We start from the raw sequence: 72,089 nt of genomic DNA, 5'->3' as shown, positions 1-72,089 counted from the left end.
TTTCAACAGCAATTTCTTTACAGGAAATGAAACCCGTCAGGTGCAGCTGATATGGGTAGTAAACAATTGATTAAGTCTGGTAAAAACTACATCCTTTAAGAATATAATGTATTATTCATTATCAAGATGAGCAGGAAAAACATGATATACAAAAGACTTAAATGGCAAACCCCTGGTAACTGTACTCCTTGTGGCTGTGAACTTGTTATTTCTCATAAAGGTCTTGATCCAGCAAAGCACTTAAGCATGCACTTAAAGTTAAGCATGGGAGCAGTCCCGTTGAAATCAGTGGGATTACTCCTTTGCTTAAAATTAATGCTTAAGTGTTTTGCTGGGTTGAGTACTCAGTTACAATAAGACACACACAGACACACACACACATATATATATATGTATGTGGTCTTAACTCTCAAGGTTTTTCTATTTTAGCCATTTGCACAACTCCTGCTAGATACCCACATAGCAGCACTGCCCACACCTTTTACTGCCAGGCCGGACAGCTGCACCCACTCCTCTCTGGTATCCACAGGGTTTTATCTGTTTGCTAAATACACGCTGTTCCTACGGCCCAGCAACTGTAGCTACTGCAGCAGTGCACAGCAGATTGTCTTGTAAATATGGCAAACTGCAAGAACACATCATACCAGTACTTTTTCTAGCTGACAAATGAATTCTGGGTTCAAGATACTGATTCTTATTATTGTCCCTCTGCCAAGTGATAGCAGATGTCTGGGGCCTTGCAGGTCAGCAGTGGAGGAGAAAGGAGTAATGTGGAGTCTGGGTATATTCCAAGGGCAACTTTTTAAATGGACATATATACACTGCTCTAGGAAGAGAGATGGCTGCAAAGAGCATGCAGAACAATCCCTTCTTTTGGGAATCTCAGCCTTATACCATTACGCAATTCCCAGGAAGCAACTCAGCTTCAAGAACTGGGTCTAATCACATACCATAGCAGACAGCAAACTCGCCTGCTGCTTGCACAGCTCTGTCTAATCAGATCCTACCTGTCCAGAGAACTTTGAATAGCCTAAACTAAGAACAACACAGCATGTCTTGCCAAGACGGAACATTTGTTTGCATTCTAAGAATAAGAACTTGGAAGACTAAATGAAAAATTGCTACCTGGTGACATCTGCCATAACATCTTGGAAGAAGTTTATTTGGCTCAAGTCCCATTTTCTCAGAGCTTATCTCTCTTTACTCCATCATGTCATCTGTGCTTAACTGGGACACTTAGAATGTTGACACTTCAAGCACAAAGTGAAAAGCTTGGGAGAGGCTCCGGCCCTGCATTTGGGAGTCTAGCTTCACCAAGTTACACCTGCTGTTTCAGAATAGCCTGGACTGACAAGAGCACCCCTTTAAAAGTAAATAGGGTCAGGTCTAGCATTTTCTTCAGCATCATTAGCAACTGAAGTTACTTGTTAGGGATATGTATTAAAGAACCTGAATAGAATGGAACATATCCAAACTAACTATTGGCCATTGTTTTCACTTTCTTTCCTAAAGAACCAGGAAACGTGTGATTTCACTGTGCATGTGCCTGCAAGATTTTGATTTTGTTTGCCTTTGTAAACAGCCAGAAGGAGAGATGGTTAGTTGATTCTGGGAGATCTTGCAAGGTGTTTCTGTGCTTCTTGCTTTTGTCTGTTTTCATGTTCCTCTGACTCTTTTCTTTTGCATTTTTCTGATTGTAAAAATGCAAGTGACTGTTATATGTTTTCCTATAAAAACAATATTGGGATGAGATGTACTTGGGGATACAAAATAGGATTGTAATATAAATATGAAGATATCTGAGTACAAAGGAAATGTATTTCTTGGATTTCTAGTGATCCCGGGTGGCTTAATTAAAAGCATAGAGTACTAAAAAGAAATGGGCTGGAAGATGGGAATGATGGCCCAGTTTCACAAAGGTATTTAGACACTAATTACCATTTATTTCAGTGGAAGTTCGGAGTTTAAACACCTTTGTGGATTGGGGTCGATCTGTTTTTTGGGCTGATCTTACAGTATTTGCAAAGCACAGGTATACATGACTGAGCTACTTCTTTGAACTATTAATTTATGAAGATAACTTTGCGGAGCTCATCCTTAGTTAAGCTAAAATGAGTTTTCTGTCCCCGAAAAAGGCACAGTATAGGAAGTGGTGCAAGCTTCCCAAAACCACTCCACCAATATGTCAATAGCAATTTGGAGAGATCATATATTTGCATTGTTATTATTAATTGTTTGGAGTGCACCAGTACCTAGGAGGTCCCAACTGAGATTGGGATCCCATTGTACTAGGGCTGTACAAACACCTACTAAGAGATAGTCACTACCCTGAAAAGCTCATAATCTAAATAGACAAGGGATGAAAGGTGAAACAGAAGCACAGAACTGTAAAACAACTTTCCAAAGTCATACCACAGGTTTAGTGGCAGAATGAGAAATAGAACCCAGGGTGCCTGCCTGACAGTCCAATCCACTGACTACACCATTCTGCCTCCTTGGACATGACAGGTTCTGTGCTCCTTCAATGTGGCATCTCCACAGAAGCTGCTAATAAAGGCTCCAGTTAGGGCCTTTAGTGAAGTGTTATTGTGGAACAAGTCAATGAAAACTTGTCATCGATATGCTGCTGTTGTCTAAAAAGCAAGCCAAGCATTAGACTGTATTAAGGATAGGCTGGGTATAATACTGAAAATATTACCTCGTCAACTCCCAATAGAGTCACTAGGCGTTGACGTTGTGCAACACCTTGGTCGACGAGGCCCCAAGTCACTAGGAGCTGCTGGAAAGCCTGGTGTAATTGCAATAAGGTAAATCCATCAGGAATGGAACCAGCTGTACAAGAAGGAAACAGTCCTTTTTAATATACTGCTGCCAGGAAACTGGGAAGAAAGAAAAATGAAGGCATCTTAGTTTGGCCTATATACTTTGTTGAAGAGTCTGTTTAGACTGTAAAGCCATCAGCTTTTTGCCTACAGGTCTGGGGAATCCACACAGTGTTTAGGAGCCATAAACATATATTTTCTTTCCAAACGTATGGCATTATCGGCCTCAGTACTCTCCTGCATGACAGAAATAACTCTCTTCTTGTCTGGTTAAGTCATAATGAGTAAGAGGCAGCCTCTTGTACTGGCTTCCTGAAAGCAGAGTGGAGGAGAGAGTTCATACTGGCATGGTTTATTAACCGTCTCTGTAACTGAACGCTAAGATAACTCTTAAGACCATACCTGATCGCAGGGAAGTTGTTTTTAAACAACGCTTCATCCTATACATTTCAGAAATGTAAACAGCAGCAGCAGTAATGTTCTCATTCTGTTCATTTACTTACGCACATAGGTAAAAAATCCTGTCTTACATGTATTACCACTTTCGGAGTCATCTCTTCTTTGTATCTGCCTCTTAAATAAAGAGAGGGGTTATTTAGCATGTGAAACCCTACTGTGCTGGAAAACATGGACAGTGTCGGCCTTTCACAAGCTGGAGGGGCTGTAGAGGGGCTATACTGCAACCTTATTCCCCAAGAGGAATTCTGGCCAGCTCAGCTAGAATTGCTTGTTGAGGCTCCTGGGGCAGTAGTTCTGCTACCTGTGGAGAAGGGACAACCTGCGTTCTCCACCATGCCTACCTATTTCTCCTGAACAGGGAGTCAATGATCTCGCCCAGTCCCTCTCTGGTCTCTGTCAGTGCTCCCATGGGTAGTGCTCCCTAGCCACATTGCAACTGATTCTTACACAGACCATAAATAGGGTGGGGTTGGGAATATTTCCTTGTACACTTTCCTTTACACCAGTGCAGGGGACAGCTACAATCAAGTCCTTGGTCTTAGGCAAACATCAGTGGGAGCTTACCTGAGCAAAGACTGAGTAAAAATCTGAGTTTGCCTTAGGTACCTTACATATTCATGTATAATACTTAGTGTGATTTGAGGTCACCTTTCAACTAATAATAATACCAAGGCTATATAAGAGTTAAGTTTCATTTGCAGGATGACAGTGAAGGTAATCTGCATTTTTAAGCTTTCCCCCTAAACATAACAAGACACAACAGAAACCAGTTCCTTGGGTGGTGCATTTTAGCTTAGCTCTATTGATGACAAAGGGGCTATGTTGGTTTACTTCAGCTGAAGATCTGGCCCAATAGTTTTGGCAGAACTCATGAATTTTTAAAACTAAAAATCTTTGTATTCAGAGAAGATAAAAAAATGAATGCAGCGATTTACACTTTCTTGCAGAGCACCAAGAAAATATAAAGGAATAGTCAGGTGTACATCCCAGCCAGGATTTCATTCACAATGCTGCACAAATACTGGAAGTATTAACTGCAAGTAGTCTTGACCTGTTTTTCTTGTTTTAATTTTAAGAAGAGCACTCATGGCGAGATGGACAAAGCAGTATGTTCCCATGTCTCTATATCTATTTATGCTTTACAGACCATATTCAAACTTTATTAAGTGGGAGGAAGAAAAGTCCACCCTGATTTGTATTACAGCAGCATCTAGAGGTTACAACTGAGATCAGGGCCCCATTGTGCTAGGCACTGTACAAATGCATAATAAGAGACAATCCCTGCCTTAAAGAGTCTGCAATCTAAACAGACAAAGGGAGGGGAAACAGAATCAGAGGGAGATGAAGGAATTTGCACAAGGTCATGCAGCAAGTTGGTGGCAGAACTGAGAATAGGTGCGAAGGGTATTTTGACATGAATGTGAAAAGGGGAAGTAGGAGACAAGGAGGGTCACGCTAACCTGGGTAGAGCAGAGGATATTAAGAAGAGAAAGAAGGACTCTGTGCAGAGACTAGAAAGAGAAGGGGAAATCAGAATGACTGCTAGATGTTGCTGAGGGGAGGGGAGGAAAAGGAGTAAGTCCTAACTGGGGTACAGGCGTGATTTTTAGGCAAGTGAAGAAGGAAGAATTGTTCGTCATTGGGGAAGATGACCCCCCCCCCATAAATACAAGAAAAGCAAGAGTAAGAGACAGGACCGTAATGTAGCAACCTGATGGAACTTGAAGGGAGGAGAACGAATTTCAGGAGGGAAGAATTAGGAAATGGCCCTGGGAAGCCAGTTCTATACGCACCTGACTGCAATGCTAGCTGCAGATGCAGTATCTCTGTAAACAGTTGTTCCTTTTCAACTGGAATGGCTAGTCAAAGTTTGGGGCCCTGGTGACATTCCAGTTGAAAACAGAAATTGATGGAGTCTGATATTTTCTTTGATGGAATCTTATTTACAAGGACTGTAGAACATCCTGTTTCTTTTAACTGAGGAGGAACCAAGAACAAAGGAAGCAGTTTCTTAGTTTACAACCCTAAATCCCTTTAGCCAACATACCCAAAAGCAACACACAACACTCAGCAAAAGTTCACAACTGCCTTTTGTTGTAAATTGGGGGCTTCTGACTAACTCATATGGCCAGTTATGTTAACTGAAGGCTGCATTCACACCCAGTCTCAAAGACGTTTGTGATCTAAGTAGTTACCAGTACATCTCAGCGCCACCACTACCCCACCTTTGACCGTGGATTCCAAGGCAGGGGTAATCTCAGCCATGCCTGAGGATTCTGCGGACAGGGAAGATGAGGAGGAGGAGGTCGAGCTCGCGGAGACCACACAGCACTCCATTCTTCCCAACAGCCAGGATCTTTTTCTCAGCCTGACAGAAGTACCCTCCCAACCCCCAGACAATGAGGCCATGGAAGGGACCTTCGGTGAGTGTACCTTTGTAAACATAAAACATGGTTTAAAAGCAAGCGTTTTTTAATGATTAATTTGCCCTGAGGACTTGGGATGCATTTGCGGCCAGTACAGCTACTGGAAAAGTCTGTTAACGTGTCTGGGGGTGGAGCGGAAATCCTCCAGGGACATCTCCATGAAGCTCTCCTGGGGGTACTCCAAAAGCCTTTCCACAAGGTTTCTGGGCAGTGCAGCCTTATTCCGTCCTTCATGGTAGGACACTTGACCAGGCCATGCTAGTAGCAAGTAATCGGGTATCATTGCATGACAAAGCCTGGCAGCATATGGTCCCGGTGTTTGCTGGCATTCAAGCAACATCCGTTCTTTATCTTGCTGTGTTATCCTCAGGAGAGTGATATAGTTCATGGTAACCTGGTTGAAATATGGGAATTTAATTAAGGGGACAGAGGTGGCCATTCCTACTGGGCTGTTTGCCTGTGGCTGAAAAGAAATCCTTCCCTGCAGTTAGCCATGGGGGGGAGGGGGCGGAGGAGGATCATTGGCGCTGAGCTTTTCGCGTTTGGCTGGCAGGGATCTTCCCTGATACCGGCCACGCAGTGCGGGGAGGGGTAAAGCGATGCGGGGGGGTTAGTTTGGTTTCTGCTGCTGCACGTTAACAGGAAAACCACAGCACTCAATGGGCTTTGAATGGTATGAGGGAAAGCAGGGCACTGCTTTTATGAAGGCTACAGAAGCTGAAAGACAATGGCTTACCATGGCCGCATGCAAGCCAAATTCTGTTGCCCGGACCTGCATCTGTGCTCTCTAACACCAAAGCTGCAGGCACTCAATATTAAGATGCAAAATGCGACCTTGTACCGAAATCATATGTGCTATGTAATGTGAATAGTGTTGTTCACCGTGAAAGAGTATAAGCATTGTTTTGTAAAATGTATCTTTTTAAATACTTCTCCCCCTTTTTTCCCTCCCTCCCGCAGCTGCAAATTTGCCTCAGCCTCCCACCCCGCCATAAAGGTCTCCCCCTTACTCTCACAGAGATTGTGGAACACACAGCAAGCAGCAATAACAATGGGAATATTGGCTTGGCTGAGGTCTGAGTGAGTCAGTAACGTGCGCCAGCGTCCCTTTAAACATCCAAATGCACATTCTACCACCATTCTGCACTTGCTCAGCCTGTAGTTGAACAGGTCCTGACTACTGTCCAGGCTGCCTGTGTATGGCTTCATGAGCCATGGCTTTAAGGGGTAGGCTGGGTCCCCAAGGATAACTATAGGCATTTCAACATCCCCAATGGTTATTTTCTGGTCTGGGAAGTAAGTCCCTTGCTGCAGACGTTTAAACAGAGTAGTGTTCCTGAAGACGCGAGCGTCATGAACTCTTCCCAGCCAGCCCACATTGATGTTGGTGAAATGTCCCTTGTGATCTACCAGTGCTTGCAGCACCATTGAAAAGTACCCCTTGTGGTTTACTTACTGGCTGCCCTGGTGCTCCGGTGCCAAGATAGGGACATGGGTTCCATCTATCGCCCCACCACAGTTAGGGAATCCCATTGCAGCAAAGCCATCCATTATGACCTCCACATTTCCCAGAGTCACTACCTTTGATAGCAGCAGCTCAGTGATTGCTTTGGCTACTTGCATCACAGCAGCCCCCACAGTAGATTTGCCCACTCCAAGTTGATTCCTGACTGACCGGTAGCTGTCTGGCATTGCAAGCTTCCACAGGGCTATCGCCACTCGCTTCTCAACTGTGAGGGCTGCTCTCATCTTGGTATTCTGGTGCGTCAGGGCAGGGGAAAGCAAGTCACAAAATTCCATGAAAGTGCTCTTATGCATGCGAAAGTTTCGCAACCACTGGGAATCATCCCAAACCTGCAACACTATGCGGTCCCACCAGTCTGTGCTTGTTTCCCGGGCCCAGAATCAGCGTTCCACGGCTAGAACCTGCCCCATTAACAACATGATCTCCAAAGCGCCGGGGCCCGTGGTTTGAGAGAATTCTATGTCCATGTCCATGTCCTCATCACTCTCGTCGTCGCGCTGCAGTTGCCGCCTCCTCCTCGCCTGGTTTTTCTGGGCCTGGTTCAGCATAAACTGAACGAGAATGCATGAGGTGTTTACAATGTTCATGACTGCTGTCTTGAGCTGAGCGGGCTCCATGCTAGACGTGGTATGGCGTCCGCAGTGCAGTGTTCGCCCAGGAAAAAATGCGTGAAACGGTTGTCTGCCATTGCTTTCATGAAGTGAGGGGTGAGGCTGTACCCAGAACCACCGGTGACAATGTTTTTTGCCCCATCAGACATTGGGCAAATCTCAACCCAGAATTCCAATGGGCGGGGGAGGCTGCGGGAACTATGGGATAGCTATGGGATAGCTACCCACAGTGCAATGCTCTGGAAGTCGACGCTAGCCTCGGTACATGGATGCACACCGCTGAATTAATGCGCTTAGTGTAGCCGCGTGCACTTGACTTTATACAATCTGTTTCCAAAAATCGGTTTCTTTAAAATCGGAATAATCCCGTAGTGTAGACATATCCTGAGTGTTGAAATAACTAATGCTTTAGAGTGACAAACTTTGTCATTTTTTCAGGGTTTTGTTGTAAATAAAAAGGTATTATGGGAGAAATGTTAACCAATCCATTTTTTTCTCTTCTTTTCTTGTTGCTATTGCCTATTCTGCTTCCTTTACTGTTTCCTTCCTCTTTTTTCAGTTTATCATCTTCTCTTTTTGGTGTAGCCTTATTGATGGATTGGTGATTAATTAATACTGATTAATCAATCAGCACTGGTCAATAAAGGTTGAGGGCTACAGCATCAAGAATATTATTATTAGAATCTTTAGAATCATAGACCCTAGAAGCACACAAGAAGCAATTGAAATTTATCACAAGTCTCTTCATTAATAAATCCACTAAGCAGATAAACAATCTCACAAACACTGAAGTACAACCCTATGACTCACATCTCTCACATCTCCTGCTGGGGGACTCTGGAGTGTCAGTCATTAGCTTCCTTATCATCATTGTTATCATAGTCACCCATGGTTGTCACCTGGTGTCTCCCCATGTGTTTCCTCCCCCCACTTCACCAGCACACAGGCTGGGCAACACTTTTTATCCTGGGTTACGCATATGCCTACTCAGGCTCATACATATGCATAAGAGTTCCAACCCATTTTTCCTTATTCCTACTTCCACACCCCAATGTAGGGGTGCTCCATCTCTCATTGGCTATCTCCCTAGTTCCCCTTATTCTCATTAACATCTATTCTCTTGAGTTACCATAGCAACTTGAGGTTATTACAGAATCCTCCAAAATGTTACTATCAAGCATCTTGTGGTAGTAACTGGCACATTGCAGCATATTTTCCAGTCTATTGTCGCATAGTTTCCAGAACATCAGCACTTGACACATCTTTCACTACAATCTTACACATTACTAGTACAGGTTATCTTTCGGTCAACTAGTCATGCCACCTTTTTCAGGCTTAAGGCCTTGTGGCTAAGCTGAATATTTTAAAGCAGAGATGTCAAGGGTTAGCTGTCCTTAAGACTGAGGTGTGTGGCCCCAGACAGTGAGATTCAAGGCCAAAGAGTGAAACTTTCCAGGTGATTTGTTAGGTCATTGCTTAAGTTTGGGACTCTCATTTTTGGTCCTTAACAACATCCAGTAGTCTAGGGTTTTTAATCCAATATAGAGTAATAAAATAGTTTATTTTAAAATGTACACTGCTTAATATTGCATATGAAACACTTAAATGTCCTAATTCATACTAAAGTCATGGGCATGTGAAAATTTTATATGCAATTTAATGGATTTTAATAAATCCACTAAATTGCATCATCATTGATGTGCAATGATGCAAATCATTGGATTTTAATGCAGTGCAAATCAGTAGATTTTAATAAAAACAAATATTTGCTGGTTGGAACAAAAATCTGGATGGTTGGAGATCTCTGAAGGCCAAAGTTAATAACCCCTGGTTTAGGCACACAGTCAGTGGACAGAACAAGAGAAATATTTTATATAAACCTAACAAAAAAGAAAACTGTTTTATCAAGACAACAATATGTTTATTTTGCATATCACCTTGTCATAGTGATCATCCATTTGAAAAACACTTTACAGTACACATATTATTTGGTTTGCATATTATTGATCATATTACAATTACAGAAAACTAAAATAAAGTAATCAGATTCCAAAATAAATATATGCAAAATAAATTAATTAAAATTAAATCATTAAAATAAAACACAACCAAACAGTACATGAAATGAATGTTAAAAATAAAATCATTTAATTGAATTTAATTAATTTGAAGCTAACAAACTATAGATAAAGGATTGAGATTCCACATTTCTTTTAATATCTAATATCTAGTTTCATGTTTTATTCCCATGCTTTGTTATATTACCATCTTTGGTAATATATGGCCCCCTTTGCTGTTTTTATAAATCTTTTTAAATTCTTCAAACTTGAAACATGGGTCAGGATTTTCCAGCTTCTCTTGGATAATAGAGGACAGTGTCCCATCTAGTCCAAGGGTTAGTCTAAATGTGTCTTATTCTTTCAAACAAGACTGAACACTCTGAAAGAACATTGCAAACAGAGTTTCTGACAAAGTACTCAGAATAAATTACCTCACTACCAAAGAAAAATATGTCAGCAAACAAATTACTGCTTGGGAACCGAAGGGCCATGAAGAGGACTAAAAATAAATAAATAAATAAATAAATAACAGTCATCATAATTATTAAACGTATGTGACTTACTTTATCAGTGAGGGGATTTGCCACAGGTACAAAAGGAATTAGTGCTGTGAAGACACTGCTCTGCTATTTGTACAGTGTATTTCACTTTCCAAATGACGAGTTACGTCTTTTTCTCCTCGATGGCCACAGGACACCTCCTGTCGACACAGCATACATTTAAAAAAAGAAGTCTTGCCTGTTACTGGGACAAGGCCATACATTTGCTTAGTGTGGTTTAAAGTTTGAACTGTATTTTGCAGAACCCACAAACTTTTGATCAAGTCCTGCTCGGTTTTTGGGTGAACTCATATTTTTTTGACCAAGTACTCACACACACAAAAAAACCCTTGCATAGCCGCCTCTCTCCTCTCGTGTGCATATAGAATGCAGGCCTGTAGTCTCCATGGTCACCACAGTACACAAGCTTGGAAAGTGGCTTTCCAAACTCTAAGCCCCAGGCCTGAGGCCCCAGATGTAGTGTTGTCTCTTGTTGCGCCTGAGCAAAAATATTTTAAATCTTTACATATTTAAACAAAATGCATGAGATAAGGTTAGGAATGTGTGTGAGAGTGAGATAGCATGCTAATAGGTGAGTCTCAAGTCCAATGAGTGAGACTTGACATGTCTGTTACAGGTCTGAGGCCTGTGTTACAACATTAATTAATACTTATATTTCACCTCTATATTCTAAATATATTTAATTTTATTCTTGGCTACATTGGAATAATTGGGGCATTGACTCTTCCACATATTCCTGTCAAGATTTTGGGTCTTTGGGTCAGGTCTGTCCTACCATAATAGGCCATATTTTGATCAAATGAAGTCTGAGGCTCATTGGCACTCTTTGCCTACAGGCCAGACAAAGGGAATATGGTCATGAATGGAAGATTTATTTTAGATCCAGGGACAAGGACACTTAAGACCTGTTTATCATCAACTTAGGGTGGGATCTACAAATGGACTTAGGTGTTGCAATGCTGAGTATCGTGGCACCTAACTTACAAGTGCCTAGAAAATCAAAGGAACAAACTGTGATCCACAAAGCCAAGTTAGGCACCTTACACTATGAATGCAGAGAGACATGTGCCCAAGAACGTGATCCACAGAAGCTAGCATTCTAGGTGGGGAGCTGCCTAAGCTAACCCACAAGAGTTAGTGTGTCCTAACCCCTGCCCCTCTTTCAGAAATAGGTGCCTCCACAGAAGCTAGCATTCTAGGTGGGGAGCTGCCTAAACTAACCCACAAGAGGGGTGTGTCCTAACCCCTGCCCCTCTTTCAGAGATAGGTGCCTCCTTGAAGCCTAGAATTAAGTGCCTATCTCCATTTAGTCATTTAGGAATGGGATCCAGCTTCCTGCAGTCAGGTGGCAATGTGTTTCTTGTGAGGATGGGTTTGCCATCTGTCTTGCTCTGCATGGAGGAAGAACCCACCTTATAACTTTTTTTAGCCCAGTGATTAGAGCACTGACCTGGGATGTGGGAGACCCAGATTCAATTTCCTACTCCCCACCCAGACAATACCATTTTAGTATTCATCCACAGTAGAACAGGTAGAGCAAGCGAGAAAATGCCTCTGTAGTCCCATGGTTCGGCACACACCTGGGAGACCCTGAGGTCAGTCCCCCTGCTTCAACCACTCTTTAGTAATTTATCCACAGTGGAACACCTTCAACAGGAGAGATTGATAGAATCCCACATAGCTCAATGGTTAGAGCACTCTCCTACAATAATAAAAAAAATAAAATAATTAATGGAGATATCCCATCTCATAGAGCTGGAAGGTCATCAAGTCCAGCCCCCTGCCTTCACTAGCAGGACCAAGTACTTATTTTGCCCCAGATCCCCAAGTGGTCCCCTCAAGGATTGAACTCAATACCCTGGGTTTAGCAGGCCGATGCTCAAACCACTGAGCTATCCCTCCCCCCCGATGTAGGATTTGAACAGGGGTCTCCTTTTGCCCCTTCAGGTGGGGTAGGGAAGGGCATGGGAAACTGAAGTTGGGTCTCCCATATCCCATGTGACTGCTCTAACCACTGGGCTAAAGTTATAAGGCGGGCAGCAGCACCATCTCCTCCTCCAGACAGATTTTGAATGTGACCTGATCTGGTAGGCATGCTCAGAGGCCACCTATCAGATCAGGCCTCACATGTGAGTTAGGAGACTAAGTGGCTGTCTTTCCCTAATTTGTGAATTGCTCTGGGACTTAAACAGGAGAGTGGTGTCTGGATGCTTAGAAGAAGCTGAAACAGAAGTGCCAAAGGAGCTTTTACCCTGAAAACTTGGGCACCAAGTGAATTTAGGTGCCTACAGCAGTCAGCGGGAGATTTGTGGATCACAGTGGAGCCAAAACAGGGACTTAGATGCTTAAGTCTGGGCTTTAGGCACCTAAGTACATTTGTGGATCCTACCTCTAGTGACTGAATATTGTCTGGAGAGGTCAATGTATCAAAGAAAACATGCAAGTGCAGGAGGTCAACACAATCACAGATACTCCCATATATATACTTAAAAATAAAGTGTTCCACTGTAATGGCTCAAAGCACTATCATATAAGCTATAGCATAATCTTTTGGAATCTCACTGTGGAAGGTGGTTCTAGTATTTTAGCTTGTTAAAGGCTACTGCAGTATTCAATGGTAATAATAAATTAATAATGGTACTTAGCACTTGTTTTTCTTCTGTACTTGTCAAAGTGCTTTACAAAAGGTGGTTATGCATCTTTATCCCCATTATACTGATGAGGAAACTGAAGCACAGAAATATGAAACCAAACAGTCTGAAGTTTTCATAGATTTTTGTCTGCCCCTGTTTTGGGTTTCCAACTTGAGACACCGTGGGCTTGATTTGCAGAGGTGCTGGGCACCAACAGCTCTAATTAACATCAGTGGGAATGATGAATATGTAGTACCTCTGAAGATCTAACACAAGGCATTGTTTTGGGTTTTCATTTTAAAAAAATGAAAAATTACAATTTTCCAGAGGGTTGGGGACATTTTCCAACCAGCTCTAATATATAATAAAAATAATAATTCTCTTTCTCTCGTAAAGGGGTAAGTGCTCCAGGTCTCTTCAGTCTAAAGGCCTGTGAAAGGCTTTTGAACAAACGGTGTAGAGACAAGATAGTGAGACGGCTGTGAAAGAGATGTTGTTTTAGGCTAAATGAGGGAAATGAAGAGACTGTGGCAAAGCAAGGTAAGTAGCTGTGGAGAATGAGTATTATTTTGTATAACTATGATATGCACTTTAGCTTGTGTCCCTGATGATACTATGCATGACTGCGCAGTGTTAAATCAAATAAGGCTGTTTGTTTCCCACTAACAGGAAATGAAACAATTACAGAGATAAGGTAGCACCAGGGAAAATACAAAGGGTTTAAGAGAACAGTGGGAGAGCTATTTATTGGGAAATACCTACCTGGATGTCTCTAGCCAGGTTAACAGGCTATTTTCCCAGGGTTAGAGCTTAGGATCAAAGGGACAATAAACCACAAAAAAAAAAAAAAATGCCTAAAAAGGAAGAGGGGGAGTGGACGGCTGTCTGTTTCTCCAGATCATAAGTAAGAGTCCTGGGCTGAGTGGAAAGGAAGTTTAGGTGAGACCAGATAGAGACAGACACTTGTTATTTTAACCTTTTAAAGGTTCTCAGCTTGCTATGCTCCTCTGGGTGAATAAACAACAAGTTTGTTGTGAAGCAGCTGTTTTGGAGTCACTTTAATCTACTGATGGTCACAGGTTCCTGGAAGAAAGGTGCCAAATACAGTTGGGCTTGTCGTGTTATCATGGTGGGGAAGCAAAGGTACTGCAACCCAGGAGTCCCGTCTGAGTGGTAGGACCATATGGGTCCAGGCAGAGAGGGAAGAAGATAGCGAAACCTGTCACCAGAAGGGTGCACTAGAGAGGGACTACAAATGGGCTAAAGCACAGCTCACCCTGTAAGCATGAGGGTAGCCATGGAGAGGTAAAGAGGAACAGGAAGAATTTGAGGTCAGACCTGATGCCTGCTTTGTTGGCTTGGGCCCAAGGCTGGACTCTTAGAACTGGGAGCTCCCCTTTGACTTGAGGGACCAACTGGAGGTATTGCTATTATACCCCAGATTGGGGTGAAGGCAGATAGAGCCTTGAGAGAGTGCCGTGACCCTGAGAGAGAGCAAAGGACTGTTATATCCTGGTCAAGGTGGAGCTTTTAGTTAGAAAGTTAAATTAGCTAGCAGTGAGGGAAATCCAGGCAATGGCCACCTTTGCCTAGAGAGAAGGAAAGCCATTGCTACATCAAGCAGCACTAGCAGTTTTTATTTCTGTAACTGTCTAAAGTATCAGTTTACTGTAATTTGTCAGCATGAAAAAATACTAACTGTGTAAAGATGGAAACAAAGAAGTTCTGCAGACTTGTTTGTCTCTGTCAATGAGTGGCCTCACCCAGGACACCCCCTCAGGGCAGCCCTGCAAGTGACCCCTCTCCCTCAGTTTCACCTCTTGGTTCCTCAATGAACTCAAAAAGAGGCTTTTACAAGTCCAATAACACCAGTCCTCCTTATGATCTAGTTTATTATCTTAAAATCCAAAAAGAAATATAAAAGACTGCCCTCTAAGCCCCAGATTCCCCAATGTCTCAGGATCTTCCCTGCTTTAGCAGACTACCCAGGCAATTCCCTTGGTCTCAATGTCTTCCCTTCAGAGGCATTTCTCACTGTCTTTTGTTGCTTGAACTTTCCCCTCTCTGTTGTTTCCTGCTGTACTTATAGGGAATAACCTGATTCCCTACTCAGGTGTGCCTATTTATTAACTAGGGTTGGCTGGCTCCAGGCCTCTGGCCATTGAAGAGGCAAGCCACCCTGTGATGGGTGGTCACTTTGGCTCAAAAGGGGTTAATTAACCTACTGGGCTGCACCTGGGGGAGACTTAGGCTTGACTGACTAGCACTGATTGAAGATGGAACCCATGTGGGCAGGAGTAGGTGGGATTTGTATAGAGCCAGGCAGTGAGAGCAGATGGGCTTGAGTGAGGAATTCTCTCTGGACCTAGTGAGGAGAGGGGGAAGAAACACAGAGGGGAGCAGAAGCCCTGGGATCCTGACCCTGAAGGAAGGGTTTACCCAGAGGGCTGATGGAGAAGAAAGCCTTGGAGGGAAGAGCAGGGAGAAACCCAGGGAAATGGCAGCAAGGGTTGAGATGTTGTAGATGTTGGCTGCTGATTGTAGGGCAGTGATGGGCAACAGGAATGGCAAACCACAGTGTGATGTTGCACTCCATAATGTTTTATGGAAATATGCTTATGAGTATGAATATAATGTAACTGGAATATGCTTTATCCAAAAGGTCTCTTGTAAGGTATCATTACAAAGCTTATAATCTACTGAGTGTGTTCATCCTATTTGTATAAATGTATCATTCTTGTATCTGAAACTAGGAATATGAAGTATAACTCTGAGGTCCTATTGTAATTATGCAAAGTGTGGGCCATTAATGGTGGTTTGCAATCTTGATGGCTCCCATTGACTAGGACAATTGGTTGTAAATGGTCTGTTTACTTGCAAACCTTCCTGGGTGCATGCGGGCCAGCCCTGGAAGAATGGAAGCTGGGGTCTCACAGGACATATGACCATGTCACATGATACTGGAATCCATCTTAAACCTGGTACTTTCCCATTTAGAAGAAGGGGTGGGGACCCAGAGAGACAAAAGATTCCTACCGTGTGCCAAAGATATAAAAGGGGGTGGAACAGAACAAAGGAGGTGGCCAATCATGAAAACATCCCTGCTTTCCATCTAAGATGCCTGCTGGAACTAACAAGGACTGTACCAGGGGAAAGGATTGGGCCCAGACTAAGAAGAAGTCTAGTCTGTGAAAGAAGCTTATTGGAACATCTCTGAGGGTGAGATTTTACCTGTAATCAGTTTCTTAATGTATTAAGTTTAGACTTGCGTGTTTTTGCTTTATTTTGCTTGGTAACTTACTTTGTTCTGTCTGTTATTACTTGGAACCACTTAAATCCTTCTTTTTATACTTAATAAAATCACTTTTGTTTATTGATAAACCCAGAGTAAGTGATTAATACCTGGGGGGCAAACAGCTGTGCATATCTCTCTATCAGTGTTATAGAGGGTGGACAATTTATGAGTTTACCCTGTGTAAGCTTTATACAGAGTAAAATGGATTTCTTTGGGGTTTGGATCCCATTGGGAACTGGGTGTCTGGGCGCTAGAGATAGGTGATCTGCTGAGCAGTTTTTGGTTAAAGTCTGCAGTTTGGGGGTGTGGCCCAGACCCTGGGTCTGTGTTGCAGCAGGCTAGTGTGTTTGGCCTAACAAGGCAGGGTTCTGGAGTCCCAAGCTGGCAGGGACATTGTGCTCAGAGGTAAATTCATCATATTTGGTGACAGTCCCAAGGGGCTCTCTGTGACCAAACTCATCACACACAGCCACTGGGATCTGCTGGGGGCCGTGCCTGCAGATGGTCAACGTCAGCAAAATGTCTCACAGTTTGCAATCAGATTACCCTGATGGGAGGCATGTGGCCCGTGGGCCGCAGGTTGCCCATCACTGTTGAAGAGTCCCTGGGCTGGAATCCAGAGTTGTGGGTGGCCCCAGGTTCCCCTGTCAGCCACTGAGAGAGTGGCACCAAGACAACGTATGGGCAGATTGTCTGGAGGAACTTGTCTACGCCGGAAGAGGAAAACTGCATAGTGGCCATCCAGAGGGAAAGCCATGTAGAGCAAGCACTCTGACTCTTGGAGATCAAGAGGAGCTGTGGTGCGAATACGTGATAGAAGGGAGCATCAGACCCAGAAGAGCTAATCTCCAGATTCAGCCATGAGGGGTGCCCTAGCATTGAGTAAAAAATGTTACGCACTCTGCCACAGTCTCTTTGAAACAAACAAAAAAAAGAGTATAAACCAGATATAGTTTTTAAGCTAAAATAAAAATCCCATCAATAAAAATGGCACTTACTGTGCAAATACATTTGTCACCAATGTGTTTCAGCCCAGCCTTCTCCAACCTACAGTTTAAAATGCATTAACAAAAAAAAAAAAAAAAGAATCAGGTATACCATTTATCATATCGCTACATTTTTGCCCTTGAAACATAACCCAGCCTTAAACTTCTCCAAAATAATGAGCAATTTGTCTGCTGGGCCTTGTAACAGCTAAAAAGCTCCTTGCAGTGATATAAATCTGGATGCATTTATATAAGAAGTCAAAACACAATACACAAAATACCTGAGAGCTGGAGAAAATAAAATATATTTTATAGCAGAAGTACTAAAATGCGAGGAAGTGTGCAAAGAAATAATATGTTAGCTACATTGGGCCCAATACTCTTCTTACTTACACAAGTTTTGCACCAGGGTGACTCCAGTAGTGTCAGCAGCCACTCCTGGTTTACACAGTGCATAGGGAGTGGATAATTGGGCCCATTGCATTTTCATATAGATGCCACAAATCAATGGGGGTTTTGGTTGAATAATACTTGTAGGAGGAGATCTTCTGATGAGGCTAACTGGTCTGGAATAAAAAATAAGAACTGGCCTGAACCTTCTTCACCCAAATGCTAACCCTGGACTTTTATAGCCGGTTGAACAACAGGAATGAGTTTAGTTGTGAATAGTCCCAGTTTTCTTTTGAACTTCAAATTTAGGAATCTGAAATTGTGGACAGCTACCAATAATATTATTAACTTTTCATTTATTTGGAGGGGAAAATTTTCAAAAGTGCCTAAAGTCAGGTCTACACTACAAACTTTGGTCAACACAAGTTGTGCTGGCGTAAGCTGCTGCAGTTAGTATAAGGCTTGTGTGCATGCATCCTTGATTCCCTGTGTCTGTACGGCACATGCTCACTAGATGTGCTTGTGTCAATGCACAGTGCATGCAACTGGCCATCATAAGATGCACTGTCTTTTGGGAAATATTGGATCATAATGCCACTATATAAATCCATAGTATGTCCACACCTGGAATACTTCATGCAGTTCTGGTCACCCATCTCAAAAAAGATATATTAGAATTGGAAAAGGTAAAGAGTAGGACAACAAAAATGCTTAAGGGTATGGCACAGCTTCTGTATAGGAGAGCTTCTAAAGATTGGGACTTTTCAACTTGGAAAAAACACGACCAAGAGGGGATATGACAGAGGTCTATAAAATCATGAATGGCATGGAGAAAGTGAATAAGGAAGTGTTATTTACTCCTTCACATAACACAAGAATCAGAATGAAAGTATTAGGCAGCAGGTTTAAAACAAATAAAAGGAAAATGTCTTCACACAATGCACAGGCAACCTGTGGAACTCATTGCCAGGGGATGTTGTAAAGGCCAAAATATTGGTTCAAAAAGGAATTGGATGAGTTCATGAAGGATAGGTCCATCAATGGCTATTAGCCAAGGTGGCCAGGGATGCGACCCCCATGCTCTTGGTGTCCCTAGCCTCTGATTGCCAGAAGCTGGGGGTGGAGGACGATCAGTCGATGATTGCCTGTTCTGTTCATTCCCTCTGAAGAACCTGGCATTGGCCACTGTGGGAAAATGGGGTACTTGGCTAGATGGACCACTGGTCTTACCAATATGGCCATTCTTATGTTCTTATGTTATTTTTGTCAAAAAAAAACCACCCCAAACTGAATTTTGCTTTATGACAACTAAAAAAATCTTAGCCAGTCAGGCAAAATTATTTTGGTTTTAGTGAAAATGTTCACCTTTCCAATCAAAACATTTTGATTTTTGGTTGCCGAAAAATGAAAATGAAAATTCTTTCTTGTTGCTGAAAACTGCAAACTTCTTGGTTTCCAGCTTGTGTTGTGCTTGCGCTAACAAAAACGTGCTGGATCAGCACAATCAACCCTACTTCTTTAGTGCTCAATCATTCCAAAGCATGTGTTTATCCAAAAATTTACAGTCTCTCTTAGACTTGAGATCTAACATTTATTAAAGGCTACATTTTCACTAGTTATGGATGTAATTTGGTGGTGATTTGATATTCAATTGAAGAGTTATCCCAGGGTATAGTCTAGGAGTAATTGATCTTGAAGAGTTTGCCTGGGGTTTCTAATCAGGAAGTTCAGCAGATATTGATGTGAATCTGAACCCAGTTTGCACTTCAGTGGCCCAGATCCTCAGATGGTGCAAATTTACATACTTCCAATCTACATCAGCAGAGGATCTGGCCCAAAGAAGTGCCCCAGGCTTAGGCCAGTGGAATCTGCACTGAGCTGGGAGCCAATCCCTGGACCTCTTGTGGCAGAAGAGGGGCCACAAATCTGGAGTCCGATATGGAGCTGGACTCTTGAAGCGGGGGATTATGCTTGAGCACTGCTTTTCAATGTAGCCTTCCATGTCCAGAGCCAGTTCTGGGCAAGTGTGAACAGTCTAGTCTCATGTCTCTTCAGATACCAAAGCGGTGAGGTTGGGGGCTGAAGGTGGTAACATTTGTTTCTTAAATTACAAGCAAATGGAAGTTGTCAGAGTGGCAGAAACCTCCTGGGAAGTGGAGGGTGAGTCACAGCCGAAAGCTCGAGTCGAGCTGGAATACTCTGGAAGACTAGTCCAGCACTGGCTTTGTGCCGGAATGGAGTACTGGTACTTTTGCACCCTGGATTGTGCCAGCTTCTGCTCAGCAGCAGAGAAGTGTGACCACCCCGCCCCCCGTCAGCAGCTCACTCTCTTTCTCTGCCATGGGAGCCTGGTCATGGTGGTACGATGAGTGAACGGACACTCCAAATTCAGCTGATGTGAGGAATACACTTGCATGGCTCATCTTCATGTGGGGTTAGGGGGTCGCAGAACAACAAAGACTTTTATCCATTTTAATGTTCCACAATACCCTGTCTGGTCACAATACCCTGACTTTCCTGGTGGATAGGAAGTCACAGAATCACCTTCATTCTAGTTAATGTCTCTGTCCTGTCTGCTATTCACAGTTATAGGAGCTCCCAGTGCACATGCTCAAATATTGCCCTACAATCTGGTATACAGATGTTGTAAATGAGATTAATGCATTCAGCCACTTACAAGCATTCCATAAAGTCTAGACACAAAAACACATTTTTATAATTCTAATACCTATTTTATCAACACTAACACACAGATGATCCAGACTGATTCCAGCTATGTATTTGTCTGTGTTCAACTGAGACATGGGTACCTTGGCATGAGCTGGCACCTGGTCTGCCAGTGTCACTATCACGTTAATTAATGGGTAACAGTAGTTAGGATTAATTTAGTATCACCTGTAAATTAGGTAAAATCTTTCTTGTTTCCATCCTCCCCCCGCCCAAAAAAACCCCCACTCTCTTGAGAGAGGACTGCAGTTTCTAGATGCTCAGAGAGGTTAAAATCTACAACTATCATCTGCTCAGAAATATGATGCAGACTCTCAAGACAGAAGCAATTGCTACGTTGTGAAAATAATTCAAATACAGTGGGATTCATAATACGCAAAGATCTTTCCACTTGATTTATAACTTTTAGAGACACTGAAAATGCATGTATTTGCAAATTGCTCTGCAAAGAATCATAGAGGAGATTTGATTTGGCAGAGGACATGAAAGGTGGAAAAAAACTATTAAGTCATCTCCATTTCACTGGCAGAAATGGCAGAATATTTCACTGGCAGAAATATTTACTGTGTGCTCTTGAGTCCTTTGCCCTGTCAAGTTTTAAATGACTCAGACACAGTATTTTCCTAGATCTAAGGCAATTAATGGGAAACCTTTGTTAAAGCCATAGTGCTTGTCTTCAATGCAGTGGTGGTTTGAGGGATAACTTGAGTGTTGCCCTCACCCAAATTCACGTCCACATGGCACAAATCTCTAGCTCTAGTTAAGTCGTGATTTAAACTTGAATTAGCTGGGCCTTCTAGGGCTATGGGTGGAAGCTTCATTGCTGCAGATGCTCAACCTCTAGTAATGCAGGGGACACACAACTACTTTGTGTTGCTAATCCAAACGCTCAATGCCTCTTGAGTGTTATTTTGCAGTGTGGCCGCTCTCACGGGAGTAAGGCTAACTTAAGAGGAGTTAGCTCTATTGTAGATATCAAGCTAATTCTGCAGCAAAGACTTACCCAAACAGGCTTTGTCTTCACTGAAAAAAATAGGGGTGTGTGTGTGTTTACATTGAAATAGCTATCTTGATATAAAATGCTAGTATACATCTCAATGTTGCTAGTTGAGGTCAGCCCTATCTCCCCAACCTGGGGTTTACCTTGACTTCAAGATAGCCACCATCATATTTTAATTTCTTGGAGGCCCTTCATTGTCTTGAATACATTTGAATGTCCAGTATGCAGTCTGAGGAGGTATGCTCACAATTTGAATATGAGTTAAAAGTAGTTAATGAATAGAATTAAAAATTTGGGTGGAAAGCAAGTGACTAAGAAATTTTGCACTGCTGACAAATGCAAAGGACAAAGACAGTCATGCCCAGGTTTCCATATTCCGTAAGAAATTCTAATTCTCCTTAAACAATGCCTGTGATTTTGAACTTCAGGAAAATTTATGGAGCTGTACAAATATGAGTCATGAGCTTATGAATAACTTATGTCTTCTATTTATTTATGGGCTTGGAAAATATTGCTATGGATGAACTTTGCCAATTCATGTTTGTAGTGGTTAAAAGAAGAGATCGTAGGCCAGGTGTTTTGGGTCTTCTTCATAGTTGTGCTACTGACTCACTGAGTGACCCTGAACAAGTCACTTGCTATTGCAGTGACTCAGTTTTCATAGCTGCATGAAATGGAGCTGTGACATGGTATAAAATCACTCGTTCAGTTTCAGCCTGTAAGGAGTTACAAGTAGAACCCAGGTTTCCTGCTCATCATCACATGATGGGGTGGGATTAAAAAGTAAAAGAGGTGCCACTGAAGGGAAAGTTATTTAGGAGGAAGGTGTGCGCTTTCTCCTTCCAGCCTGCTGAAATTAAACCTTTCCTTTAGATTTTCCCCAACAGAAAATTGCACTGAAATTAATCTTCTCCCACAGCAAATTTCCATTTGGACAGTACTTCATTTGTCAACAGGAAAATGGTTTAGTCAGAATTTTTTTATCCGTCCCAGGTATGTTGTTTTTAATGGACGCTTTCTGCCTCCATTGCTGCGTCTTGTTTACTGTGTGTATTGATGCTGAGGGCAGGTAAAGGCAGTCACAAACAGCAGTGCTTAATTAACACAGCTGGGATACACACTCCTGTCCATCCAAACCCACATCTCACCTTGTCACCCTTATATCCTCCGGGATATCTCACTGTCAACTTGCACTTAACTCTGCCCCTCGGCCTCACTTATCAGCGTCTCACACAAACATCTCTGTGCCTACTTCCATGACACGTTGGAATATCTTTCCAACTGATCTATAACGTCACTACCCTTTCCTCCTTCAGATTGTTCCTGAAGACTCACCCCTGCCATGTTACCTATAAGAAATCAGCCAGTTATGCTAGATGGAGTGGCATGTGGGGATAGCTGGCTCATAATTTATTACACACATCATTTTGCAATTGTATGTATGTTCATAACAATTGGATATATTTGGTCATCTCTCTTTTTAAGAATAATAGCTAGCTCTTATATAGCTTCACATGGCATGTATCAACATCAGAGCAGCTTTTGATTTGGTTGGCAAGTCAGCACTTTGGCTTGCACTGAAAGGAGCTGGCATCACAGATTGTTCTGTTAAATCTAGTGCATGATCGTCACACTGGTACGGGTGCAAGAGTACACATTGTTTCGTTGCTTCAACCATGTTTCTGCACTATCTCAGGTGTGCAGCAGGGATGCATTGTCACCTTGGCACTATTCTGTCAAGATGTCAAAATTAGGACTTGCTGCTCCACACATCAGAATCAAGGTTGGTCAAGAAGTATTCATTGACCAACGCTATGCCAATGCTTCTGCCTTGTTTGCGGACAAGCCAAAGTATTTCAGTCCTACCCTTCAAGGTTTCCAAGACACTGCTCAGACTGTGAGGTTCAACGTCTCATGGCAGAAGACCAAGATCCAGAATCTTGGAGCTGGTCAAACTGAACCCATGTGCGGGTGGGGTAGAGCACTGTGGAGAGCATTTACAAGTTCACCTACCTAAGCTGTAAGCAGAGTTCAATCAGTTGCAGCAAACCAGACATCCTCCAATGATTACACCTCGCTGCCTCCTGCATGAAATCCATGTCTTGCCTCTGGATGGAAAAACATTCAGGATCTGTCATACCTGTGTGCTGCCTGTATTACTATATGGGTCAGAAACCTGGGACCCTCTTTCAGGCAGAGCTGGAGTGGATAGAGGCATTCATATGTGTGACGGGTTGGATCACAGAAACCCCCTTGGGAACTGCCAACTGATGTGCCAAGACTCCTTCTGCGCCTGCTTTCCCTGCCAGCTCAAGACTCCAGCACCCTGTCTTGTTGAGCTAAACATGCCTGTCTGCTCCAGCACAGATCCAGGGTCTGAACCACGTGCCCCAAAGCTGCAGACTTAACTGAAAGCAGCTTACAGAAGTGTTCCTGTCTTTAACACTCAGATGCCCAACTCCCAATGGGGTCCAAACCCCAAATAAATCCGTTTTACCCTGTATAAAGCTTATACAGGATAAACTCATAAATTGTTCGCCCTCTATAACATTGATAGAGAGATATGCACAGCTGTTTGCTCCCCTTCCCCCAGGTATTAATACATACTTTGGGTTAATTAATAAGTAAAAAGTGATTTTATTAAATACAGAAAGCAGGATTTAAGTGGTTCTAAGTAGTAACAGACAGAACAAAGTGAATTACCAAGTAAAATAAAATGAAACATGTAAGTCTGAGTCTAATACAGTAAGACAACTGAGTACAGATAAAAACCTCACCAGTTCCAGTAAGCTTCCTTTTACAGACTAGTCTTCTTCTAATCTGGGTCCAGCAATCACTCACACTCCCTGTAGTTACTGTCCTTTGTTCCAGTCTCTTTCAGGTATCCTTGGGGGTGGAGAGGCTATCCCTTTAGCCAGCTGAAGACAAAATGGAGGGGTCTCCCAGGGTTTAAATAGACTTTCTCTTGTGGGTGGAGACCCCCTCCTCACTCCTATACAAAGTCCAGCTCCAAGATGGAGCTTTGGAGTCACATGGGCAAGCCACATGTCCATGCATGACTCAGTTTTTACCAGCCAAGCCACATCCCTGTGAAAACTCAGATGTGGATTGGCATCTTCAAGTTCTTGTTAGCTTAAGTGGTCTTTGATTGGGCACTTAATTTGCACTTTTCTTAAGAATCTGACCAAATGCTCTACTAGGCTAGTTAAAATCAAGCAAGTATACAGCCGATATTCCTAACTTCAAGTACAAAAATGATACATGCATACAAATAGGATTAATAGATTCAGTAGATCATAACCTTTACAGAGATATGTTACATGGCATATGTAGCATAAAACATATTCTAGTTTTGTCATATATACATTCATAAGCATATTCCATAAAGCCTTATGGGGGGCACTGTCACAATATGCACTCTCAGCGCCAAATCGTGAGTATAAAGTGGTTTGACTTTGTGCAAAATGCGCTAATCTTGCAGAAATCTGGTTGTCCTCCAATTGCTCACTATGTTCAGAAGTAGCCTTGCACACTTTCTGGGCACATCTCCAGGACTGACCCTATATGCTGTTGCTGCACCAGATTTGTGGATTCAGCAAGAACTGGGAACTTCATTCTATGATGCCACTGAATGTGGTCACTCTGGCTTGGGCAACAGATCTTAGTAACTATGCACATTTGGTGATGATGCTTTAATGAGCACTTTTCATCAGTAGATCTCAAGGGGCTTCAGAATCTTCAATGCTTCCCTGCCTTGCAAGGGTGCTGTGAGGATAAATACATTATTCTAGCTATAGCCAATTACTTCATTTTATCATTCATTTATGGTGTGATGCTATGATTAGCTACCATGTCATGGCTATGTCATGTCATGTCATTGTATGCTAAATAGATTTAAGTTGTAGAATTAGAGAAGTACAAGATTGATAAATACTGAGAAATGAAAAGTATGTATTAGGTATCTAAGTAAGTAGGGCTGAAATGCAGGGCCTGCAGGCTGAGGCCTGAAAGATTTTAGTTTAGCCCTATTAGGCCATAGGTAAGTGACAAAGATTTACCCAATGCCACAAAATTACAGGAAAAGATGTGCCAATGGGTGGTATTGAGAAAAATTAACCGTAAGAGTAATTTTGACTACAAGATACCCAGTAGTCACATTGTTCTAACATGTGCCCTAACCACAGGGTATACATCATACGTAAATGCTAACAAAAGGAACTATAACCAACCTATGAAAAACAGGGTACCCCGATATTCTTGGGGGACACAATACAAATAAGGAAAAAGAGGGTGGACAGCTTCATGTACATGCACAGTGTGTAGGTGTAGTCAGAATCACAAGACAAAAGAGGACTCCTAGATTGAATAAAATGAGTTCCCTACAGGAAAACTCCATCAGGAACCATCCCTCTACCGATGATTAATTGGCAAGGCATCCATCAGACCCTAAGAATATCATTAAGGGTGTGAGTATGACTACATTTGTAACGTATGCATAGGTCTTTATAGGATTTCTATATGCTTGGGTAATCATAACCTTAATTGTAACTTTAATAAAACTTGTAAAAAGGAGACCAGACCTTACACTTGTAAATGTCTGTGTGGTCACTCTCCTTGGTCCTTATGTGTTCCAAGAGATTCTAAATCTGAAGCAAGTAGCAGAGGTGACTTTCACTCTATTAAGCTTGAAACTGTAGCCAGCAGAGCCGAACCCATGGGGGTTCATTACAAAATTCAATTTCAATAAAAGGCTACATTCCTAATAGCCTCTGTGACTTACCCAAGGTCACACAGGAAATCTGTTGCCAAGCAGAGCATTGAACCTTGGTTTTCTACAGTCAAGGATAAGGTCCCAGCCACTGGACCATCCTTCCTTTCGCCTCTCCCCAGCCCCCCTTAAATATTTTATATCGATTGGGAGATTTTTAGGGCCAGGAACACACCTTCACATATTTTTATGAAGTGTTTAGCACCATGTGGCCTCAATCTTGAGCAAGGTTTCTTTACACAATTGTAGTGATATTAATAATAATCATCCATTATATTAATGTCACAATTTTCCCCTGGATTTCTTCACTAAATACCTGCTTGCTATATTTTATCATTTCATTAAAACCAGTTCTTACCAAAAAAGGAAGCCTCATCTAATATTAACTATATACTTCTTTAACTGTAGTTTTTCCATCCCTTGTGACCCAGTCCAACAGAAGTCAATGGGAGTCTTTCTACTGACTTCAATAGGACATGGATCAGACCCCTAATGCTATTTGTTCTGTTATACTTTATGCTACTCAGCATGTGTCTCATACATTCATCAGTGATCAATGTTTCTGACAAACCATTACTGGAGCATCAGCTCTTCGCTTCTATTTCTCAGCCCATGTTTCACTTGCTTTTATCTTTTGAGCTGACTGATAGGGCACTAACACAACTACTAATTCTTTGTAAAAATACAACTCGTGTGTGACAATTTGGGGATCTGTCATAGAATATCAGGGTTGGAAGGACCTCAGGAGGTCATCTAGTCCAACCCCCTGCTCAAAGCAGGACCAATCCCCAACTAAATCATCCCAGCCAGGGCTTTGTCAAGCCTGACCTTAAAAACCTCTAAGGAAGGAGATTCCACCACCTCCCTAGGTAACCCATTCTAGTGCTTCACCACCCTTCTAGTAAAAAAGTTTTTCCTAATATCCAACCTAAACCTCCCCAACTGCAACTTGAAACCATTACTCCTTGTTCTGTCATCTGCTACCACTGAGAACAGTCTAGAACCATCCTCTTTAGAACCCCCTTTCAGGTAGTTGAAAGCAGCTATCAAATCCCCCCTCATTCTTCTCTTCTGCAGACTAAACTATCCCAGGTCCCTCAGCCTCTCCTCATAAGTCATGTGCCCCAGCCCCCTGATCATTTTTGTTGCCCTCCGCTGGACTCTCTTCAATTTTTCCACATCCTTCTTGTAGTGGGGGCCCCAAAACTGGATAAAATACTCCATATGTGGCCTCACCAGTGCCGAATAGAGGGGAACAATCACGTCCCTCGATCTACTGGCAATGCTCCTACTAATGCAGCCCAATATGCCATTAGCCTTCTTGGCAACAAGGGCACACTACTGACTCATATCCAGCTTCTCATCCACTGTAATCCCCAGTTTCTATTCTGCAGAACTGCTGCTTAGCCAGTCGGTCCCTAGTCTGTAGCAGTGCATGGGATTCTTCCGTCCTAAGTGCGGGACTCTGCACTTGTCCTTTCTGAACCTCATCAGATTTCTTTTGGCCCAATCCTCTAATTTGTCTAGATCCCCCGGTATCCTATCCTTACCCTCCAGCGTATCCACCACTCCTCCCAGTTTAGTGTCATTTGTAAACTTGCTGAGGGTGCAGTCCACGCATCCTCCAGATCATTAATGAAGATATTGAACAAAACCAGCCCCAGGACTGACCCTTGGGGCACTCGCTTGATACTGGCTGCCAACTAGACATGGAGCCATTGATCACTACCCGTTGAGCCCGACGATCTAGCCAGCTTTCTGTCCACCTTAGAGTCCATTCATCCAGCCCATACTTCTTTAACGTGCTGGCAAGAATACTGTGGGAGACTGTGTCAAAAGCTTTGCTAAAGTCAAGGAATGTCCACTGCTTTCCCCGCATCCACAGACCCAGTTATCTTGTTCTAGAAGGCAATTAGGTTAGTCAGGCATGACGTGCCCTTGGTGAATCCATGCTGACTGTTCCTGATCACTTTCCTCTCCTCTAAGTGCTTCAGAATTGATTCCTTGAGGACCTGCTCCATGATTTTTCCAGGGACTGAGGTGAGGCTGACTGGTCTGTAGTTCCCTGGATCCTCCTTCCCTTTTTTAAAGATGGGCACTACATTAGCCTTTTTCCAGTCATCCGGGACCTCCCCCAATCGCCATGAGTTTTCAAAGATAATGGCCAATGGCTCTGCAATCACATCCGCCAATTCCTTTAGCACCCTTGGATGCAGTGCATCCGGCCCCTGGACTTGTGCTCATCCAGCTTTTCTCAACAGTCCTGAACCACTTCTTTCTCCACAGAGGGCTGGTCACCTCCTCCCCGTGCTGTGCTGCCCAGAACAGCAGTCTGGGAGCTGACCTTGTTCGTGACGACAGAGGCAAAAAAAGCATTGAGTACATTAGCTTTTTCCACATCCTCTGTCACTAGGTTGCTTCCCTCATTCAGTAAGGGGCCCACACTTTCCTTGACTTTCTTCTTGTCCACATCGGTCTATGCACAGTTTATGAAATCTGTTTGATATTGGGGGATCTTCAAGGGTACCTGTGGCAGACTGAAGACTCCATTTTGAATGTGGGCTTGCTTCCTTCTCTGTCCTTTTACCTCCCATCTGGACTGAAATTCCAAGGAGTGATGGCATAAAGTTAACAAGGGATGTTAAACCTTGATGGTCCTCTATTCAGATAGAAACCCCCTTGGATGCTCAGAAGAACCAGCCTGCCCAGGTGGGCTGGTAACAAATCAATGATCACCTGGTGAAGGACTTGGATCACTTGATGATCCTAACAGAGGGTCACCTGCCAAAGGGGATGGGAGGTTATAAAAGAGAGCATTGCAGCAGATATTTTGAGAAGAGAGCAGAAAGGCACTGGCTGCAGAAAAAAAAGCCAGAGAGACACTTCATGGTTCTGAAAAGAAGCCATGTGCAGGAGGGGGATCCTGGACCCCTCAGTGAGCTCTGCTCTAAGCTCAGAAGTCTCCAAAGTGGTGAGGAAACTGAGGCAGGAAAATACATACAGGTGTTTTTATTATTTTGTCTAGAGTTGTGTATCTCTTGTGCTATCTAAGTCAAGAGTAGTTTTGTTTGGAATCCTGTGCAATGTCTGTCCGTGTGTCTGGCTTTCACTGTCATGTCCCCTTGAAGAGGTGGGATATAGAGACAGAATGACCTTGTGACTGGAGCTCTGGGAGAGGCTGTGCTTATGTTATGAGGGAGTCTGAGGGGCTAGTCCCAGGGCTAGATAGTGGAATTATGGGCTCTCAGCTGTCCGGAGTGGGCGTTAGAGAGAGGAACACTCTGAGTGTTCCTAGAAACCTGAGCCAGGGATAATGCCTGGAGTCTGTTCACTCAGGAGACTTAAAGCACAGGGGGTCCCAAACACAGCAGCTGGATGAGCATCCAGCCAAAGGACACTCTCCCAGGGCTCTGTGTGTAATCTACTAATTCTTTTTTTGTTCATGACAAATATGATGATGATGGTTACACAATCGCTGAGATTATTATAGGAAAAAATTGACAAAGGTAACATAAGTCAAGGTGGTTAGCTATTGATTTAAAAGAACCATATGCATCAAAGTGGAAGATATATCGATGTCCAAATACCCAACTGACATGAAAATACAGAGCAGCGATTGCTGACTCATCAATAATTGCAGGTAAGAGAGAGAGCGCACCAGACTCAATCAATAATATTGTATCAAGTCTGTCAGTGACTGGTGTAAATGCAACTGGGACTGTCAACAAATCAGGGGTGAGGATATATATATATATATATATATATATATACTGTACTAGTGATGGGAGTGCTGGAGGACACTAATGGAAACTAATTATGTGATCCAATAGCTGTCCTCATACAAACTTCTAAGCGACATTCTACCTGTTTGAGCCCTAACAAAAACAACAATACTGAGCACTGCACTGCATAACACGCTTCATCTGTGCAGCCCAGACAGCTTCACAAGGATTACAGCACCCTTCAGGGAAATATTATCCTACTCGCTTTTTTGGATGGTTGAGCTGAGGCATGGAAGGGTCAAACGGGTAGATTGGGCCTGTAAAGCACTGCCCTCAGTTGCCTCCCAGAGATCCCTATTGTATAGGGAAATGCTAAACCTGCATTTAAGTCAGATTCATGATTACACCTACTCCCCTCTCTGCCCCCCAGGGGGACCATCTTGGCAGCAGCCCTGGGATCCCCTAAGCATAAAGTAAAATGTAGGCAATGGGGGTTGAATACACACATAGGATTCCTACCTTAACACCTCACTTTTCTAACCCATGTGGGTGTGATCCATAAAAGTCCTTAGCAGGGAGTTAGCATCCAGTCCACTAGAACCCGGGCAGGACAAATACACCCTGCCACCCTGGCTTCAGAAGGAAGGTAGCTCGTATTAGCTTGTCAAAGTCTCCTGTTCCATAACGTCTGCTCCATTGAAATGAGTTTCTCAAAGCTGAGTCCTGAGTTTTCTTCTCTTCTCACTGTGCATTAGTAGCATAGAGAAAATCACCAGGTATTCCGCAGCAAACCCCATTTGTATGCTGCTGCGTATCCTGTGCGTAGTGGCTGCCTTCCAAGATACTTTTCAAAAGGGATCTTAAACACCTTGAAAAGAGAGCGGACACTTAGAAGAACTGTTGCTCATGCGCCAGTGAAGGTGAGCAATACTGTTATGAATCTCCAACTAAGTTATGGGTCCTTTTAGAGCAGGAATTTAGAGCTTTCATGTTACAGGCTTCAGAGTAACAGCCGTGTTAGTCTGTATCCGCAAAAAGAAGAACAGGAGTACTTGTGGCACCTTAGAGACTAACAAATTTATTAGAGCATAAGCTTTCGTGGACTACAGCCCACTTCTTCGGATGCATATAGAATGGAACATATATTGAGGAGATATATATACACACATACAGAGAGCATAAACAAACCTACTGACCGCTACACTTACCTACATGCCTCCAGCTTCCATCCAGGACACACCACACGATCCATTGTCTACAGCCAAGCTCTAAGATATAACTGCATTTGCTCCAATCCCTCGGATAGAGACAAGCACCTACAAGATCTCTATCAAGCATTCTTAAAACTACAATACCCACCTGCTGAAGTGAAAAAACAGATTGACAGAGCCAGACGAGTACCCAGAAGTCACCTCCTACAAGACAGGCCCAACAAAGAAAATAACAGAACACCACTAGCTGTCACCTTCAGCCCCCAACTAAAACCTCTCCAGCGCATCATCAGAGATCTACAACCTATCCTGAAAGATGATCCTTTACTCTCACAGATCTTGGGAGACAGACCTGTCCTCGCTTACAGACAACCCCCCAACCTAAAGCAAATACTCACCAGCAACCACACATCACTGAACAAAACCACTAACCCAGGAACCTATCCTTGTAACAAACCCCGATGCCAACTCTGTCCACATATCTATTCAAGTGACATCATCATAGGACCTAATCACATCAGCCATACCATCAGGGGCTCGTTCACCTGCACATCTACCAATGTGATATATGCCATCATGTGCCAGCAATGCCCCTCTGCCATGTACATTGGCCAAACCGGACAGTCTCTACGCAAAAGAATTAATGGACACAAATCTGACATCAGGAATCAAAATACTCAAAAACCAGTGGGAGAACACTTTAACCTGTCTGGTCATTCAGTGACAGACCTGCGGGTGGCTATATTACAACAGAAAAACTTCAAAAACAGACTCCAAAGAGAGACTGCTGAGCTAGAATTGATATGCAAACTAGACACAATCAACTCCGGTTTGAATAAGGACTGGGAATGGCTGAGCCATTACAAACATTGACTCTATCTCCCCTTGTAAGTACTCTCACACTTATTATCAAACTGTCTATACTGGGCTAGCTTGATTATCACTTCAAAAGTTTTTTTTCTCTTCATTAATTGGCCTCTCAGAGTTGGTAAGACAACTCCCACCTGTTTATGCTCTCTGTATGTGTGTATATATATCTCCTCAATATATGTTCCATTCTATATGCATCCGAAGAAGTGGGCTGTAGTCCACGAAAGCTTATGCTCTAATAAATTTGTTAGTCTCTAAGGTGCCACAAGTACTCCTGTTCTTCTTCATGTTACAGGCTGAAACCCCCTCTCCTCTGAGTCCTTTGATCTTAATACTCCCTCTATTTTTCTCCCATACTGCAGCCTATGCTTAGAACAACTTCACATTTCATATGCCATGTCCTTAATCCATAGAGGCCACTGAACATAACTGGCCAGCTAAATGCTTTTCATAAAGGGAAGCTGGCATGAACTCACGCTGCATATATACAAATGTAGTGATCTTGGTCATCACAGAGATCAAACCCAAGACCTCTAGAGCTACAGCTTGAGTTAAGGATTAATTTCTGTCGCGGCTGGCTGTAGCAGACACACATCTACAGCCTAGCCTATCAGATCCCCCTTACAGACTGCCTGGGAAGAGAGAATACTCTGGCATCAATACAATGATGAGGATAATTAAGACTTGTCCACGATCAATAGACTGTCCTTCTGTAAGAGTGTGAGGTGCAAACAGATGCCCATTATTTTAGTGTGCACCCCTTTCAAAAGGATGGACATACGTATTGTGGCTCTACTAGAAAAGTGGTCTATTGGAATGAGTACGTGATCTGATATTCAGAGGCTAACTCTTTAAGGAATGCTCCTGTCAAAAAGGTAGGTGAAGAGCTAGTCAGACTATTTAGCATAATTGGCATTACCAATAGAACAGGCTGTAAAACCTAAATCTCCATTCCCCTGTGCTTTGTTTCAGTCAGTTTCTGGATTGTGGGGTTCCCCACTGTGTCTTCCTTTCTTTTTAAAGCAAGTGTGTGCATGTGAGGGGGAGGGGAAAACACTTTACACACTATATTTCAAAATGTTTTGCAACCAGAAACGTGGCATTTGTCTTTGCAGTCATTCTGTTCTACAATGTAGCAGATGCAAAGCAGTCAGAACAAAAACACTGAGAGTTCTACCTATTTAATGCATTTTATGGCCCCCATTACCATAGCACCTGAGCACCCCACAATCTTTAATATATTTATCCTCACAATAGCCCAGTGAGGTACTGTTATAATCTCATGTTATGGGAAATGAGGCACACAGAGGCTAAGTGACTTGCACAAGGCTACACAGGATCTCTGTAGCAGAGCAGGGACTTGCAATCCCTCCAGCTAATGCCCTAACCATAGCACCATGCTCCCTCTCCACTTGATTTGGGGGTATGTGGAGGTAGCAGGTATAACCCCTGCCAGGCTGTGTACTAAGTGGGAACACTGCGACAAGCAGGAAGTTCTGAAAACATAGGTGCCAAACTGTGAATGCCTCATTCATGCCAGCAGCCCCATTGACAGCCAAGTGACTACCTGTGTGAGTGAACAGCTCCAGTTTGGCCTATAGTGTTAACTTTGGGTAGTCTGACGATTAGCTTCCACAGAGAAAGAAGTAGCAATTGAGCTGCTAAGGCACTTGCTGTGTTTGTCTGTCTGTTATTTTAAGGCAGTATTTGTTCCCCCCTCATTAGACTGGAGTGTGGGTAAAATTCTGTTTCCACTTACATAAGGGTAAAATTGGAATAACTCCATTGACATTAATGGAGTTGCAAGGGATTGACACTAGTGTAAATGAAAGCAGATCTGGTTCTATATTTTAACCTTTATTTTTATTTACAAGCCTCTTATAAATGCTTTATGATCTCTGTGGACCAAAAGTTTCTGGGTCGCTTCCCACAAGAATTGCAGGAACCAAAACCCAACAGTTTGCATAGCTGCAATTCATTATGATTAGTTATCATGTGCTATTATTAAAATATTTGAAGACTGTTTACAGTGGTGCCAATCCCAAGCATACAAAAATCATGAATCAGGCCCCACAAAGCCATATTAAAATTTTGTTTTGTTTTTTGCCTTCTGGCTGTTGAGTTAATTTTCAAGCTTTTCTTCACCAACCTGAGGACTAGAAACTTACATTTAAAAAAGATATGCTGAGATTCTTGTATAATTGCAGGTCTCCAGGAGCTGGCGCTTTCATTAAAACACCAAATATGGTGAGACTTGTGGTAAACTCCTGAGAGCTGGGAACACTTGACACCTCATAAGAACATAAGAAAAGCCATACCGGGTCAGAACAAAGGTCCATCTAGCCCAGTATCCTGTATACTGACAGTGGCCAATACCAGGTGCCCCAGAGGGAGTGAACCTAACAGGCAATGACCAAGTGATCTCTCTCCTGCCATCCATCTCCACCCTCTGAGAGACAGAGGCTAGGGACACCATTCCTTACCCGACCTGGCTAATAGCCATTAATGGACTTAACCACCATGAATTTATCCAGTTTTCTTTTAAACTCTGTTATAGTCCTAGCCTTCACAACCTCCTCAGGTAAGGAGTTCCACAAGTTGACTGTGCAGTGCATGAAGAAGAACTTCCTTTTATTTGTTTTAAACCTGCTGCCTATTAATTTCATTTGATGACCCCTAGTTCTTGTATTATGGGAATAAGTAAATAACTTTTCCTTATCCACTTTCTCCACATCACTCATAATTTTATATACCTCTATCATATCCCCCCTTAGTCTCCTCTTTTCCAAGCTGAAGAGTCCTAGCCTCTTTAATCTCTCCTCATATGGGACCCGTTCCAAACCCTTAATCATTTTAGTTGCCCTTTTCTGAACCTTTTCTAGTGCCAGTATATCTTTTTTGAGATGAGGAGACCACATCTGTACACAGTATTCGAGATGAGGGCGTACCATCGATTTATATAAGGGCAATAATAATATTCTCAGTCTTATTCTCTATCCCCATTTTAATGATTCCTAACATCCTGTTTGCTTTTTTGACCGCCTCTGCACACTGCGTGGACATTTTCAGAGAACTATCCACGATGACTCCAAGATCTTTTTCCTGACTTGTTGTAGTTAAATTAGCCCCCATCATATTGTATGTATAGTTGGGGTTATTTTTTCCAATGTGCATTGCTTTACATTTATCCACATTAAATTTCATTTGCCATTTTGTTGCCCAATCACTTAGTTTTGTGAGATCTTTTTGAAGTTCTTCACAGTCTGCTTTGGTCTTAACTATCTTTAGCAGTTTAGAATCATCTGCAAACTTTGCCACCCCACTGTTTACCCCTTTTTCCAGATCATTTATGAATAAGTTGAATAGGATTGGTCCGAGGACTGACCCTTGGGGAACACCACTAGTTACCCCTCTCCATTCTGAGAATTTACCATTAATTCCTGCCCTTTGTTCCCTGTCTTTTATGTTCTTATGTAACCTGCTCACAGGAATGGACAGGCTCAAACTGGCTTATCTGGAATCTGCTTCTCTTGTGATTGACATTTAAGAAATGAAACTTCACATTATTGCTTTATTTTCAAAGCATATTAGGCTCACAATAACAAATGCCAGTGAATAGACTGGACCTAGGGGCAAATGATTGAAACAGGTTTTGGTTTTATTTTGGTCTAGAAAATACTGTGCAGTGTGCAGAGGAGAAAATGAAAGGGACATGTCCGTTTATCCACAGTGTTGTGGTTCTCTTTCTTAAAGAGTCCCATGAGAAATAATTTGGGGCCTGATCTAGCAACTCTTGATTCTAATGAGAGTTGGATTGTGCCTCTGGCCTGGTGAGTAGAGCACTGTACTGGGCTTAGGAGACCTGAGTTATATTCATAGCTCTGCCGCTGGACTACTAGATGACTTTGAGCAAGTCACTTTGCCTATCTGTAAAATGGGGATAATGATACTTGCCTCCTTTGTAAAGAGCCTTGAGGTTTATGGAAGAAAAGTGCTATGTCTGGGATAGGTATTATTATTATTTGTCTCAGCTTTCCCATCCTACAATGGAGGTAATTGCATGTATTATTCCTGTGTGATAATAGATATTCTGGTAGTATCCACGGCGTGCTAGGTACTGTCAGTGCACTCAAGATGACACCAATATTGCTTGACGAGCTTGTCATCTGGAGATGTAAGTGCCAAATGAAGGGAGAGGGGAGAGGCATTTAACTAATATATATTTTGCATATGTGTAAACCTTGTATCCTGAAACTCTAAAGCAGGGATCGGCAACCTTTGGCATGCGGCCTGTCAGGGAAATGCACTGCCGGGCCGGGATGGTTTATTTACCTGCAGCGTCCGCAGGTTTGGCCGATCGCAGCTCCCACGGTTCGCCGTTCCAGGCCAATGGGTCTGCGGGAAGCGGCAGCCAGCACATCCCTCAGCCCACACCGCTTTCTGCAGCCCCCATTGGCCTGGAGTGGTGAACCGTGGCCAGTGGGAGCTGCAATTGACCGAACCTGCGGACGCTATAGGTAAACAAACCATCCCAGCCCGCCAGCGGATTTCCCTGATGGGCCGCGTGCCAAAGGTTGCCGATCCCTGCTCTAAAGGGTAAGAAGCTCTCTGCTCCCATCTGTTATTGAACAGGGGGCACAATGACCTCAGAGCTGCTTCATCTGCCTACGCTATTTAGCCAGAAATCCAGTGGGACAGAAGCTCCAGAGTGGAAGGGTCTCTCTGCCACCATCTACTGGTGAATAGGGGAAGTATGGCTACATAGAGCTGCATTTGCATTCACTTTCTACCTAGAATTCCTAAAGTCACGGGCATGCTCAGGAATTTAAATTTCACTGCTTTGGGGGGGGGGGGGGGGGGAAGGGGCATTCTGTGTCCCGACGTGGCCCAGGACTGGAGGAGTTACATGCCCCCACCAATTATTGGGGAGTGGGCCCCTGCCTCTCCCTCCTTGTGCACACCCCTGCCAACGGTGACACTTTGTGAGTCACCAGAATGGCAAACAAACTCTGAATCGGTTGTGTAGTGGAAATTAATGGAGAGAGGGAGGAAGGAAAAAAAGAGAGGGAAAGGGGCACCTTACTTTGAGACTATGATAACCACTGACATCAAACAGTGAATGGGGTTTAGTGGATGGGCAAAGTGATATGGTAAAGAGACTCTTCCTTAATGGATATTCACACTGGTGGATGGCAAATAGTATTAATTGATTACTGTCAAAGTTAATATGAAGGAGTGTTTTGTTTATAATTCATTTAGATATACTGATGCTGTGTTCCCATTCCCCTTAATAGTTGTTTTTCTTGTTTTACACACAGACTCGGTACTTGTGACTGGGGAAGTATTTCCTATTAAGGGTACCCAGGGAAGGTATTTAGTGATTCCAGGAATTCTGGGAGGGGGCTCGAGCTGGTGGTATTTGTTACTTTTAAGAGGAATCCCAAGTTAGTTGAACATGACCCGTGTTGTTGCTGACACCACCAGGCACAAAAGTTTTTTATATATATATTTATATATGATCAACTATGCCCAGCTGCCCCTCTACCTGGCTGTCTTAACACTTGTAGGAGTTATGGTAAAATACCTCTTGAGGAAGGATTTGAACTAGAGAGTAGTGGCTTTATGGATTAGTTCAGAAAAGTATTTGAAGCATAAAGGGCTTCATGGAGATCACTGTGGGAGAGGAGAGCAGTTGAGACTGGCTTCATTTGCAAATCAGAAAGGTTGATACAAAAATCTGGAAATGTACAGATTTAAGATGCCTGCAGACACAAGTATGTGCTGTTAGCCTCATTTTACAGATTCTGAAAAACTCGTCTTGCCTGGTGTGGTTCTGTATCTAGTGAACTGTAAAACTGGGAGATCTTCACTCTTCCTGATTCTGACACAGATTTACTGTGTGCTCAACATCTGCTATTAATGTGTACTCTCTATACATTACTTAGGTACAATGGGGATGAGCATGATCTAAGTATAAATATCTACATTAGAGAGTTACATTACGTTTGTTGGGTTAAACATCATGTGAACTTCTGCGGCCTCCACCTCCCATTTATCATAGCTGTGAGAGATGGCTAAATGGCCCCACTTATGTCAAATGGGGTCTGTGAGCCTGCCCAGTAATTTGGACTTTGTGGGCAGAGGGCTCCACCATGTATCATCTTTGTGTAAGCCTGACTCCCACCCTCACAGACCATGTCTACGCTGCCCGGCAGCTCCGACTACAGGGATGTGAATTACAGCATGCACCGAAGTGCTGGGCTGTAACTCCCCCATGTGTGCTATTCACCCCCCTGTAGTCTGAACTCTGGGGCAGTGTAGACAAGCCCAGAGAGTAAACAAGCAGAGAGACACAGGGACAGAGTGAGAGAAGCATGACAGAAGCAGAAAGAGAAAGTCAAGCAGACACAACCTGGAAGCACAGTAATGTGCTCCTGAGATAAAGCTAAGAGAAAAAGCTGTTTGAGTTGAGTGTTGGTTGGAAACACTGAACAAAACAACTGGCTCTTGTTGTGCCTTCCTTGTAAATAAATAAGATTGCATCAAAGAAAATACTAGACTCCACATCAATTTCTACTCCTACCTGGCATGCCTGAAAGGCTCCGAACTTTGACTGGCTGCTTTGGTCAACAAGGGTCACAATGTTATGGTCGTGCTAGGTACCCCAGTCAGGGATCAGAGCCCATTGTGCTTGGTGCTGCATAACACACAGCAAAAAGTTCCGGTCCCAAGGAACTTACAGTCTAAGTTGAGAGCCAACAGGCGAATATAACAAATACTGTTGGATATTATGACTCCTTTATTGCTATAAAAAACTATTTAAACAAACAATTGTAAGAAAAACTGGGAGAGTAAACCTTCTCATGTCTTAAAAAAGATCTGAAACTCTATTGCCTCTAAGCCTGAGCATGTCAATATGTTTGCAGTGTTGTTGTAGCCATGTTGGTCCCAGGATATTAGAGACACAAGGTGGGTGAAGTGGTATCTTTTATTGGACCAGTTTCTGTTGATGAATGCAGAAAGCTTCAAGTGACCTGAAGAAGAGCTCTGTGGAGCTTGAAAGCTTGTCTCTTTTACCAACAGAAACTGGCCCCAAAAAGAGATTACCTGACTCACCTTGCCTCTCTCACGTTAATATATTCAGTCGACTCAGCGTAACAGCCCTCGCTGTCACAAGTTACCATCAAAATGTCTCACTCTTAGAAAAGAGAACACAAAAAATTAGATTCCCTCCCATCATTAAATCAGCAGAAATTCTGTTGTGAAGCAAGGTGGAAGGTAACAAGGCTGATTCACGATGGTGTTTCTTCAGTCTTATGCAGTTTTCCAGTAATAACTCCATCAGGCCCAGAGAGTACTAGGTACCATTCATTTTGCCTCTACTAACATTTAGAGGTACAGGGCCAAATTCTGCTATGACTTATACTCTATGCTCCTCTACTGAAGTCACTGTGATTGCACAGGCTTTGTCTTCACTAGGAAAAATGTGTTTTCTAACCTCATGTTAGCTAATGTGAGCTAACTAACACAAACTAGCCATGGTGAAGACAGGGCAGTTGTAGTTTAAACATGAGTTATCACATCAAGGTAACCTCTAGGTCTCCCCCATAGTCTTTACCTCGATGTAACATGTATGAAAACTACAGACTCTCTTGCCTTCACTAGGGTTTTACCTTGTGTTAGCTAAGAATATGCCCTTGTTCCTACAGAAGACACACCCACAGATGTCAAGAACATCAAGGCAGAACATGTTCAATAACAATTATTATTTTGTTTTCAGGAGAGAGATTCTAAACCAATGATCCAAATTCATCCCTGCGGTTGAATTCATTGAATCATACTGAAGCTAATGGGGTTACATGAAATACAAATCTGACTGAGGCTCCAAGTAGTTTTAATAAAACGTATCAGGGATGGTCTAGGTATACTTAATACTTCCTTAGCATGGGGGGATGGACTAGGTGACCTCTAGAGATCCCTTCAAGCCCTACATTTCTGTGATTCTGTGTTGAAGTCAGTAAAACATTAAGTATTTTAATGGTATCAGGAAGAAAAAATGGTCCAGGAAAGTTTGTGCTGTAGATGAAACAAGTAACAAACTTGAACCAGCTAGAAATGTGTTTTAAAAGTCTTTCACATAGAGAAAAAACATTGTCAGACTCTGGCTTTCTTTCAGTTTTATGAAAAGACAACCTCCCCACTCCCAAGCGGCTTCACTGTCTACTATGTCAGCTGGATAGACAGCAGCAAAGTTACTCTATCTTTTGCCTATTGTACCAAACGCCCATTAGTAGCTGAAATGTAGCAGACAGCCCATGTAGCTGAAAACAGATAGAAGATTAATGTTCAATACAACTTAGTTTTGTAGTTGCAGCACATTTCTTTACAGCTTCAGCATGGATAAACTTTGGCAAACCTTAGTAGATCTGTGTTTGAGCCATCAAATAAACAAACGATGGCTGCTAGAACATAAATAATCAGAGACTGCCGTTTGCCTTAGAAGCAATAAACACTTGCCAGTTTGTTCTTCAAGGGCTAAATGACTTTCATTTGATCAATCTCACTAACTATTTTTGCAGGTAGCTGATAAGGTGTCTGTTGGATTATAGTACATTTTAGAATATCTGATTTACCCACGCGTTGTTTGTCTGGCTGATTATGAAGTTTAAGGTGTTCTCTGTTGATCTCTTCATTGATCTTTGGGCAGGTATTCTTGCTGATGTTATCTTGGGAATTGCTGACAAATTTGCCTAATTTCAGAACTATAGCAACACAATGTGATAGATTCATAGATTTTTTTTTAAGTTCATAAGGGACCATTATGATCACCTGGTCTGACCTCCGGTATAATATAAGCTACAGAATTACACCCAGTAAATATAGGGAATTATTCTTCCCCACTACATCAGTGGACCCCATTGATCCCGAGAACTTGTTGTTGAGTTAGAAAAAAAGATGGAAACTTTGCCCTACTACTGATAGAAAATCCAATGTACTTAAGTATTTGCCAGTTCTATTCCATGGCCATCTTTGGGGACATTCAACTTCCTTGAAGTTCCATGATATAATTAGAGCTGTCCTTGTGTCCTTCCCTTCCTCCAATTTGTGTTTTCCAAATTCACATAATAAAACCTCAGTGCATGAGTCCACTTTGAGTTGCTAACCTTTTGTTTTCCAAGTGTTGACTGGTGGGCCAAAATTATACTAGGCCAACTAGATGAACCAAACTCCCAAGATGCTTTGAGAATCCTGTTAAGCTGTTGTGTGATGTGGAAAACACCAATTTGCAAAAAATATAAAATGACCTTTAAGATAGTGCCCTGGCTTAGTAAATGATTTTGCGAGGAATGTACTAACCACAAGACTAACCGATGTTAAGCTGAAAAATTTAATATATTTATTGGAAGTTTATATCTATTTATAAATGGCACAAACAATGAATAAGCACCAGACACTGATCTTACAGGTGGAAGTTAATGAAATATGTCGGGAAGTTTGGAAGTGTGCTAAAAATATGAATAAGTTTGTATATGAAAAGAAGAACCATCCTAAAGCAAAACTGTAAACAAGGTACCTATAATAAAGTCCAATGATAGGCAATGAATCAAATCAGACAGCACTGAAATCAGTCTGTAGTACCTGTCATCAACTGCAAGCTTCAGTTCCTCAGACTTGGTAATGTGTGTACTTTTCTGTTCTGTGCTGTACTAAAAATTAGTTAATAAATACCAATCGAGCTTCAGTACTTGAGGTCTCTTTAACTATTGCCTAAGATCAAATCTGAATTAGTAACACAAGAATGTTAGTGCCACTGATGATTTTTTTCCCAGAAATGTCCTTCAAAAGCATGAATATGGTGAGCAGTCAATGAGTGCACTTCCATGAACATTTGCACGGGAAATGCCTGCACAGCCATCTTGAAATCCTGTTTCCCTCATCTTCTTTATAACTGTTTAAACTATCCAATCAGAAAGCAGAAACAATGCCATGTGACTAAAGTGACCAACCAAATATGAGTACTAAGTAGCAAATGGTCCAAGACAATAATTCATGAATGGCCCACAAGCTGAAATATATTTGCATGAGGTGTTTGCAAACCATTTTGAGTAATTTGCAAACAGGAAAAAAAGGCTCAACTCGTGGAATATGGAATTGATTCAGTATAAATAGTTCACCCAAATGTTAGATGAAAGGATTTTAATCTTAAATAGCTTCAATTCCTTACAAATACTCATAATAGTTTAAAAGTAGAAGGATACTGTGTTTTCCCCCCACACACTTCCCAATCTTTCTCTTTTCTAAAATGACAGATGAGGAAGAGCTCCCCCTGAGGCAATTTTACATCCTTTAGGATTTAATACTGAAGAATCATAATAATTCCCCAGCAGACAATTTAAAAGCAGATAAAATAAAAGGCAAAGAAAAGCATTCACATGCTTTAGAAACTAAAAATGAAAGTTTTTCCCTCCTACTATATTTTATCTGACTGCAGCAGATATTGGAAGAACAGTGAAGTAAAGATTTCAATGTCATGTTTATCCCCCAGCAATACATACTTTGAATTAAACTGTAACCAGTGATGCTGGATTCTTCATGGTAGACATAAATATTCTGTGGCCTTACTTAATTCTGTTGTGCAGGATACAGTCCCTTAGGTACTGTGCTAGCCAGCTTTAAAAGACAATTGCAGATCAAACAATAGACACAGATACAATAAAATGCTAAAAGCTTATATTGACTCTGTCTCAACCCTTTAAGCTCTTAGCAACTGTTGTCCCCACTAAGGAAACAAAAATATTGTGTACAAAATTTCTTTGTCTTAGAAATCACAGTCCTGTCCTCGAATCTGTCCCGTATGAGGTACAGAATAGATCCTAAGGACACTTGTCTTTTATTTTCGAGGTCAGAAACAATTAAGGAGTAATTGTTAAATGGGTTTAGACTGTGGTTTAGATTAGGGCATGCAGCTATAGCTGGGCAAACAATTTGCAATGAATAACCATCATTTCACTCTAAGTTTTTCAGTTAGTGGTTGATCTGCAAACAAGTCTTGATTTTGACTTATGTATTTACTAGTCATGATTATTCTATGCATCTTCTGCACAGGGTCTGAATTGTTCACAAGCTGTTCAGAATGAATATTTGTATGGGTATTTGTGACTTGTATTTAGATGTACTCCTGCTGAGCTAATGTATAGAAACATAGGCCCTGATTCATGAAAACACATAAGCCCTTGTTTATATCTATCCCTATTCAGAATGGCACGCAGATACATGCTCAACTTTAAGCATGTGTTGAGTCCGTATGATATCAACAGCTAAAGTTACACATGTGCTTACATACTCTCCTAGATAAGGAATGCTTTCCTCAGTCAGGGAATCTGAAAGTATACATCTGTACAAAGAAATGCAAAGGAGAAAAAAATGATTATTAATATCTTTATAAACAAATAGACATGAGGCATTCTTTGGTCACTATAATATAAATTCATCAGCAGATGCTGTGCTAAATTACAAATACAAATTAGATTAGCTAAATCAAATTAGGTTAGTACCATGTCTAATTTTGAAGATAATTTTATTACCCAAAAAGTGGGATCTGAATTCAGATAATGTATTGCTTTTGAATAGAATATTTAACATAGCATAAACAGACCACAGCTGATATCCGCGTTAGGTCAAAGAAGAGTCTAGTTTCAAACATATTTAATCCACAGGAAATTCCCACACTGAGTATTTCTAAAGGGAAATAAACTGTTCAGAGACAAAATAAACAGATTCTGCAGTTTGGCTTGGATGGGACCATACTTATGATTAGGTGGGGAGAATCTGCCCTGTTGACTGCAGTGGTAACAGGACTGGGACCATAGTGACCAAATACATGGCATACAGGAGAAAGTGACAGGACTTACAGAACTAAAGAAAAAGCAGTTGGGCACTTTGACATTGAATGGTAGCAATATTTTTTTAAAAATGGATATACCTGATGATTTATTCCTGTATAAAGCTTTCATTCAGCAGCATCCAGATATTACTAGAATAATTCAGTCAGGGCCCTGCACAATTGTTCCAGAGTCCACCTTCTAGGAGTTGTGTTTTGGTGTCTAAGCTAATTTTTTAAAAAATGGGTTGGATCCTGAGCTATTGCAAATCAGCATAGCTCTAATTTCCTTATCTGCGCCTGCATGGATGAAGGTGCGATGGCATCAGCAGGCAGAGAAAGAGTGAATGGTGTAGCAACAGCTGCCGAGGCATTGCTCGACGCCTTCCCCTCCTCTCCCACGCTGGGGTGGTAGGTGAACTCACGCAAACACACCTCTGAGTTCTGGGTCTTCACTGACCAAGGACAACTGAGTGGGGTGGGGTGGAGGGAGCGGGGATGAGCATATTAAAGGAACATATGTTTTTCAGATGCCGCAAAGTGAGAACCTGAGGCAAAGGACACTGCCCAATGTACTCTGGGGTGGGTGTTTTGCTCATGGTCATTTGCTTGCAAATCATGCTTGTGGCACTTTCCCAAATTAATGCTGGATTCCTTTCCCTTTATTAAAAGTTTTCTTTGCTATACACCAACTCAGTGCTTGCAATAGGTGCCAACTCAGGTGCTTGTGATAGGGGTGGTGGTTCATTTTCCCAGGGGGCTTGAGCCAGTTCTGTTTTGTATTGTTAAGATGAACTCCCTAGACATTGAACCCAGTCCTTATTACTACTGACTCTACCTGGCAGAAGGGTTACATTTAGATATTGAAATAAATTGACTTGATGTTTTCAAAAGGTACTGGAGCATACTCAGCTCTCATTAACTTCCATAGCAACTGTGGGGGGTCAGTATCTTTAGAAAATCAGATACCTAAATGTGGGGAATCCCCAGTTGCCCACTTAGATGTCTTCTCTGCAGTTAATCTGGGTGATAAGCATCTGGATTAGCCTAGCCCAGGTGGGGCAACTGCACTGCAAAGCCCTATCTGACTTACTATGTCCTCACTGGTCCTGCACTCCGCCTTATGTCCCGCTAGGCCTTTTGGGCGTCAGATCCCGTGGTTCTTTGTGTTGCAGTAAGCTGAGCTGCTGTTTGATTCCCAGTGAATTGTGAGAGAACTTGTTTGTGATTCTAGGTACATGGGGGTAGGGAGGATTGTGGGAAGGTATTGGAGGACTATCAGCACTAGAACAACAAGGAGTCTGGTGGCACCTTAAAGACTAACCGATTTATTTGGGCATAAGCTTTTATGGGCAAAAAAACACTTCTTCTGCATCTGAAGTGGTTTTTTACCCATGAAAGCTTATGCCCAAATAAATCGGTTAGTCTTTAAGGTGCCACCGGACTCCTCGTTGTTTTTGTGGATACAGACTAACACGACTACTCCTCTGATACTTATCAGCCCTATAGTGATTTAACCTGATCCTCACTGCAAAGTGCACAGGTTATCAGCCTTAGTGAAAGCAACACCCAAACTCTTTCCTACACATTTACATTTCTCTAATTTTTAGATTCTACCTCAACAGACCTAGCCTGCCACGTGCCTTCGGTGCCAGCTACATCGTCCGTCACATCCATCGGTAAGCAGTGTGGTCTGACGCTCTAGCTACTAGGCAGCTTGCTACTACTATACGTTGGTGAACAGGGGAAAGTACAGCTACAGAAGGAGTTCATTTTCATAAGCTTTCTACCCAGAAATCCTCCAAGTGACACGTTTGAGACTCACCAGAACTGTACATACGCTAGATATTGGTGAAGCAGTGGGACTGAGCAGAAAGGAAAGGCAGTGGGAAAGGGGCTCCTATTTTGTGGCAAGGAGTGTGATCAAGGATTTTATATGCCATGATTTCCCCTACACTGGAGTCTTTGCGAAGAGGCAATGCAGAGGTCATTCTTTAGCAAGAGGTGAGGGGTGCAGAGGCAGCTTTGGGGGCAAGAGGCGGAGCTTCAGTGAAGCTACAGAAGGCAGCAACTGAGCTGAGTGAATTCTGGTCGGGGCTCCCTCTGTCCAGCACCAATACAGCTGAAATCATTACAGTGGTTTAGGTGGAGAAGCCTCAGGAGCAGGCAAGGCAGCATTTCCCCTAGGTGCTGTATACAGGCCTGTCCAAGGGCACTCCTTGATTCTGGGCATACATTGCCAATGAAACCAAACCAGGAGTGGGGTGTAGTAGAGATATTGAGGGAAGTAAAATATTAAAAGGACATTTGGCTATTGGATGTTCACACCGATGGGTGGGGAACTGAGGTAAAGGACTACAGTTAAAGTCACTGTTGTAGTGGGTGTTTTACGCATTATTCATTTATATATATTGTTGCTATGTTTTCCCAAGTTGCCCCCTAATAACGTCTTTCCTTGTTTTATATGCGGCCTCAGTGCTTGTGAGCGGGGTAGTATTGCCTGTTAAATGTACCCAGGGAAGGTATTTCGTTTCTGAGTGGGGGCTTGAGCTGATGGTGTTTGTTAAATGTCTAGGGGTTACTCTTGAAATTGAGCCTGGTTCTGGTTGCAGCTTCCAATACCTGGCAAAAGGGTCACATATTAAATATATTGATCATTCTACCTTGATAAAGCGTTGTCAGCCTAATAATTAGTTATAGAGAAGGAAATTTTTAACTTTTTTTTTTTAATTATTTTGGATTTTCCTTTCCACAGGAAACTTCAACATTTCTGCTTTTCACTTCAAGTCAGAATGAAAACGTTTTCAAAATGTCAGAATTTCCATGGAATGGAAATTGAGTTTCTCACGGCTCTATCCAAAAACTCAAGGCAAACATCAGCTAATGTTATCATCATTGTTACTTGTATTATTTGTTGCTGTTGGTGCTTGCACGGTGATAGATGCTGTACAACACAGCCCCCCCTGAACAGCGTAGCCTCGAAAATGGCTCGATTGAACCCTTTTGTTAAACAGGAATATAGATATCGTGTATTATATACGCTAGGTGGGATGACACCTCCCAAAATAGGGGAGGGAAATTGCACAGTCACAAATGAAACTAGTGAGTGGTTAATATAATCAATATAGACAGGGCCAAATTCAGAGCCATGTCTAAATTGGGACAACCTCCACTTTCTTCCAAGCCCCTTTGCTTTTAAAATTATGCCCAGCTATGGTTAGATTCTAGTTCTCTTCAAAGTGAATAGTATCACACTTGACACGTTGGGGGCACTGCAGATCAGTGTTCAGGTGCTTCCCCTCCTACTTGTGCCCCTGCTCAGGAGCTGTCCAGATGCCAAATGTCTCTTTGCTTCTCTAACTCTATTGCTGTAGTATTGTATGGTGACTTTTAAACATCAAAGTCTGAAAACAAGAGGGCAACTAATGTCACCTCTGTGAGACTCCCTATGGAGTGGACGTTCTTCTTGTGAACTAGTGGACAGGACACTGGACTGGAAGTCAGGATACCTTGGTTCTAATCCTGGCCCTGCTATTGGCTTGCTCTGGGACCTTGGGCAAATCACTTCACCTTTGTGCCTCTCTCTCCTCCCATTCTTTCTTTGTCTTAGCTCTTTAGAATGTAAGATCTTTGGGGGCAGATACTCTATCTTACCAGGTGTTTGTACAGTGTCTAGCACAAGGGGGTCCAGATCTTGGTTGGGGCTGTTATTTGTTATTATAACATAAATTATAATAGTCTCTTCCACCTCCTCAAGGGTAAGGGAGTCTAGTTTATACATCACCTTATCCATCACTCCTGAATATGGGGCGTTGTGTTGATAGCAAGTGCTCAGAATATTGTATAAGCATGCTGATTGTGAGCATTAGGTTTATCTACCCCAGGGAAATGATCATATATGACACTTCTTCTAGAGAAGACTTTAAGATTATGGTTCAATTATATTCCAGATAATTGTCAAACTGATTAAAAGCACTTTTTGGAATTACTGATATCAGTTTTTAAAATCCACTGGAATTTTATACTGAGCATATGTCTGAAGTGCTGATTATGAAGTCCCCATTCAGCGCTGCAGGGGAGAGCAGTATGATTTCAGCTTAATGGGTGATAGAAACAAAAAAGGGAGGAAAAAGAAATGATGAAAATGTGGGAATAAATGGAGGAGGGGATGAAAAGAATAAAAATTCACATCTTGCTTGTAACCTTGATGCTTTACCCAACCTGCATCATATCCTGGAAGCTCTCCAGGACATAATGTTCCTGTATTATAACAACAGCAGCAATCCCACGTTGCAGCATTATCAGTGTAATTAGTTAATTCTTTCTCAGTTTAGTCCTTACAAATTTATGTTAATGAAGGTTCCTGTGAGTTTGCAGGTATACAAAAATAGCCCACTTGGAGGCAGTGTTACCTAATAGTTAGAGAAAGGAAATTAAATCTGGGGACTTCGTGTCTGTCACTGACCCAGTGTGTGACCTTGGACACGTTATTTAACCTTCCTGTGTCTCATCTTGCCACTCTGTAACAAGGGTGCTGCGAATAGAGCTGTGTGAAGAGGCCCAAGACCTTCTCAAAATAGGCTAATTCATTTTTTCTGTGGAACTAATGTAGAATCATAGAATCGTAGGACTGAAAGGGACCTCGAGAGGTCATCTAGTCCAGTTCCCTGACTCATGGCTGGACTAAGTATTATCTAAACCATCCCTGACAGGTGTTTGTCTAACCTGCTCTTAAACATCTCCAGTGGTGGAGATTCCAAAACCTCCCTGAGCAATTTATTCCAGTGCTTAACCACCCTGACAGGACATTTTTCCTAATGTCCAACCTAAACCGCCCTTGCTGCAATTTAAGTCCTTTGCTTCTTGTCCTATCCTCCAAGGTTAAGGACAACATTTTTTTCTCCTTCTTCCTTGTAACAACCTTTTAGGTACTTGAAAACTGTTATCATGTCCCCTTTCAGTCTTCTCTTCTCCTGACTAAACAAATCCATTTTTTCCCAATCTTCCCTCATAGGTCATGTTTTCTAGATCTTTAATCATTTTTGTTGCTTTTCTCTGGACTTTCTCTAATTTTGTCCACATTTTTCCTGAAATGTGGTGCCCAGAATACTCCCTCTGAGGCCTAATCAGCGCAGAGTAGAGCAGAAGAATTACTTCTTATGTCTTGCTTACAACACTCCTGCTAATACATCCCAGAATGAAGTTTGTTTTTTTGCAAATGTTACACTGATGACTCGCTTGTGATCCACTATGGCCCTCAGATCCCTTTTCGCAGTACTCCTTCCTGGGCAATCATTTCCCATTTTGTATGTGTGCAATTGATTGTTCCTTCCTACGTGGAGTACTTTGCATTTGTCCTCATTAAATTTCATCCTATCTAGTTCAGGCCATTTCTCCAGTTTGTCCAGATCATATCCAGAGCCTGAAGTTTTATATAGATTCAAATGAACCCAGGTTTGCCATGTTCTAATACTTTCTGACCCTATTGAGTCCTAGATTATAAGGCCAGAAGAGACCATTGATATCATGGGCTAGATTCACAAAAGGGCCTAGGTGCCCATATCCCTCAATCAGGCCCTGCTGGGATTCACAGCCTCCCCCACTAGACTTAGCTGCTGCTGAATGCGATAGGCAACTAAGCTCACTTGGCACCTACATTTTTGCAGTTAAAGTTTCCTCAGCAGCTATACTTCTGCCTGTGCACATTATTGCAACACCATGCCAGGTGTCTGGATGCCGGGATCAGACCGATGCATGAATAGTGGAAAGAGAGATGTTCCTTTGCCTAATATGCCTGTGGGGCCCAATCCAGTAAGTGTGCGCAGAGCTTGTCTACTGGATCAGGCCCCTATAGGCAAGCTTACAAGGAGAAGGACCTGCCTCACAACTTTTAGCCCAGTGGCTAAAGTACTCACCCCTCCCAGTCCCCAGCTCTGCCTGAGGGAGAGAAGGATTTGAACAGGGCTCTACCACCACTGACACGAGTGCTCTAACCATTGGGCTATAGAATATTTTGGTGCTGGCCTCCCCAGTCTCTCCTGTTGAAGCTATCCCACTGGGTATAAGTAATTTAAAAAGGCCTTGAAGCAGAGGGAGTGGATACTGGCTCTCCCACTGCCTAGATGAATGCGCTAAGCACCAGGCTACAAAGCCTCTCTCTTTTTCTAATGACTCTTTATTCACAGTTGGACCAAATTTCTTTTGCCATGCCTGAGTTTCTTTGTGAATCCAGCCCCATCTAATTTGACCTCCTGCATAACACAGAGCATAGCACGTCCCTGAACTAATTTGAACTAGAGCAGGTCTTTTAGAAAAACATCCAGTCTTGATTTTAAAAATTGCCAGTGATGGAGAATCTACCACAACCCTTGGTAGGTTGTTCCAATGGTTAATTACCATCACTGTTAAAAATTTGCATCTTATATCCACTCTGCCTTTATCTAGTTTAACTTCCAGCTACTTAATCTTGTTGTATCTTTCTCTGCCCATTAGGAAAGAGAGACAAAACAATGGTCAGTTGTTAATTTGGGTATGTTCTATTCTATTCAGGTTCTTTGACACCTAACCCTAATGGGTAACTTGAGTTGCCAATGACGCTGAAGGAAAATGCTAGGCTTGACATCTCTTTTCTTAGGGGTGTTCTTTCCCATTCATGTCTATTCTAAAGCAGGAGCTGTAACTGGGTGAAGTCAGCCTGACAAATACAGGGCCACATCCTTGTCCTAGCTTTGCACTTTGTGCTTGAGGTGTCCACATTCTAAGTGTCCCAGTTAAGTACAGAGTAAAAGGAGAGAAGAAGTCTCTGAGAAAATGGGACTCGAGCTAATTTAAGACATTAAAGATTCATAGATTCCAAGACCATAGTCTGACCTCCAGTAGAACATAGGCCACAGAACTTCCCCAGGTAGTTCCTAGAGCAAGGGTGGGCAAACTTTTTGGCCCAAGGGCCACATCAATGTATGGAAATTGTATGGCGGGCCATGAATGCTCACAAAATTGGGGTGTGGGAGGGGGTGAGGGCTCTGGTTGTGGGCTCTGGAATGGGGCCAGAAATGAGGAGTTCAGGGTGCGGGACGGGGCTGTGGACTGGGGCAGGGAGTTGGGGTGTGTGTGTGTGTGGGGGTGGGCTCCAGCTGGGGATGTGGGCTCTGGGGTGGGGCTGGGGATGAGGGGTAAGGGGTGCAGGAGGGTGCTCCGGATTGGGACTGAGGGGTTTGGAGGGCAGGGGGGGATCAGGGCTGGGGCAGAGGGTTGGAGCATGGGAGGGGGTCAGGGGTGCAGGTTCTGGGCAGTGCTTACCTCAAGCAGCTCCCAGAAGCAGGGGCATGTTCCGCCTTCAGCTCCTACGTGGAGGCGTGGCCAGGTGGCTCTGCGCACTGCCCCTTTCGCAGACGCTGCCTCTGTAGCTCCCATTGGCCACGGTTCCTGGCCTATGGGAGCTGCAGGGGTGGGGCTTGGGGCAGGGACAGCGTGTGGAGCCTCCTGGTTGCCCCTACGCATAGGAGCCGGAGGGGGGACATGCCGCTGTTTCCGGGAGTCATGCGGAGCCACGGCACGCACGGAGCAGGGCTAGCCCCAGACCCCGCTCCATAACGGGAGCTTTAGGGCCGGATTAAAATGTCTGAAGGGCCAGATGTGGCCCCCGGGCCGTAGTTTGCCCACTCCTGTCCTAAAGCAAACCTTTTTTTTATACAAAAAATAACAGTCTTTATTTTAAAATTGCCTATGACTGAGAATCCACCATAACCTTTGGTAAGTTGATTCAATTCAATTCCTTTCACTGCTTAAAATGTTCATCTTATTTCCAGTCTGAATTTATCTAGTTTCAACTTCCAGCCATTGGATCATGTTATACCTTTCTTGGCTTGACTGAAGAACCTATTATCAAATATTTTCCCCCATGAAGGTACTAATAAACTGTGGTCAGGTCTCCCCTTACCATTTCTGATTGAGCTGTTTGACTCTGTCACTATAAGGCATGCTTTCTAATCGTTTAATCATTCTCTTGGTTCTTCTGTAACCCTCTCCAATTTATCAACATCCTTCTATTGGCAATGTTCCTCCATTCCTTAGACTCTCCATTGCCTATGGGTTCCTGTGACATTGCACGCCATATGTTTTATGGAAATATGCTTATGAGTGGAAATACGATGTAACTGGAACATGCTTTATGCAAAATGTCTCTTGTAAGGTATCATAACAAAGGTTATAACCTACTGAATATATTCCTCCTATTTGTATGCATGTATCTTTCTTGTATCTGAAGCTAGAAATATGAAGTATAACTCTGAGGTCCTATTGTAATTATGCAAAGTGTGGGCCATTAATGGTGGTTTGGAATCTTGATGGCTCCCATTGACTAGGACAATTGGTTGTAAATGGTTTATTTACCTACAAATCTTCCTGTGTACGTGTGGGCCAGCCCATAGGGAATAGAGATTAGGGGTTTTACAGTGACATGTGACCATGTCACTGATAATGAAATCAACCTTAAATCTGGTACTTTTCCATTTAGAAGGAGGGGTGGGGACCCAGATGGACAAAAGACTCCCACCTTGTGCCAAAGCTGTAAAAGGGGGTAGAGCAGGACAAAGGGGGCTGCCATCCATGAGAAAGCCCCTGCTTACCACTTAAGGTGTCTGCTGGAACTAACAAGGACTGTACCAGCGGAATGGATTGGTCCCAGACTAGGAAGGAGTCTAGTCTGTGAAAGAAGCTTATTGGAACACCTCTGAGGGTGAGATATTACCTGTAATCAGTTTCTTAAGGTATTAGGCTTAGATTTGCATGTTTTTGCTTTATTTTGCTTTGTGACTTACTTTGCTCTGTCTGTTATTACTTGGAACCACTTAAATCCTACTTTTTATACTTAATAAAATCACTTTTGTTTACTAATAAACCCAGAGTAAGTGATTAATACCGGGGGGGGGGGGGGGGGGGGAGTGGACGGCTGTGCATATCTCTCTATCAGTGATATAGAGGGCAAACAATTTACGAATTTACCCTGTATAAACTTTTTACAGAGTAAAATGGATTTATTTGGGGTTTTGGATCCCACTGGGAGCTGGGTGCTGGAGACAAGTAACTTGCTGAGTTGTTTTCAGTTAAATCTGAAGCTTTGGGGTTGTGGCCCAGACCCTGGTTCTGTGTTGCAGCAGGCGAGTGTGTCTGGCTCAACAAGGCAGGATTCTGGAATCCCAGGCTGTCAGAAAACGGGCTCAAAGGTAATTTTAGCACATTAGGTAACAGCCCCAAGGGGATCTCTGTGACCGAACCCGTCACAGTTCCTTTATCTTGGCAGATGGAATTTCTGTGCTAGCGGCCTAGTATTACAAACACCTTTCATTATTAATTCCGTCGGTCAATGGAAACTCTGGTAGCCTACTGTTTTAGACTGTTATATCTTCATGGTTCTGTTACTCTAGGACTGTCCATGATATGGCAGTGTTGCAGGACAGGAACACAACAGTGTCATGGCTCTGGTGCTAGTTTTGATCCTCCCTACACACACACACATTCACTTTGGGCAAACTTTTTTTTTTTTTTAAGAACAGTTGTTCTGATTCTTTTAAACTTTACTTAGTTTCTGTTTTCCCACCCAGGTTTCAGGTTTAGTTCTTTAATCAATAAAAATAAAAACTTTTCAATTCTGCCTTTAGGGGGAGGAAGAGGCCCTTAAAATGGCAGCCCTTGGAACTACCCTGTTTCCCCGAAAATAAGACATCCTCCGAAAATAAGGCCTACTTACAGTTTTGCCTCTCGTTGTAATATAAGGCATCCCCCCGATAATAAGACCTCCCCGATAATAAGGCATCCACCGATAATAAGGCATTTTTCATTTCTGAAAAATAAGACATCCCCTGAAAATAAGACCTAGCGCATCTTTGGGAGCAAAAATTAATATAAGACACTGTCTTATTTTCGGGGAAACAGGGTAGTAATACAAAGGGATCCATGCTTCCAAATGTGGCAACAGTGTAGTAAGTGCTAGTGCAGAAGCACCACAATGGTGCACTTTGCCAGACTGCTATGTATGAACCTAATACAGTTTCTATAAATGCATAAAATTAATATCAGGCCAGAGCCAAACACACACATACACTCCTGCCTGCCTAACTAATATGCCCATGGTTGTATCATCTAGATTCCAATTACAAAATTAAGAGCTGTATTAAACTTATCCCCAAAGGACCCTACTTTCCCCACATCTTGGTTTACCCCCTTTTACTAGTGTGTGTGTGTGTGTATATGTTCCTCTTTTATCACTGTCTACACATAACAAACAAAGTCTAGTTGATTAAGGGAAGACCTATGAGAAAACGCTCTGATGGAAATATGCTGCTACAATGTGCCATATGGGGCTTGTTTATTGTTTAAAGTGCACAGTGAGCAAAGCCAAGCCAAGTTACTTCCCCACCCCCAGAAATACCTGCAGCTCAAACCAACGAGAACTAATCTGCTTGAACTATAAAACATAATTGAGGCATAGAGGGTGGCAGGTTTGTGATAGCAGCGGTAACTCAGCCAGCCGTTATACACTTGATATTAATTCATTCCCATGCTTCCATCTTATTAGTTAATATTCTATACCAGTAGCCAGGGGTTCCTGCACTTTAAAATAACCATATTTCAGAGGTGTAGCCTCACAGCTATGAAATACAGCCCGCTTGAGCGTATCTTAGCAACTGTGCATATGGCACTTTCATGTTGTCAAATGGCAATGAGATTCTTTTTGCTAAGTCCATTAAATAAATAGAGGATAAATAACAAGCAGCTGTGAATGATGGGGCTATAATTACATTCAGGGGTTCCAGTGATACCCTAAATCTTGACCGAAGCTCAAGTAACTTGGAACTTTAGTTTCATACCCTGAATAGATTCTCAGTAGTACTCCCAGTTCTTCCTCACTCAGCCACTCATGAGCACGGACTGATACTGCTGCTGCTGCCGCTGCTGCCTTTGTTTAAAGCAATCTGAGAGGCTGTTTGAGCTCAGGTGGTAGCTAAAATGGATGCAATCCATAGCTGATGACTGGCAGGTGCAAAGAGGACAGGGCGTCTGTGACTTGGGGGAAGAAGAGCAAGCAATAGCAGGAAGGAAGTGGATCATGACTCAAATGGTAGGAAAGAATGTCACTATGGGAGAAGAGTGCTCGATGACATGGTTGTGGTGAGACATTAATATTACCTCAACATAGTGCATAGACTGGTGTATTATAGGCTAGGCTATATGGACCTCCTCTCCCACCGCACACATCACTCTTGTCTTAGATTGTCATCTCTTCAGGATAGGTAACGTGTATGTGTTTGTTTAGTGCCTAGCACCAGAAGGCCTTCATCTTGATTGGAACCTGAGGGCAATGTCACAATATAAACAGTAAATAGTGATAATGCTATGCCTGAAAAGGTTGTGTGAAGAAACTTAATCATACCAAAAACAAGACCAAAGGATGCATTGGTGCGATCCTCATTAAAAATATCAACACATTAGATGGATTCAGTCCAATAAGAGAAGATTCTTTCCTTCCCTCACTGTTTGTCAGCGTGAGTAGATCTCTCCTTGTCACACATTAGCACTCATGCATCCCATCACAGCTTGTTACCTGTTTTTTTGTTTTTGTCCAGGGTCAAGGTACATTTTCAGAAATTTAATATTAAATTAATTGTAGAGTCCAGATGTTTTCCTCCCCCTGTCAGAAAAGGCTGCCCTCCTGAAACAGGCTGTCTTCCAAGAGCTGGTGGTCCACTCAGACTAGGGTTACCCTCTTTCAGGTTCCTAAAAAGAGGACACAATTGAAGCGGGGGAGATGGAAGAGGGTAAAGTTGGAGGGGGGGTAATTGGGAGGTGCAGGAAGCAGGTATGTGTGTACTGGGAAGGGGTACCTGGGGATGTTTGAGGGGTTACCTGCAGCCTCACTCTCAAGGTGGGGGCAGTGTCGTTCCGTCACGTGGCAGGGTGGCTGGTGCAGGTGTGGGATGCAGTGCCAGCCAGCCATCAGCACATCCCTGCCTCTCCCCCTCCCTAGGGCTGGGAACCGGGGCCTGGGTGGGCAGGATCAGGCACAGCGGAGGGCCCAATCAGAATGTGGAGCCAGCTTTTTCTTTCTGAGCTGCAATGTCTGCTCCACAAAAATCCCAGACATTTCCTTTTATTTGAAATAATCCGCCCAGACGGAGGGCAAAGGATAAAAAAAGAAGCAATATACAGGAAAACACGGACGTATGGTAATCCTAGCTCCGATGTTCCCTTTGGACTGCTGGGCTGGCAGAAGGGTCGAGGGTGTGTGTGTGAGTTGAACGACTCTGTTTCTGAGTTGTACGCTTATGCTTGCACCCCATATCTTTGTCTGGTGCATGTTTGGGGAACACTTCAGAGTAACAGCTGTTTTTTCTCTGGAATAATTCTGATGAGGGAGTATTGATAACTTTGTTTAGGGTTTCCCGCCCTTGATTGCTTTGATTGACAACACCCTTCCAAAGAGAGAGAGCTAGCATTCTGTGCACTGGAAACTTGTGGTGCACAGCCCAGGACTTTAAAACAGCCTCATGATTGAATCAAGCTGCATCCTGCTCAGGGATGGTTCAGTGGGTTGGACTTAAATAGGCCCTTTCCTCTGAGGATCTCAATGCATTTTATGATCTCTAATGAATTAAACCCCTCATCTAAGGTCAATAGTATACCAGTTTGCAGATTTGGGAAATGGAAGTGCATCAGTCAAATGACTATCCTGAAGTTGCCCAGAGCCAGAATGGAATCCAGATCTCCTGACTGGCCAGCATGGAGGGGGCATGGCCCTTCCTTCTTCCCATTCCTTTTCAGGTGTTTGTACCCAGAGGTTGCTAAGAAACAGCAGTCCATCTGCCTGGGGCAGTGCAGAAATTGCAGTTATGCCTGGCAAATGCTCAGGACCTTTTAACAGCTGCATTTTCTGACCCTGCTGACACCACGCTTTTGGCTAAATGTTACCCAAGTGATACATGAACCCTTATGAAGCATGGCACTAAGGACTAGGATAGGATGCTGCTACCAAAGCTTTTAGCTGTTTCATTCCTTTCTGACTAAGACTTTTGAAAACTTTGCCCTGTGCCACTGTTCACCTCACAAGGCAGCTGATTAGTAGAGGAACAGAGGACTCTGTATTCGTGGAACAGCCCCATAAATGGGAATGGGGTGGGAGAGGGACTTTAAGGGCCAAATGTCCGGTTTTCAGAAGTGCACCTATAACTGCAACTTAAACTACCGGAGCTGCCTGTGCCTAGCACCTTGCCCTGTGTAAAAAGAGGACTGCGTTCAGCAGGCTGCCAAGCCAACACCTTCCACCAGCAACAAATCTGTACAAGTTCTAAAGTTGAAATTTCTTGACCTGCAAATTTTGAAAATTTGCAAATTAACTAATTAAATGTCAACACCGGGTCACACCTGGAGCTGCACAAAGCTTGGCAGCTGTGGATCCAATGTATATTTAGCCCCCAAACTTCTTGCGTTTAAAGGGAAATGTGTGGTGAGATTACACTGTAAAATGTGCAAAAACAAGTAGCAAAAGGGCTTCTTCAAAGAAAGGTCAATCTTTGCAGTGTGAGGCTGCAAACTCTTGCACAAAGGAGCAGGATTTAGTTAACCCCGACATAAGTGTGTGACTTCTCTACTGCCCCTTCTTAATGCTGATGATCACAGTCTCTAGTTCTACACAACTAGAGAGAGCAACAGTACGACCCAAGAGCCAAACCCTGCTCCTACTGCAATTAATGGGAGTTTGATTAGTATCTTCAGTGGGAGCAGGATTGGGCTCTGTAAAGGCGTTTTCCCAGAAGGAAGTACTATTAGCAATTCTGATTAATATGAGAGGAAATCAGTTCCTAATGCAGCTAGAGAGCAAACAAGAAGGAGTTGGCTTTTTGTTTCAAGGTGAGAAAGCAACAAGAGAAGTGACACAGAAGGGAAATATTTGATAAATGAAATATGAAAAGCAGCTTTGAGTGCTAATATTAGCCATTTACTGCATTGGCTTGTTGAGCTTTTCATGCAAAAGGCAATAATTTAATGTGCCAATGTCACAATGGGGCTCCTATTTCTAGAGTCTATTGTCGTGCTGAATGACATGCGTTTTATCCAAGAAATGGTATCTTTGAATGGAGCTTGCTGTGTGCAGTTTGGGGTATTTTTATCTTGACTTTTACTGACAACCCAGGGATTCAGATTTACCGATGTCTCAACGTTATTTAAACTAGAAGGAGGTATGCACCGGAGAAGTTAGAAATGGCAAAGAGCTATTTGGTCTTTAGAATGCAACTCCCTACCAGTGTGGGATTGTCCTGCCCTAGAGCCTTATCCCCACTACAAATGGAAATGCTGACCCTCAAGTTTACAATAGCCAATATCAGAGGCAAACTGCTTGAACAGCTCCTGTTCAGACCTCTGTGTATGTACCACACCCAGGGCCGGCTCCAGGCACCAGCTTCTCAAGTAGGTGCTTGGGGCAGCCGCTCTAGAGAGGGGCGGCACATCCAGGTATTCGGCGGCAATTCGGTGGACGGTCCCTCACTCTGCCTGGGAGCGAAGGACCTCCCGCCGAATTGCCGCCGCAGATCGCGATCGCGGCTTTTTTTGTTTTGTTTTGTTTTTGTTTGTTTTTTTTGTTTGTTTTTTGTTTTGGCTGCTTGGGGCAGCCAAAACCCTGGAGCCGGCCCTGACAACACCCAGCACAATGGGATCCTGATCCTGAGAGGTGCCTATGTATGTGACTTAATACATATAATAGATGATAATTAACTGAAAGAAATTTTCTCCCCCTGGTATTGGCTTGCATGATTGTCTTAGGCCCACATGACAAAGTTGTTTGAATTAGGTGCTCTCCATCCTAGCAGGAACCTACGCTAGTTCCTGCTTCCTAGAAGACCACCGGAAAGGAAAAACCTGCCAGATGGTCATAAATCCTCTCGCAGCAGCCAAACCAGGACTGGGGAAACCTGCAGAAAGCCAATACTGCCACAGGAAGAAAAGTCAAGCTCCATGAATGTCTCCTTCCATTCTTCCCCATATTCAACTGGCATGTAGAAGCAAAGGAGAGACAGCTGCAGGCATGGATAGGAGAACAGAGGGACAGTAGGGGGTGGGCCAAGCTGCCAAGCCTCTGTCTTCACTTCAAAGAACTGCTTCTCCTAGCAGGCAGTGGGAAAAATTAACAGCTTCTTTGATTCAGGCTTCCTGCTGTCCTCAACTGTATGCAGCAGACACTGAAGCAATTGGTCATAGGAACAGTATGTGTGGGAACTGGGAAGGCAGCCCTTCAGAGGGAGAACACATAGCAGCAACAGCCTCTTGCCAAGCTCTTGGACAGAGACAGCAGAGGTGGGGCTGCATACCAGTGCAGAGCCACCAGATACTGAAATGTGTGGTGTGGTTAGGAAGTGTATTTTGGGTGGGTGATGAAGGGGGTCACTTTGCATTTGTACTATGCCCTTGAGTACTTGTGGGTATTTAGGAGGAAGGAAGTTGCTGGTAATTCAGTGTGTGCTTATATAGTGACTTCATACACATAACAGGTGCAAAACTTCAGTTTTAGCCAATCCTTATCTTCTTATGAGCACAATAAAACTGCTGCTGTCTGAGAATCCAGCCAATAGGTTATACACCATTGTTATGTTAGGCAGAATTTCCTGCTTCCTTACTCAAGAATCTGTGCTGGAATGATACCCTCAAATGCAGCCCAATTCAGAGCAGTTTGGCTCAACAACATGGCTAATTAACTTTAGACTTAACAAGATAAAACAAGAAGCTGTGTCTATCCCCACGTTGTCATTAATGTTCTATGCAGTGTACTTTTAGCTGTGTCGGTCCCAGGATAGTAGAGAGACAAGATGGGTCAGGTAAAAGAAGAGGTCTTTGCGGCTTGAAAGCTTGTCTCCCTCACCAACAGAAGTTGGTCCAGTAAAAGATATTACCTCACCCAGTAATCTTATTGGCATAAAGTTTCAGTTCAACACAGTTTTGTGGAAGCTGCTGGAGCGTTGTATAATGCCGACTGGTTTTGTTTGTCTAATCGTGGAGGGAGCAAAAAGTGCATACTGACTACCTGAGTAAAGAGTGTTTTCAAAGCTATGGCAAATGAAGGTAGGCAAACATGTGATGATGTATTTGGAAGTTAATCTTGAATCATCGCTGATGCAGGAAAAAAATCCCTGGAAGCTCAGGGAGTTTCAGCTTTCAAAGTTTGAGGGATCACCTCAGAATGGCAGGGGGCAACGGCTCATCAAACCCATTGATGCCCATGGAGCCAGTTCATCTCATTACATCAGTACAGGCCTGGTGGCATTTGTGCAGATGTCAAAAACTTTTCCTGGCCTCCAGTGTCCCGGATTGCAGCCTGGCCAAAAGGAGGCCTCTGGAGCATCAAATTCTGCCACTGTTTAAACTCTATCACTACATTATGACCCAATGCTTTCCCAATTGCTTGATTAGCTTCATGTGGGAATTCAGTGTTTAACTTGAATATTCCTTCTCTTCTTGCAGATTGTTACCCCTCTTCTTTTCCATTTACACTTTGACAATTCCATGCCTACCTTTTTGTCCTATTCCTAACATACACATGTGGCCAGATTCTGCTTGCTTGCTCATGCAAGTTGTCCCATTTGCAGTATTTTAATGGTAATTCTGGCACGATGCAGGGTTTGGCCCATAGCATCTTATCATGTCTTCTCTTTGTTGCCTGTTCTAAAATGAGCAAATCCAGTCCCTTCATTTTTCTCACATAGGATGCAGGAACAATTTTTATAGTGGGGGTGCAGATAGAAGCCATGTATTTGGTGTTTATTATTTCTACTTCAAGCCAGCACCCCTTGTTCCAGCACCACTGATAGGATGTACCTGGTAATCATTTAGGCTGGGGCTTTCAAAGCACCCAAGGCAGTTAGAAGCCCACCTAACTCTATCTTAGGCTCCAGTGGAAACCCCAGCCTTAATCACTTTTTCACTCTTCTTTGGACTGCCTACAGCTTATCAGTGACCTTTCTAAACTATTCTACCCTGGACTGAACACAATACTCCCAGTGTGGGTTGATTACGGATAGGTACAGAGGAATGATAATATCTATGGCTATACGAGGTATAGCTGCTAATACACTCTAGACCAGGACTTCCTCTTGCATTATATCACATGGCACACTCATGTTTCTACCACTCCTAGTTTGCATTTTTATTTGTATGCTGCTTTTATCTTCTCCAGCTGCATATAAACTGGTGTTGATTCATGTTGAATCACACCACACTGTATAAGTGGTATTCTATAAATACATATTGTGTGTTAATATCAATTCTGATGTATGTCAAAGACAGATTTGTGTTATACTAGTACATTATCATTGATCAGATCCAGCAGTCTTTACTCAGAGCAAAGAATGACATATTTATGGCCATCACATAACTGACCAGTATCATCTACAATTATCAGTGTTGTTTCATTATTTTCTTGTTCTCCCACCATCTGTTTATCCAGCTGTTGTCTACAGTGTAATATTTAGATTGTAAACTCTTTGGTGCAGGGACAGACTCTTTTTTACAGTGCCTATTACACCGGGGTGCAAGGTATTAGCGTAATACAAATAAAAAATGAGGTTATGTAATCTTGTGTTGGTTGTTTATAACAAGGGTGTATAGATTTTTATTAGTTGTAAAGTGTAAATGGAGATTCATAATCCATGACTGATCCTTCCTTTCTTTCTGAGAACTGCTGTTGGGATTTCACAAATATGTTTACTCTTCTTTCACCTCATTTGTCATAATTACATTGATTTAATAATAAAGAAATCCTGCTGTTTTATATTTTATAGTTTCATTTTCAAATAAATACTAAATAAATGAAGGCAATTACATGTTACAGCTTTAATCTCACGTTAGACATTATATGGGTGTATAATGTAGTAAGATAGAGATAATGGAATCATAATTGACTTTGAAAATTAGGTTAGAGGAGTAATGACACTAAACGGTTCCCATAATGAAAGAGGAGAGAAAGTTGGCAAGATCGTTTATGCAAGAAAATACTTGTTATTGAGAAGAGCCATTAAGGACAAAGTTTGAGACAGGCAATAAGCATTAGTGGGTATGATGGCAAACAGCAGGGGAAAAGGACTGTGGTGACAGCAAAATAACACTGCAGTCCAGCAATTTTAGCACTGCAGCAGCATAGTCTGTTCAACAGGGAAAAGGACAGGGAGTCAGGAGACCTGGATTCTGTTCCTGTCTCTGCCACTATCTGCAGTGTGGCCTCAGGCAAGTCACCTCACTGTTCCGTTTCCCCTCCCATCTTATGTCTGTCTTAGCTCTTTAGGTTGTAAACTTTTTGGAGCAGTCTCTCATTGTGTGTGTACAGTGCCTAGCACAACAGAACCCTTCTCTCTGTTGGAGCCACTACTTTCAAAAGAGAGCCGATCTTGACTGAAAGAGCCACTTCCCTTGGTAGTCTGTCCCACTTGTTAATTATTCTCACGGTTATTCTCACTGTCTCATTTCCAGTTTGAACTTCACTGCTTTAAACTTCCAGCTATTGGAACTTCTTATGCCTTTGTTATATTACAGAGCCTTCTATCTCACATTTAAGAGAGATTTAAAAACCTCTCTGTGAGTTTTAAACCTCCTTGTTAGTAGGAGCATGGTCTAGTGGTTAGAGCAGAGGACTATCTTGAAGCCCTGGTTTCAGTTTTGTCTTCAAGTAGATGCAGCTGTTTATTCCATTTAGGTATATGTGCACCCAGCGCACTGGAGCCGGAGAATTTTGCCTACCAGTACACGTAGAGGGGCGTTGTTCGTGCCTCTTGGCCTTAGCCCCTTCCTTGGCAATATGAGGTGGTGCAGCCCTGATCCTGCCTCAGTACCTTCTTACCACTGGTGGCTGGAGTCATTGCTCTGTGTGGTTTCCAACCTCACAATCTCTCTATTTCTGAGTGACTTTTTTGTTGTATATAGTTAGTGCCTTCAGTGTGCTGTTAGTTATATTTACTGTTAGTTAGCTTTGGTTTAAGTATTTCCCTGGTGATACCCTCACAGGGGGTTAAATATTATCCATGGGGGGAGCAATGTTTGCTGTGCTTAGGCAAAGCCCACATCAAGGAGCGGCGTTCGATTTGCATATCGTTCATGAAATGAACTCAGGTGGCGAGGGATCTTCGTCTAAAGCAGCACTCGCTCGAACAGGCCGGGTGGCCTGCTTCTGCACTGAGGCCCTCATCAGGTCAGAGGTCACCCTCAGGTTCTGAGAGGCCTGCTCCAGGGTTGTCCATACACACATTTAGAAAACATTATGCTATTACTGCATCTTCCAGGGCAGATACAAGCTTCAGTAGAGCAGTCCTACATTCCTTGTTTAGGTAGCAGTGTAGTGGGGTGGTCACCCGCTCCTGCTTTAAAAGGCTTAAAACAGTCCGGGGAGAGGGCTGTGGTAGGGAAGGAAAAGCGGTGCTGATTGAGGAAAGCAGCCTCAGCTGGAGGGCCACGCCCCAATCAGGTCCAGGCTGGCTTAATCAGGGCCCAGCTGGCCCTTATAAGAGGGCAGTGGGCCAGGGGCACATAGAGACTCTCTCTAGCTTCTTGAGAGAGAGGGGCCTGGCTGCCTGGGAGTTGAGAAGGGTACCTGAGGTGGAGCAGTGCTGGGGAAGGGCAGAGGGAGCTGGGGAGATCCAGCCAGGAAAAACCCAGGCTGCTGGCCTTGCTAAAAGCGCTAAATAGGTACTGGGGTTGTAGAGGTGCAGCCCAGAGATAGGCAAAGGCAGCAGGTCCTAACCCCCCTTGCTGATGATGAGTGGTTTATAGACTGCAGTCTGCCCCAGTGAGTGGGGGCTAGATGGTGACTGGCAGTAGCCACTGAGGCAAGGTGGGGATAGAGGGGTGGGGAGACCCAGATTGTGGGCTGCTGCAGGGAGCAGAACCCTAATGTAAAGGGCACTGGGGTCTGGGAGGGACATGGGGGCTGGTGGCAGGCAAGATGTGGGACTGCAAAGGGGGCTCTGGGCTGGAAGAGCTAATTCCCAGGATGACCAGCAGGAGGTGCTGTGCCGGTGAGTCATTGCCCCACCACAGGTGGGTACTGGTTTTGAGTCACCCTAAGTGGAATGCATAGCTGCACATACTTGAAGAAGGAAAAAACGGTTACTTACTGTAACCCTGGTTCTTTGCGATGTGATGCAGATGTGTAGTCCATGACCCATTCTCCATCTGCTCTGCATCAGCGTCCAGTGTCTGGGCATTTGGTGCAAACGAACTGAGGGGGTGGGGGATCAAGATAGCTCTGCCTCATATAGTCACGGGTTGGGCTAAGGCCGTGAGATAAAAGTGCTTCCCCTTTACAGGTACTGCTAGACAAAATTCTCTGGCTGTGGTGCACTGGGCATGCAAACACCGAAGCAGAATACACATCTGCATCACATCTTGAAGAACTGCAGTTACAGTAAGTAGCTGTTTCTTCTGGCCCTCCCCTGGTTTGATGTAGGACCTTGGGATCACTTAATTGCTGTGTATCTCAGTTTCCCCTTCTGCAGAATAGGTAGAGCAACACTTGCCTACCTCAACAGAATGCCAGGAGAATTAAGCTTGTCAAACTTGTTCATTTCCACAAATGAAAAAAAGTCATTGTTGTTTACATTTCAAGTGGCTCCTTTTTAAAATAGGGTGTGAGTTCATTGATTTGCTGGGTAGCAGCAGTAGCTTTCTAGAAGATTTTCTAGACGTGTATCCTTAAATATGGCACAAAAAGCCTCTTCCTTCTCCCTTACTTGTATCGGACTAGAACTCACCCCTTTGATGTTCAGCACATAATAGATGGTTCTGCTTTTCCTGAGTCCTAAGTGAAAGCCACAGCAAATAATAACAAAAATTCTTCCACTCCCCTACTATCTCTGGAAGAGATGATCCTTCCTAGCCTTGCCGTTTGAGAACTTCTGAATTATGGTATATAGAGACAAGTCTACTGAAAATATAATGAACTTACAGTACAGGGGAGTTAAGTGATTGAAAGATACATAAGGAATAAATAATTCACAGGTTTTTAAATGTCTGCCAAAAAATGTAAATTCAGGCTTGAAAAGAGCTTGCTGTCAAGAACTCTGGATTAAGATTGTTAAGGTGGCTGAGGCTGGATTTTTATGGTATATTGTATTAGGTTAAGAAACAGGTAGAGGTAATACAATAATGTTCTATGATCTGATGTAACTATGACACTTCTGAACAGACACACTTCTGACTCCTGGTTTGGATGTAATTGGATTCTGACTGAATTATTTTGGCAGGTGGAACTAGATCATAACAGATGGTGGCATAGCTAAGATGAAATACAAATTCCAAAAACTAATCATACATATGACAAGATAACAGTTCAGGATACAAATAAACCCTAGAAGAAAAGGGAGGTGAGATGCAATGAATTTTAAATTTTCAGGAAAATTAAGCAACACTCACTTTGGTTTAGAAAAAGGACCCCAGTTCCATTCCTGCCTCCTCTTTTCAGGTGAGTGCCCTAACCACTGAACATTTAATTATTTATGCAAAGTGGAATGGCTTCAAATAGGAGAGATTGGGAGAAACCCACATTCAAATATCCCACAGTTCAGGGCTCCACCTGAGGGGAGAACCCTCTTCAGATCCATTCTCACCAGGTAGAGGGGGAAGTGAACCAGGCTCTCCTATATCCCAGGGGAGTTTCTTAACCATTGGGCTGAAGATTATAAGGGAAGAAGCCGCCTCCTTTCTCCCCAACTGCTTTGTGTACAATTAGACATGTTCTGAGCACAGGTTTGGCCCCACAGGTGAGATAGGTGGGGTGATGCCTGCACATGCCCGAAGCTGAAACTTGGGTGCAATGGGGACTTTTACAGTGAAAATGTAGGTGCTGAGTGAGTTAGGTGTCTACAAAGTTAGATGCAGTGTTGTTGTAGCCATGTCGGTCCCAGGGTAGTAGAGAGACAAGGTGGATGAGGTAATATCTTTTATTGGACCAACTTCTGCTGGTGAGAGAGACAAGCTTTTAAGCCACACAGCTATTCTTCAGGTCTGGGAAAGGTACTCAGTGTCCCAGGTAAACACAAGATCGAGCAGATAGTCTAGCATAAGTAGTTAGCAAAAATTCTAAGGGACCATTCACCCCTTCCTGTCTCCCTGCCCCATGTGGCTAACTGACTTATGCTAAACTACCTGATCAATCTTGTATTTGATTGTGATATAATCTTAACAAGGGGGGAGGACAGATACTTGTATTAAGGAACTAATGGACTATGAATTAGCCTAATTTAGCTGTTTTGTACCTTTTACTGGTGGGGTGTGGCTGCAATTGCAAAATATTGACATAAGACAACCTTTGTGAAGGTGATATAGAGATATGAGGATATTACTTATTAGGTGTTCCACAACTCTAGAGAAAGAGTTTGAATTTGTTGCTTCTCATACCTGAGGTACTTATTCTGGATGAGCCTGCTTCAGTGCCCACTGAAGCCAATGACAGTCTTTGATTTCAATGTGTTTAGGTTAGGCCAGGGGTCAGCAACCTCTGGCACGCGGCTGGGCCAATTTGTTTACCTGTCGCATCTGCAGGTTCGGCCGATTGCGGCTCCCACTGGCTGTGGTTCTCCGTTCCAGGCCAATGGGGACGGCGGGAAGCCGCAGCCAGCACATCCCTCGGCCCACGCTGCTTCCCGCAGCCCCCATTTGCCTGGAGCGGCAAACCGTGGCCAGTGGAAGCCGGATAGGCCGAACCTGTGGAGACGGCAGGTAAACAAACTGGCCCGGCCCGCCAGGGTGCTTACCCTGATGAGCTGTGTGCCAGAGGTTGCCGACCCCTGGGTTAGGCTGTATGTTCTTCTGGCATTGGGAATCAGATTAATAATGCCTTGGTCTAATGATCCCTTTACCAGAAGCTTGGCTTTACTAAGAATGGAGGTTCCAGAAAATATCTCTTCATTAAATAAATGTCTGATTCATATCATGCTTTTCTGGCTCAGAGTTTATTCTTCACTGTGTGGCTCCAGTCCACCCCATCTCCTTATGGTGCAGCTTAATCCATGGACCCTAGCTGACTTAATGATGCACTAAGTACATGGAAGATGTCGGGCAGCAGTGGCAATCAATTAAGTCCAGATTGTTTTTATGTATGCCATGTTAACTGTACACAGTCCGCCTTCGGGGAGGTGTGAGTTATTTCCCCCTAAATTCAGCACCTTTCTTATTTTGTTTAATTGCACTCATTTTCTCAGGAGACTTTTCCCCACCTCCACGCTGCTTTCATTCCCCAGAGGTATAGTACTGGTAATAACTTCCCCCAATTGGTTTGTGATTGTAATACCAAGCAGGCTGTGAAATGCCTTGCAGTGTAAGCCCCTTTTAAATTAATGGATGGTTTGACTGTCCGGTATTAAATGATAAAATATATATATTGAACCTTACCAAAATATCCCATGATTGGTGCACTTTGCTCATTGGCTCACGTCTGGTGTTAGCCAGAACCATCAGGAAATTCGATGAACCAGAATTGCATAATGACAATAACATAAGGTTTCTACAATTTTTTTAAAGTGCTTTCTAAATATTAACTAATTAAGGTGCATAGCCCTATGCAACCATGCACGGCTGTATGTGGGGAGAGTAAAGACTGATTCTTGCTACTTGCCCCAGCACAACCTGAGTTAAGCTTCCTGGAAGGTGGCTTCTGGTTTCACCCAAGGCACTTCTCCTCTGGGAGCAAGTGGGCAGGGACAGATAGGGAGTAGGGGAACCTTGGTTCCACTTGCCCCACACATCAGCTAGGCCACATGGGTATCTGAGGCACTCCCTAAAAGGGTATTGAAAATTATTCCCCTTGCACCTTTGCCCACTTCACAGTGTGCCTCTCTGGGGCAGTGCACCAAGGGCTGTGTCTTAGGTCTTGTCTACACTTACCCACTGTAGTGCTTAGTGAAGATGCTACTTATGCTGATGGGACAGCTTTTCCCTTTAGCATAGGTACTCCACCTCCCCGAGCTGTCTACACCGGGGGTCAGGTTTGCCTGCCCTGGTGACATCGTTATACCGACATAAATTGGTAGTGTAGACCAAATTTTAGAGGAGCACTCCAATCCTAAAGGAGGGTAATTTCAATCTCAAATGTTATATCTGTTGAAGTTGTCATATGTTTCAATCTTATGCCTCATAAAATACACCTACTACTAGCAGACCTGGGCAGTGCGGAGCACTCTCACTTCCCCACTGGTTTCAGCAACATATTCCAGGAGGCACTCAACATTGTCCAGGAGCAAGTCTGTTACTCTTTGGCTTTGTGGGCCAGATCTTGTACTAGGGAAGTCAAGGGGAGTTTTGTCATTGACTTCATTTGGGCAGGACTGGACCTTCAGTACTTTGACCCTGGTCTGTATAACTTCTCTCCAAGAAATAATACTTCACTTCTTGCTCCCTTAACTCAGAAAACATGTGCCTACTTAATGAAGTGTATCTAGTCCTCTGCTAAGAGTCTTTAAAGTACATCCTGCAACAATCAGGTACAAAGAGGCTGAGAAAAAGATGGTGCTCCAGCCTGGCCTTGGAACAATCTCTTCCTTTGGTATACATATATCTGTATCTTAGCATATTTACACAGTAAGAGTTTTCACAGAGAGAAGTTCAATTATCTCTCTCTTCCTGAACATATACTTAAAAAATACAACGGAAATCAAAATGTTCTATCACAGGAGAATGTTTATTAGGATGTGTTTTATCACTCTCTAACAAAAAGAGATTCCCCTGGTGTCCATCCCCTCTCACCACTGAAATGGGCAGGATACCAGCTCTTTTCAAAAAGAGATGGGTTTATTAATATTTTAGGAATCCTCCCATTCATGCTCATCACCCTGATGAGGTTGGAGTCATCCTTCTGTGCTTGGAAGAAGCTAAAAAAGGAAATAAGAGAACCTAAGTGATCTTTTTCAAGTTGACTACCTATCTCTGACACCATTCTTTCATCAGCCACAGGACTGCACTCAGATAAAGTGATTGCCTTCAGATAACTAGTGATATCAGTTCTCAGCCACCCAAGCCATCACAGTTCTTATCTCTCAAAACAGCTTGAGCATAACATACAGCTCCTGGCATTTAGGGAATGATTATTACACAATCCATCAGTTTTTACTTCACTGGCACTCTATAGTATTTTAGAGTGATGGGAGGGCTCCTGTGAGACCCTGGCCCTCTACCCTTTTATTAGCTCTCTGAAGGACAAGATCAGTGGAAATATTAATGTTGAAACAGTGTTTCACCTTGGATAATAGCCATCTGAATGCACAGTGTTGCCGTACCTTTGTCCCATCTCCTCTTGGTACTGTGTCCTATATGGAAGAGAACAGCAAAAGATGCCATTCATTCCGGTGTGAAAAACCAAACTCGTTTGTAAACCAAAATGTTAAAGGAGAACTGCGCATTTACACAGAAAGCAAGGAGAGAAGGAAAATAGATTGGGTGACTGACAAAATGTTAAAGGGAGGTTAAAAGTGAACAAGGATGTGCTTATTTCTTTTCTTTTCTTTTTTAATGGAATGTATGTTCTGGTACTTAGTAAATGTGGGATAATAGCAGGACTGGAAATGGAATCCCTCTTCACAAAATGGAATGATCATAAGCTGTGTTACTGTATAGCAGAATTTCAACACTCCACCTACATGTTACATACAGGCTTTTCTATGGCAGCCATCACAGTGTTTGATCACCTGTCTGGCTATGTCTACACAGCAATGTTAGCCTAAGGTTACTGGGACTTGAGTCAGCTGACCTGTATCAGGGAATCTGGGTTTGAGTGTCTGTCTCCATTGCATTTTAACCCTAGATTAAGAATATTCTGACCCGTGCCAGAACCTAGGGCATTGGCATCCACACTGCAGTGCACAGACCTATGTCAAAGTAAACATATCCCAAAGTGCCTAGAGCCCCCACCCCTAATATCGACAAGAGTCCTGTGGCACCTTATAGACTAACAAACATATTGGAGCATAAGCTTTCATGGGTGAATATCCACTTGTCATGCATCTGAAGAAATGGGTATTCACCCACGAAAGCTTATGCTCCAATACGTCTGTTAGTCTATAAGGTGCCATGGGACTCTCTTGCTTTTTACAGATCCAGACTAACACGGCTACCCCTCTGATACTTGACACCCCCAATATTGACATTCTAGCCCTAGTAATGTGTTGCACTGTGGGAAACTCTACTGCTTGCCCTGTTTCCTAACTGCGGTGGTGCGATTGATGGGACTCAGGTGCCCATAAGGATCACATGAGTACATAAGCTGCATAATTAGCTCCTTCGGTGGCTGTCTCAGTAGAGCAGTTTGAGAAGGCTTTATACTGAACTACCACCATCTAACCAAAGAACTGGCCTCTTCACCTCTAGGCTGAGTCACATTGGCAGGAAAATGCCCATGTGCGCCTGTTCTGAAGATAATTAGGACATCAGTCTCCCAGGCTGTCAAACTATTAAAATGAAATGTTGAAATTCTTAATTTTTAAAATGGGATGTTCAATGGAGGTTTTTTTAATTTTTTGCCTGTTTGTTTTGAAGCTTGACAAAGTGTAGGTTTCAGAGGAAAAACATTCCCCACCCTACAGCCTGGCTGTTGCCAGCTGTGGAGTGGTGAAGTGCAGCCCCAGGGCTTGGGGTGCAGTGTGCTCCAGCAACCCTGGGGATCCCTTATTTTATAAGGCAAAAGGCTGGAGTTCTGGGTTCAGTCCTTGCTCAGATATAACTCCATTTCCTTCAACAGGAATACTCCCTCACATGAATAAGGTAAGCAGGATTTGATCCTAAGTGTTATCTTGATGGGGTTGAGAACCATCTCCGATAGCTCACTCCCCCTGAGCTAAAGAGAACCTTGCATTTCTCTAAATAGTATTCTTACTTTTTACTTTTTGCTGTCCAATATTCTTACTTCTTATTACTTGTCCAAAGTGCTTGGGGGCAGGAGGAGGGTTGACTGTCCTGCAGGAATGGGGTGCGGCAGAGCTCCCAGCTCAGCACAGCCAGAGGAGGGCTGACTCCCAACATCCTGGCAGCCAGGGAACCACCTCCCACCTGACAGCTTTGCTCCCTGCTCCAGGCAAGCTCCATGTAGCAGAATTATCAGTATAACCTGCTATCCTCAGCACTTGATATGTTACACAGGAAGTAATGAGCAATACTTTTGGTGGATTTTAGTGGTGAAGAATAAAATCAAGTTTATGGCACCTCAGTTGAAACTGTTGTTGTTCTGATAACTACAAATACTAAGATAAAGACAGAGAATGGCTTGTGAATACATGTTCCATTTGGTTCATACTACCCAGTTTCATTAAGTTTTTTTTATACCGGAACTTCATAACTGCCACTCTACTAAAAGAAAACCCCGGTGTAAGTGGTCAGATAATTATCACACTAATTTATTTCTTCATAAGAACAGCAGTAATTTGCTGCCTTAATCTGAGCAGTGATTTGCTGTCTTAAGATGAGGTATTATAATAATGTCCCACACTATAATTTCATCTGCAAATGCATTAATTGAAATGTTTTCAAGGATAATTACATGAAAACAGCAAACTAGTGTACCCAAACTGACAAGCTAAAATACAATGAACTTACCCCTTGGGAAATGCATTTCCATTCTCTGAATGGAAAGCATTTAAAATGTGATGGTGCTTTGAGATGTGCACACTTTGGCCCTTAACAGGTGACTGTAACTGTTTACCAGTTATCAAGCTTGTAGTATTTTATTATGCTCTCCAGAACTGACAGCGTGAGACAAACAATGTCTATTATTCCTCCTACCCCCCACTAAGTTAGCATCTATAATTTCCAACCTCCCACCCCCATTTTTTATATTTCTGTCTGGCTTTGAATCTGTGGAACTTTTGTGTGAACAAAAAACCAACACAAGCAAACAACCAAAAAAAAAAAAAAAACAACCTGCAAACAAAACAAGTTTCTGCAAAAAATTAAATATGAAATATGTCCACTCTTTGGTAGAGAGAGGATTAGAATGCAGACATTTCTGGTCCCTAGTCTTGTGCTCAGTCCCCTAGGGTGCAGGGACACACAGACACAGACAGTCTCACTTTGAATTTAAAAAAAAAAAAAAGTCAGTAAGTGACACTCCTGCCCCTCTGAACCAACATT

Source organism: Trachemys scripta, chromosome 1, assembly GCF_013100865.1.
Source record: "Trachemys scripta elegans isolate TJP31775 chromosome 1, CAS_Tse_1.0, whole genome shotgun sequence".
Lineage (NCBI taxonomy): Eukaryota > Metazoa > Chordata > Testudines > Emydidae > Trachemys > Trachemys scripta.
Note: the sequence above shows the minus strand (reverse complement) of the source record.